At 45.9% G+C, this 71,606-nt stretch overlaps 3 protein-coding genes across 4 annotated transcripts in view; 1 reads left to right on the top strand and 2 right to left on the bottom strand.

Moving 5' to 3' along the window:
• Nucleotides 1–22,864: 22,864 nt before the first annotated feature.
• On the bottom strand, nucleotides 22,865–40,715 carry LOC8033910 (putative deoxyribonuclease TATDN1). Of its 2 annotated transcripts, XM_040205333.3 has the most exons (11): nucleotides 40,462–40,677; nucleotides 40,117–40,364; nucleotides 39,245–39,309; nucleotides 38,507–38,601; nucleotides 37,847–37,910; nucleotides 36,783–36,923; nucleotides 33,898–34,067; nucleotides 32,367–32,443; nucleotides 24,806–24,876; nucleotides 24,005–24,137; nucleotides 22,865–23,152 (listed from the first exon to the last, which is right to left on the bottom strand). In XM_040205333.3, exons 3-11 carry the CDS (start codon nucleotides 39,288–39,290, stop codon nucleotides 23,014–23,016), a joined length of 936 nt encoding a protein of 311 aa, XP_040061267.1. In that variant the 5' UTR covers nucleotides 39,291–39,309; nucleotides 40,117–40,364; nucleotides 40,462–40,677; the 3' UTR covers nucleotides 22,865–23,013. The 2 variants fall into 2 exon arrangements, with proteins under 2 accessions (XP_040061267.1, XP_040061266.1); XM_040205332.3 differs by having other exon boundaries at nucleotides 40,117–40,715.
• Nucleotides 40,716–48,575: 7,860 nt separating this feature from the next.
• Nucleotides 48,576–52,958, bottom strand: LOC120836445 (uncharacterized protein K02A2.6-like). The gene has a single exon (XM_040205331.3). The coding sequence runs from the start codon at nucleotides 52,715–52,717 to the stop codon at nucleotides 48,767–48,769; it is 3,951 nt and encodes a 1,316-aa protein (XP_040061265.1). The 5' UTR covers nucleotides 52,718–52,958; the 3' UTR covers nucleotides 48,576–48,766.
• Nucleotides 52,959–58,035: 5,077 nt separating this feature from the next.
• Nucleotides 58,036–71,606, top strand: part of LOC8033908 (peptidyl-prolyl cis-trans isomerase FKBP1A) — a 20,758-nt gene continuing 7,187 nt past the window's right edge. Inside the window, exons 1-2 of the mRNA XM_040499068.2 lie at nucleotides 58,036–58,329; nucleotides 63,667–63,714. Coding sequence (XP_040355002.1) covers nucleotides 58,293–58,329; nucleotides 63,667–63,714 — 85 coding nt within the window. The 5' untranslated portion in view covers nucleotides 58,036–58,292. The remainder of the gene's footprint in view (nucleotides 58,330–63,666; nucleotides 63,715–71,606) is intronic.

The raw sequence follows: 71,606 nt of genomic DNA, 5'->3' as shown, positions 1-71,606 counted from the left end.
GATTTCGTGATTTTCGATGATGTTGAGCAAGTTTTTAATTTGACCCATATGTCTATTTTCACCAATTAAAAAGTTAATTAACAAATTATACTTAATTAGCCGACTGATCGTTACAATAAGCCCCCTATACTATGCCACCCTGGCCGCATAACTCAGCTGCAAAAACCGCGTATATGTAGCTTTTACAACTTTTTTAACAAATCTGTAAAACGTAGAAAAAAAAAACCCTGTTCTTTAACGTAATGCGGAGGGCGAGTACGCGCGCCATGGTTACGTTACATTGTCGAAGAGCCGGCACTCTACAGTCCGGCGCCTCGGCGTAACCATCGCAACCGGCGGCGGCGCGCTTCGTTCGGCGGCGCCGGCGCGAAATAGGTGTTGCTCTATTCCGCGCTAGCCCGATCACAATATTTCGGACGTGCTCGCCTAGCTCGCCTCACTTACGTAGTAGCACCCGAAGTCCCGGAGGTTGGGAGCGATAGCGGCGGACTCTTGAGAGGTTCATCTCTGACGTGCTGAGGCCAGCGTAGCTAACGCCGACCACCGCTGGCGGCCGCGCCGAAGGCGTCGGGCTCTTATCGAGCCTTACCTGCACACGCGCCAGGTTACAGCTGCCATTGCTGACCTTCTCTTGTCTTACCGAGATGCCGAGCCACTGAAGCAAGTGTTGACAAGCGTCCACAGAGGCCAATGCTGGGGGACAATGACACGGTAGAATATAAAATGGCAATAACTTGTCCTGCTGTGGTAACGATGAAGGGAGTGAACTGAATAAGAGAAAACAATAGCCAAAGGTCGTTTATGGTGGCGACCATGCACAGCTGCTGCATATCTTCTACACTGTTGGACAACGTTCTGTGGCTGTGTAGTCAAAGCAACACTGTATCAAAGCTGTGGGCGCACGTGCGGTTGCGCATCTTGAGGGCCCGTTGAAGCTGTGCACGCGAACCCTTCACTTTATCTCAAATAGTCAGCCGAGAGGGGAGGGCGCCACGAGATCGCACAACACGAGAGCGCCGACGGCAGAGCGCGCTACAGGAAAGCGCCGCGACACGAGAGCGCGTGTCATTAGAGCGCGCGTCACGAGAGCGCTGAACAACTGCTGCAGTCGGTGCGGGGGGATCGGTGGCCGAGTGGTCTAGCGCACACCAGCTCGGAGCACGTGGAGCGAAAGCTCGCGCTGCAGAACCCAGGGATCCTGGGTTCGAGCCCCACCCCTGCCCGTTTCGATCTGGATGAGCATCGTACCGGCGTGCGGTCGTGTATCACTACTGCGTGACGCACGTTAAAGACCCCAGGCTAGCGGTTTGTACCGCACTGGCTAAATTTCTCATCTACAGCTGGGAGACTCGTCGCCCCTGTGAGGCAGACCAAGTTCTAGGCTGTATAAACACACACACAACCCAATTTTTTTTTTCACTAAGGTGCTTTCCTTCGTGGCAGGACGTTGAAGTATCGAATCTTTTTCATCTTCTCAGCCCAGCATGCACATGTTCGTCGCTTCGGAAAGTGACAAAATCACGCGCCATGCGCACGAACGCTGAAAATGGAACCGGCCAAAAGCCATTTTTGGAAAGGCCTATAGAAACTGGGTTGTAATACATTGGAATATTTGTTACGCAGCAGCCAGCTCCGCACGATATGTGAGTGGAGCTTTATATTTCGTCATTGTTCGTACGAATGAAAGGATTGGTTTCTAGCGCGCGAGAAAGAGAGAGAATAAATCTTTTATATAATTGTACCTTTTACCTTTTATGTTTTAATTTTCTCTTTCATATAATTAACGTTATTGTACTTTCAAAGGATGAAAAAGGTAGACACGAGGGAAAGCAATAATTACGGTCAAATAAGTGACTCAGCAAGGCTGGTTACCACACTTGCGATGGCAATTACGACCGTGTGCCTTAAAACCTCTTGATGAGAGAATAGCAGATGTCCTGATGGGGTCGCTCGTGTTGCCGCGTCATGCTCGCGGGCGCAATCGTTAAAACATCGGCCTGTTTGACCAAGGTATACAGAACCACGTGACATGGAGATTTCGTACACAGCTCTTGTTGTCTATTCTGTATTTTTTGCGGTGTTTTGTTTGGCGTTTGTCGGCAGCATCTGCGGGGGAGTTGGTTTTACGGCATAGTTTCCACAGCTTATTGGGTGTCAAAAAACCACTTGTACGTCGTAACGGTCAGCCACCTCTTTGAGGTTCGGGTATGGAGTCCATGTACTGAATTACCACTGGCCTTACTGCGCTTCTATCACGAGATTGCCTATGTGTCCCTTTAATCTTTATGACTAGGCTTTCCGCCGCCTCCACCAAAACGTTTCGAGGGAAACCAGCCCTCTGCAAACGCGCTGCTTGTTTTTCGAAGCCCCCTTGCGCACTGTGCTCACAAGACTTCTTCAGAGACGCCTCAAGGCACAGAGGGGCATCCCCTCGTTTCACAACCATGGGCTGGGCGGTGCTGAATGGAAGAATACCCTTCTTGAAGCGTGGCTCGTACGTTCAGCATACATGATCCTTCTTAAGGCTCAGCCTGAGGTCTAAAAACTGCAACTCCCTTTTTTTCAGTTCTTCACGCGTACAACTGATCTTTTCTTTCTTTTTTTGCGAGGAAATGAAGTTGGCAGTGGCTCGCGCGTGGCGTTCAAACTATGCAATATATTTCCAAGTAGGTGCGGGAGAAACATCATTGAGAAATTGCGAGATCAAGAAGGTTTCGAAGTCTTCAGGTTTGTGGACGACTTTCTTGTTCTAAGCTAGAGGGCTACAGCGGCTAGCGGTGAAATCAAAATAATACTGCATGTGTTTATGTCTTGTGGTGAAGGCTTGAAATTTGCGCATGAAGAGCCGAAAAAGAGGCAGTTGCAGGTTTTAGACCTCAGGCTGAGCCTTAGGAAGGATCACGTATGTTGGACGTACGAGCCACGCTTCAAGAAGGACATACTCCCATTTGGAACCGCCCACCCTAACGTTCCGAAACGAGGGGTTGCACCCATGTGTCTTGAGTTGTCTCTGATGAAGTCTTGCTAGCACAGTGCACAAGAGAGCTTCGAGAAACAAGCAGCGCGTTTGCAGATGACAGGTTTCCCTCCAAATGTACTGGTGGAGGTGGCGGAAAGCCTAGTCAAGAAGATTAAAGGGACACATAGGCAACCTCGTGATAGAAGCACAGTAAGGCCAGTTGTAATTACGTATATGCACTCCATAACCAGGCACGTAGGCAGACATTTGTTTCGGGGGAGGCCTGCCCATGACAAAATGCTGATGAGGGGGAGGGGGGAGAGGAGGTTCCAGCAAAATGGAAGATTTCGGGGGGGGGGGGGGCGGACACCATGCTCCCCCCCGCCCCCCCCTGGCTACGTGCCTGCCATAACCCACAACCTTAAAAAGGTGGCTGACAGGTACGACGTACCAGTGGTTTTTTCGGCACCTCATAAGCTGTCGAAACTGTGCCGTGAAACCAACTCCCCCGGAAATGCTACAGACAAATGCAAAATAAAACGCCGCAAAGAAATACAGAGTGCACGACGGGAGTTGTTTACGAAATCCCAATGTCACGCGGCTCTGTATACATTGGTCAAACAGGCCGATGTTTTAACGATCGCGCCCGCGAACATGACGCGGAAACACGAGCAACCTCACCAGGACATCTGGCCACGCACTGCAGCCGCTGCCCTTGCTCCTCGTCATTTGATGACACCAAACTTTTGGCCAAATACCCAGATCAAGTGTCTAGGGATCTTCACGAGGCGTTTGAGATTAAAGCCAAACGCACGAGGGTGTACAAGTGACACATCCACAACCTTATCGGCGAAATAATATGAATTTCTTGATAGAGGGCTACACCGGCTGTAGTCATGACTGACGTTTTTCACTGCTATATAAGATTTTTTTTAATAAATGTTACTTCCGAGTACGCCAGTGTTTACGTCACCTTCTGGTCCCTGTCTATTTTTTTCGGCGCTTGTCTACGGTTATTTTTACTAATTAAAAACTCAATGAACATATTTTACTTAATTAGCCGACTGATACTTATGATTAGCCCCCTATACTATGTCCGTTTACTTCACCTGCACAAAACGTATGAGTGTAGTTTTCACGGATCTTTTTAAACAAATATGTAAAGCATAAACATAAACTAAATATTGAGCTCTTAACGGCAGTTTAATGTACCTGTGTACCTAACTAGGGCATTATACTTGCAGTCAACTTTTTTTGGCAATGAAACCACAGCTATGTGTACCCCTGCATTCGTGCACATGGAGCGCCGAATGCACCTGTGCTCGAGCCTCGCGCTGTCTTCCCTTCGGAAGTGCCAGAAAGAGTTCGTCCGCGAGTTTCAAGTTTGTGCAAGCTTACCCGGAAGGATACTTCTCCTAACCTACAGCTGCACTGCGGAGAAGCCACACACCGAGAGATGTCCGCCAGCGCGCGCCGTGTTGCGCGACCGCTCTCCAAGCTTGTCTGTGCTTGTCAAAGTAAGACAACTAGTTGACATTGTGGTGAACCCGGAAACGGAATAAAGACGCACTAAATTGTCAAGGTTGAGATCTTGTCGCGTCCCATATAAACTCGAGTCGCGGTGTTATGTTCATGGATGAGGCTTAACTTTCTTGAGAACATCGTTCGCGTTCTTACGCTTTGTAAATGAACATTCCGCAAAAATCAGAAAAGACCTCGCGCGAAGTGCGCAAAGAATTATGGGAACAACCTGTATGCTCTTCCTCAAGGCTCTGTTAAGGGGACAAGGTAGGAGCCATGTTTTCCATGTAGTTCGGGGCATGTTAAGGACCCTTTTTCTTAGCAAGGTTTGGGCGTGAAACTTTGCTAGTTTTATCATTTTATTCATCATTCCCAGCTCTTTTTACTGAACTAGAAGTAATATTGCGGGACATTATATCACATTTTTACCATTTTATTTTTAAAAACTATATATTTTACCTGCTTTATTAATTATAACTTATGTATAATTAAAAGCCCACCTATGAGTATTTACAATTCCACTCGAGCAGACTTCGCGATGTATACACTTCACACTGGACAAAGGTTTTTTTTTTATCACAATTATAGTTTTTTAAATAAAGGGGCAAATGCAACAACAACTTGTGTTTCGAAGTAATTGGCTTCAAAGTTGGAAATTATTTCCCGGAGTCACCCTTTCAAAGCCGCCAGGCAGGTAGTCATCACCACAGTCGCTTTTCTTTTTTTCCGCTTGCCGTTTTGCTTTTCAAGCCTCTCTTGTTATTCGCCGTGAGGCTCTGTCGGCAAAGTGAATTCGACGGCGGTCGACCTCACTTAACCATTGCACAGTTATCGCTTTGGAGAGAAGCCAAATGATTTAATTAAACATATTCACTCGGGCGATGGCGCCGTCATTAAGTATAAGTGCGGCATCTGATGGGACCACTCTAAGCGTCTCTAATCCCAGAAACTAATTTTTCGGTTCACGCTCCCAGGCAAAATTGCTCAAGGGTTCGTTCGGGTTTTGGTTAGCCCATGGAGGCCTTTTTCGGTCAATTTCGGCTTCGAAAGCTGCTGATAAAGCGGTTTCACGGCCTCAAGAAAAGTCCCTGGGAGAGCTTCCTTGTGGACGAAGCGTGCATGCACCATTCACTTCATTTGTTTTGAAAGGACACCAGGTGGTGTAAGCTTGCTGGACAAAGTTCATGACTTGGACTGCTGTTGGTGGACGAGATGTGAAAGTAGGTTGCGCAGAAGGCCTTACGCATAATCTACAAGCTTCCAACATTCCTCCTGAGAGCCAAGCCATAGTATGTCTGAAGCCTGTCTATCATCGCATCAGTCAGTCTCCTCTAACATAGAGGCTTTTTCCGTCTGACAGCTTCTTCCCTTTGCTGTCTTTTTTTTTTTTTTTTTTGTAATCTGCGCATTTTGGCATCAATTCATTTTGCACTTGTTTAGTGCAGTCTTGCTTAATGATTTTAACTGAATCACCATTTTACTTTGTTGTGGTGAAGAATGAAAATTGCAGCTGAAGAGAAAAGTAGTAAAAAAAATTTGAATTAAAAAAGTTTGTTCTTATTTTAGTTTTTTTTTTTGTTGTTGTTGTTTCTTAAGGCCTGTCCCCGTATGCAGTAGAGCGCTGATACGGCGCTGTTCGTACGTGTCGTCAGCTACTTATCGTCTGCCACGACCAACAGTTTTGACGGTGCGGTACAAATCTGGTGAACAATCCCCTCAGCACGCGTGCAAAGTCAGCGGTGTGCTTATACTTCGACGTAGAGCGCAGCGAACGCAGTGTAGCGCAGAACATGCGCCTTTCATGAACCGACGAGCAGGAACTCTTATGTCTGTGACCAGTAAGTATTTGTGTGCGCCGCACTAAGTCGAGTTTGCTGCGCTCAACGTCACAGCATAACAGCATCTACAAGGTGACACTAAAAAGAGCGAGAGAGATAGCGATAGGGTCATTCTATCCCAAAGGATGGCGCGGCAAAGTTTTCATGTCGGGGATATGTACGAAAAATAAAATTTGGATAAAGAAGCCTCTGAAATGCACAACAAGTATTTTTCCTGAATTTTAGTGTTATTTTGCTGATATAATGCTTTAAAACTCTGAAATTTGCATAAAAACCGTGTAGTTAAGAAAAACATCGTAAAAAAAAAAACGGTTGGGTGCCACACAAATTTAGATGGGCGCCCAATTACTTCATAGCATACCATGTCTTACAGTAAAATACAAACATTGAAAGACGTCATTTGTAGTCAAAATAGAAGCTACAAAAAGAAGAGAATTTATGAGATTTATAATTCATTTATTTCTTTTAGTCCATTTGGAGTTGGGAGTATAGCTACAATACTTTTTTTCCATTTGTTCCCATAGAACTATTAATTGCATTGCACGTGTTAAAATTTTAAAGCCTCGTTATGTGCGTTTTAAATAAATAACAAATTGTCCAGTTTAGGCACAAACGGCCTTATTGAGAGCCAGAGAAAGCAATGTGGAAATTGATGCCCGAAACTTTCAAAAATGGCCAAACATTCAATCCAACTCATCTCTTCAACTTACAACTTAGTAAAAAATTAAAAAGAGACAAACACTTTTTATTGTTGCTAAGAAATTATTTTTTAAAGACTATGCCTCTAGGCGCCCACCTAGTGGGCGACACACGCTGGCGTTCACCAGCGAAGCGTCAATGTTGTGAGAATTCGCAACAAGGTCTTCAACGCTCTCCTAAAAACACTACGGGTTTTACTTGAGCTAGTTGGTACATACTTGAATATGGTCAGCTGAACAATTACAAATTAGAAAAAACCGTGAGAGAAAATACATACACACCGCTGTTTTTTTTTTGTTTTTTTTTGTTTTTTTAAATACACAGCGGTGTGTATGTATTTTCTCTCACGGTTTTTTCTAATTTGTAATTGTTCAGCTGACCATATTCACCTAAAAACACGTTTTATTCAGTTGAAGTGGACATTATCCTGACTTCCATGCATTCGTATCCTCGTTACGTTACGTAATGATACTGGCGTCTTAATTTGTTTCTACTTCCTGCAGGTAATTGAGGACGAACGCAGGCCTGCATCGTCTACTTCCCGAGTTCGGGGATGCATACTGCGCGTCGGCCTCGTCTGCGTACGTCCAGAGATAAAAAAAATATATATTCAGACCGTATTAGCTCTTTACCGATGCAAAATGATAACGGTGATGTCGCTTCTCCATTGAACTCAAATGTATTTTCATAGAACATGTAGTGCTACCAAAAGTAGGGTCATGATGGGAAGAGCATTTCACTCTTTGCAGCGGACTCCTGACACCCCTGAGGTCACGTGCATGGGCAGTATTTTAGGCTCCGGAATACACTGGAGGCCAGCAGAAGACGTCTCGAATGCTAAACCCACTAGTATTTTCAGAGTAAAAATGTTTGATAGGAGGTGGGAGTTCCATGGGTGCCGTCTTAGCCACCTGAGCGTCAGGCTCCGCGGACATTAGATGAGGTAATAACCGTCATGATAAGTCGACTTATTATTCCAGTATTGACGCCAAATTCTATCAGAGTTTTGACAAATTTACAGAATTTGCGAAATGGTAACAGTTTTCTTAGATGTACATCGATAGGTTTTCGCGTTTTTACTCCCGATTTCAATATTGCGCGTAAAAAGATTGCCTAAAGCCCCGCCCACAATGACGCTTAGAAGAGTGACGTAGTCGTTTGCATGACGTCACCACTATCTCGGCAGCCCGTCCTTAGTGGATGCGCCAACGGACTTCAATATACCTTAGTTCAATCAAATTACATTTAAGTTCAATGGGGAAGCTACATCACTGCTATCATTTTGCATCGGTGAAGAGCTATCTGGTCTGAATGGACCTTTTCCGAGAAGCGTTCTGCGCACGCGCGAGCGCCCGATGCCAAGCGGGGGAAGTCGGCACGAAAAAAATCGAGGAAATTCGGAATGAGGCTGTAAATCGACGAGTAGAACACGTAATTCCAGCATATATATAATTGTGTTACACAAAAAAAGAACGTCGATGGAAAGGAAAACACGACGTTTGGGTGCACGCTACGGATTTCCTTCTTTAAAGTCGCGCTAGGCCTACCTCGTTGCGTTGGGCACGCGACGCTGCTCAGAGAGCGAAGCAACTGGTAACGTAGCTCCCATTATCGATGGTAGCGCAGGTAGGTCACTTCCTTGATTTTTAGTTCGTGCAGCCACCGCCTGGTGCCGTCGGTATTTGGAAAAGGTCCATTGGTCTTACGTCTGGGGGGGCTATGCAAGACGGCGGGACGAAGGGGCAATGAAGCAGACGATGAAGGCCTGCGCTCGTCGGCAGTTACTGTGGTCAGTGGCGTAGCCAGGATTTTATTTCGGGGGGCGGGAGGTGGGTTCAATGGCATTAATTCCCTCCCCCTCCCTCCTTCTCGAATGACGAAGCAGGATGAGCTCGGCGGTACGGACGCTCACGCAAAGATTAGCGAGGCGCTGTTAAGATAAAACATGTAAAGCTGCATTGTCATTCTTCAAAACGGAGCGGGCTTCATTATCAGGAATACGGGCGTGGTGGCTCACTGTTTTACTGTCGTCATAGTTGCGGCCCACCAACATTAAGAACTTTCTCACGGAACACAACTCCTCCCGCTTTTTGAGGTACCACTGCATTACCAACGCGTGAAGGCGAGACAAAACACAAGGATAGCAATAGACCAGTGTCTGCTCTGTTTCACGTGCGCCGCCATGTTTGTTCATGCTGACGCAATGACACAGTAAAAAAAAGGGGGGGGGGGGGTGCTGCCTTTTTAGCGAGACTCCGTTTTTTTTTTTTTTTTTTTGTATTTTTTTTAGAAATCTTAGCACATATTGTTGTGCAAAAACGTTGGAAAGGCATAGTCACGAAGCTCCGAGAACAACACCAAGGCCAAGAGTGCTGTAAAGAGCAAAAGCCTCGTTTTATGTGCAGCCCCTCTCTTCACAAGAGCCTGCGCTTGATATTATTATTCCACATTTTTATCGTTGGGGGCTAGGATTTTGGACATCGGTCTATAGACAACCTGCAAGGTGGTCTGGTTTGACGCTATCTAGCAACTGAATCAAGAACCATTGGGTATGCCATGGAGTGGCAGCTGCACTGTTCGAACGTGAGCTATTAGTTTGGTGGCAACGCTTAGGCTAGTGTCTGAAGCAAGAAATACTGGGTAGGCCAGGAAGCCGTGATCGCATCCCATGCAAGTGCGGCGGAAGCTGCGGCCTGGCGGGCCAATCGGAACGTGACTACGTTCCGATTGACCCGCCAGGCTCATACTCGTATTTTAATCTATGTTTTGTTGATGCAGTTTTTCCAGTGAATATGCAAGTCGCGAGAGTTCGTTTCTCTATAAAAAGGGTGATCAAAACAATTTAGGAAATTATAGGCCAGTTTCTATTCTACCTCTTTTCTCAAATATATTTGAAAAAATCTTGCATTCGAGGCTCTCAAACTTTATCGATAAATGTAAATTGTTAACTTTTCAACAATTTGATTTTCGTAAAAAAAAATCAACAGAATTGGCGTTACTCGAACAAAAATAATATATTCTTACACAATTTGAAAACATAGCCATTGTAGCTGGTGTATTTGTGGATTTTCCCAATGCCTTTGATTTAGTGAGTCATGATATTCTGCTGGGAAAACTTAGTTACAATAGTATTTGTGGACAGGTTTTATTACTTTTGATATCCTATTTATCAAATCAAACACAGATTGTTCAGATAGGCAACATGTGTTCTTAGGCTAATTAAACTAGTATATTTTACTACCTTCAGCAAGTAACTCGCATTAGGTATCACAAGAGGTGCTTTTTGGCGTTCCCGCGACCCGGTGTTTTACCCTGCCCGTGACTTGTGGTGTACCACAAGGTAGTATATTAGGGCCACTGCTATTTAATATTTTTCTTAATGACATTGTAAAAATTAACCCTAGTGCCAAATTCATTATCTACGCTGATGACACTAGTATTTTCTTTGCCGGTACTGATGTCCATGAATTGGTAGATAAATGTAATCCCACAATGAGAGGCACTGGAGAACTGGTCAAAATCTAATTCCACGCAAATAAATAAATTAAAAACAAAAGCAGTAATATTTAGACTAAAAAAATAAGCCAATTCCAGTGCATAAAGATATTGTCCTTAATCTCCGTCCAATAGAAATTGTGGAGCACTTTAAATGTCTCGGTGTCGTGTTCTCCGCAAACATGTCGTGGGATAGTCATGTAAACTATTTAGTAGGCAAAATAGGTCAAATAACTGGAATAATAGGTCGTGTTAGATACATTTTTCAAACAAGAATCAAGTTACTTCTGTATAATTCACTCTTTTATTCCCATTTGAATTACTGTCAACTAGTGTGGGGGACAACCACATTTTCAAACTTACAACGTGTTTATTTGGTACAAATAAAAAATGTCTTAAACATATTTACAACGCGCCCTACAGAGCGTCATGTGCAAACTACTTTTATCGTTCCCACGTGAACCCAGCATAGAACCTATATACATATCGATTGAGTGTACGGTATAAATTGGAAACACAGTGGAATACAAATAATCTACGTAATCTGGCACTACTACAAATAAGAGAATTGAACTATACTACAAGACATGGAGAGAATTGTGTAGTACCTACACCTCGTTTAGACTACAGAAAAGAATGCCTGTGTTATACACTTCCGTCATTATTAAACGCTTCTCAGCTTATGCATATTGATTTATTCGCCTGTGAGTACAGTAAACTCCGTGCAATGTCTGTAACTATGGGAATATGATTTTTGTTTTGTATGCCTATATACCTTTGTGTTTTCGTGGTCATTATCCTTTTATGAATGTTCATTGTTCCCACCGTAGTGCTGCTTAGTTGCCATTAATACAGGGACTGTGGGCTCGTCAAGCTGCTAAGCGCAACTTTTTTTCCACAGCCCCTCCATCCATATTTTTACAAGGTGGAAATAAACTAATTTGATTTTATTTGATTTGATTTGTATCACCAGAGTGGGCTTTTACTGCGAAGAAGTATCAGGCGTTTCGCTGCGTCGTGCTCCAGTATGTGTGCGTTGCGCTCGTATATCGGAGCGGATATCGAAGCCGTCGGCACGCAATGTCGGGCTTATTGTTTACCCTTTGCCAAGTTACACCGAGGCAGGGTATAACCTTGGGCTCTCACTCTACTGGCGCCGCCTGGCTGCTACCAGCAGGCTATACTGTCACAAATTAAGCAGCAAAAAAAAAAAAAAAAAAAAAAAATCTCGACGCTCAAAATTTAGAGCAACCGTCCACGCACAAACACTACTGATGCCTATATATAGGGCGAGGGTAATTCTGAACAATCACAAAACCAAAATCTATTATCTCTTAAAGGTTTAACGAATTCGTGCTACAGAACAAGATGCCGAAGGAAAGAGAGTCTTATTTTTTCTAGGCCGCTCTTTATCTTGCAGCTTGGTCCAAAGGCAGCAGCGGCCTATCCTCGGGGCGATGAGAAGTCTTCAGTCCGAACTCGTCTTTCCGTCACTCGGAGAAATGACATCACACATCACACGCAAACACGCAAACCCGAGACTGCGGTAATGACAGATGACGACAAGGAAGAGAAGGAGAACGTCTCGAACACAGATAAACCTTTATTGAGGTAAAAACCCTTCTTATAGGGTTGAAAAAAGAAGGAAGGAAAGGGAATCCTTCTTCACATCACCTCTCTCCACTAAAGACACGACACCGGACCTCTAACAATGGGGTCAAACCAACATAAGAACTGACAGCACCAAAGATTACACATCATTAAAAAAACACGCTGGGAAAACTATAGATTGCACTGGACCTTTCACTGAGAAAGTTAGCTATAAGACTACACACAAAAAAAGGAAATAATGTTAACAATACCATTAGAGATTTAGAAATCGCTTCCATTCGACATCTAAAGACAAAGAAAACTTGTTCACTGCATTATCATGCTTCTTTATTGCGATTGACTCTCAGCAGGCGCTTGTGGTCGTTTTTTTCTGTTTTCAATTGTGCTGTCGAGTTCCATAAAGGCACGCAATTCCTGCACTCCTGAATATGCTTGGATATACCTTGGAATATGGATCCTTGTTTTGGACACATCGTTTGTGTTCGGCTAGTCTATCATTAAGACAACGCTTCGTTTGACCTATATAGCACAAACCACAATCAAAAGGGATCTTGTAGACTATACCAGAAATACATGTAACACACTTTTCCCTGTGTTTTTTTTTTTTTTTTTAAACAGCCTTTCTCGGCGGAAATGAACGGGGTTAACCGTTTCAAACTGCTATCTGTGCTAAACGCCATGCGTAAACCAAACTTATCACCGACTGATTTTAAATTGTGTGAAATCTTATGAGAAAACAGTACGACTATAAACTTTTTCTGCTCGGGCATTTTCCTAATTTGTATGTGTTTTGCAACAATGTACGAAAGCTGCTTGGAAATAAATTCTTGAGGATACTTTGCAACATCTAGCCGGGAGAACACAACTTGAATCGACGTCATACTGGAGTGCCAACATGACTTTTGAACCGCGTTGTTGATCATGTTTCAAACCAATCCTGCCTTGACATGCCTCGAATCGCAACTATCAAAGGGAAGTACTGGTTTAGCCTTTTCTTTGCCATACCACCAACATAAACCGGGAACCAATCTGAGCTGGAGGTCTAAATACTGAAGTACGTTGTTGGCTGGCTTTTCTATAGAAAACTGCAGCTCCGGTGCCCCTTATAGAGGGTACTCTCGATGGAAATAGCAAGGGCTGAGTCACGGACACTTACCAATATGTCATCCACGTATCTTCTAATAAGTACTGAGCTCGGGTGATAATGTTTGACCATCTCATGCAATTTTAAGTCTAAGCTCCGGAGGTATATTTCTGAAAGGCCGGGGCGACAGCCGAGCCACTACATGCACCTTGACGTTGAATGTATTTCCTCTCATCATAGTTTACCACTGTCGACTTTAGATGCAGTTCAAGTGTCCTTAGAAAATTATCGATCTATATACCAGACTGAGACTGAAACCGAACTAAATTCTCCTCTAGAAACGAGCGGACCCTAGAAAGCAAAATGGCTGGTTGGAGTGAATAATACAAATCCTTGATATGCAGGAAAAAAATTGTGCAAACTTTACGATGAAACGGTTGAATATCTGATATCAAATCCATGGAAGAACCTAATGCTAACGGGCTTTTGAAATCTAGGCAAGAAAAACCATTCTGAAGGAATGTGGAGAGAGGTTTTTGCCACGTGCCATCTTCGTTGATAACTACTCTCAGAGGAAGGTCAACCTTGTGGTCTTTCAAAAAGAACTTAATGGCAAACGTATCTTTCAAGTTACCAGGGACCCCGGAACCGGGGGGGGGGGGGGGGGGGGGGGGGGGGGCAACGGGGGCTTAAACACCCGCTGTCATTTTCCATGGGGTGCTGGGCAATATGCTGAGCCCCCGTGCATTTGGCTCAAGGCCTCCCTCTACCCCGTACGGGCTAAGGGGGCTGCAATGCTAATCCCCTGAAACTTGAAAAAAAAAAAAAAAAAGATGCTAGTCGGTTTTAGTTTAGAACAGCTCAGGCCTAAAGGTGGAACAAAACTCAGTGGAGCCTCTGGTCCCCGACTTTCTGACGTCGTGCCGATCCCCACAACCCCACCCCTCTTATTTTTTTTTTTCTTCGAAGGGGAAGCGGTTTTTCTAGACGAGCTGGTGTTTGTAAGCTCGTTGTAAAAAAACTGTGCCAGAGCAACAAAATGTAAGCGTTGCCTCCCACCCTCCTTGTCGGAGGGAGCAAAAAGCTGTCGACGTTGGCGGTCCCTTTGAGGCCTCTTCTAATTGAAACCAGACGGAAGGACGACCACGGGGTTCTCTATTGTACTGGGGCACCCTCGACGCGTTGTACGGACAATCGTTAGTTAGAACGCACGCAAGTGTTGCCAAAGGCTACACGAGCAACATACATGCTACACATTATTGTTTGTATATTTTTGGTCTTTTAACGTAGTTCCATATGGAAAGTTTCTTCCGAAACGACAAGTTTAAAACAAGCAAAAAATAAATATCGGTGAACCTCCCGAAGCTTTCTTTTCTAACCACTAACAGGCGTTTCAAGGAGCCGGCTCTTGAGATGTCCCCCAAAAGTTTTCGAGAGGCAGTGACTGCAAGCAACTGCTCTGGAGCCCGTGTCTGATCTGCCCGTGCAAGACACCTTTTCTGCCATCGAGTGATATGATCACTGCAATTCTTTTTACGAGCCTTTGAGGTGTGACTTTTTATTCTTAGCTTGAAGCAGTGTGGCCAAGCTGCGGCTCTTTGCGTGTTAGAGTGCGGCTCGTGGCTCCCTAGTATTCCTAACACGCCCCCCCCCCCCCCCTTTCCCGCCTCCCTCCTGGTCACATGAGCACTTCCCCAAGAAGTGGAAAGGAACGAGTTTTAAATCGAGACAGGTTGCAGTTTGGTCCTGTGCTTCCGCTACTATACTTACGTACAGTTGGACTGCTTTTGACTTGGATAGAACTAAGGTAGTTCAAGATTCATTTATTGGTCTAAAAAAAGTTTGGACCCCCCCCCCCCCCCCCCTCTTTTTTTTTTTTTTCTGCCTTTTTTCTTTCTGGCGGCCCTTGGAAGTTTAGTGGTTTTGTTTGCGGCTCTTAGGCCCGGTCAGCCTGGCCACCCATGTCCCATGGCTTAGAGTAATACGTCTAAATGGCCGCGAAGTTCTAAATTACTGAACTTAGAAGAAACAAGACCATTTCCAAAACTAATGGAAACATTTTACCCTTAAAACAGAGCATGTAGAAGAGGAGTTTGAAAATACCTCCTTGATCTTCATAAGAGATGCCCGTGGATGTGCCCAAAATGATAGAGTTTGCTATATTACAATAACATTTAGTCTTAATTATTTCTTGTATTATTTCTATGCAGAAGTCTGTTAGTTTGAGACACGAGAGTTCGGTTATTAGAAGAGGGTGGACGAGGCGATTTGAGCCCTAAATACTTTAAGAACCAAGATTCCTTTGTTGTATGTTTTGCTTTATTGTTCAAGTCCTCATATGTAAAATATGAGTAAATAAATGAATTAAAAAAAAAAAAACACAGTAATTAAAGGGGTCATGAAACGATACCGACGTACTCGTCCTAGTCTGAATGTATGGGCACACGGTATAGGTAGTGATAATAAACCTTCTATAAACTGTAAAATATTAGTAATGTTTTTTTTCAGTTTTTTTTCACTCCCCCCCCCCTTTTTTTTAACGCTAGCCCCCCCCCCCCTTCCCCCATGTAAAGTACACTTCCGGGGTTGCTGCAAGTTACCACTCAGTCTGGCAGCCAAGGACGTAAAGTCACTGTTCTTAAAAGTCCTTACTATTTCTCTGTTGTGTCGGCCTAGATCCCCAATCAAGAGAACGAAATAACCCAGAAACAGCGAGGTCACATTTCTCCTGAAACTTATTGGAAGGCAGAACAGCAAACAGCCCCGCTTTGTCTGTTTCAAGAAGCTTCACTTCTTTCTCTTCCAACTCTTTCTTAACCAGGGTTACCATCCTAAAGTTTCTAACATCTGTCCTGTACGAATCATCTACTAAGGACGAGATTCTCTTAAAAGACGTCGACACAAGAGCACTTTTTTCAACTGGTTGTGACACAGCGTTAGACATGACGTTAATTTCAGACCAAATATCCAGACGAGAGGCATTTACGCAAAACTTCGAACCATTGGCTACACAATTCTATACAATATTCTATATATTCTAGACAATATACAAGACTATTGGCTAGACAGTTAAAAAAAACACAGGGAAAAGTGTGTTACATGTATTTCAGGTATAGTCTACAAGATCCCGTTTGATTGTGGTTTGCGCTATACAGGTCAAACGAAGCGTTGTCTTAATGATAGACTAGCCGAACATAAACGATGTGTCAAAAACAAGGATCCATATTCCAAGGTATATCCAAGCATATTCAGGAGTGCAGGAATTGCGTGCCTTTATGGAACTGGACAACCACAATTGTAACAGAAAAAAACGACCACAGGCGTCTGCTGAAAGAGTCAATCGCAATAACGAAGCATGGAAATGCAGTGAACAAGCCTTCTTTGTCTTTAGATGCGGAAGAGAAGCAATTTCTAAATCTCTAATGGTATTGTCAACACTATTTCCTTTTTTTTTTTGTGTGTGTGTGTGTAGTTTTATAGCTGACTTGCTCAGTGAAAGGTCCAGTGCAATCTATAATTTTCCCAGCGTGTATTTTTTTTTTATGATGTGTCACCTTTGGTGCTGTCAGTTCTTTTGTTGGTTTGACCCCACTGTTAGAGGTCCGGTGTCGTGTCTTTCGTGGAGTGTGGTGGTGTGAAGAAGGGTTCCCTTTCCTTCCTTCTTTTTTGAACCCTACCATAAAGGGTTCTTACCTCAATAAAGATTTAGCTGTGTTTGAGACGTTCTCCTTCTCTTCCTTGTCGTCCTCTGTTATTACCGCAGTCTCGGTTTTTTCACTAAAATGTTTGATATACACGAGCTCACTTGCGCCTTTACGTTCTGCTCACGCAAACCACACGCTGAAAGTGGAAACGAACTTGAATACCCTTGGGCCAATGCGTAGTGAGAATATGAAGGCTCTTCGGAGTTTTAGAGCGCAGCTCTTAGGGGCCCGTTCGCGGCTTGAGCGGCGTCGCCGTCGGCGTCGGCGTCGGCGTAACCAAGGTCACCCCAAGGTCACGTGACCCCCAAGGTCATCGCAAGGTCACGTGACCCCCAAGATCACCACAAGGTCACGTGACCCCTCCCCTAGGGTCACGTGGCCCACAAGGTCACGTGACACCCAAAGTCACGTGACTCCCCAAGTCACGTGACCCCCCTAGGTCACGTGACCCCCTTGAGGTCACGTGACCCCCCGAGGTTGTGACCCTCGAGGTCACGTGACCCACCCAGGTCACGTGACCCCCCCAGGTCACGTGACCCCATGAGGCCACGTGACCCCTGAGGTCACGTGACCCCCTGAAGTCACGTGACCCCCTAAAGTCACGTGACCCCCTTGAGGTCACGTGACCTCAAGGAGTCACCTATCCCTCAGTACGCTTCCATCTTCCTCCTCAAGAGCTGCGCTCTTACCGGCGTTACAGGGAATTGTAAACGGCTTTCATTTTTTTAAGTTCCGTACAACGGAAAGATTAATCTTATAACGAATTGCATCGGTTGCCATTTCGACATGCAAAGCAGAAAGCAAGAGGGACTTCATCCCATCCGTGAGCGACCATCGAAATGGGCGTCTCGAAGGAGGGAAATTTCACGAAGTGAGGGAAACTTCGCCAAAAATAGGGAAGTTTTAGGCGTCCAATTAAAGAGGGACAAACATGAAACGCCCGCCACGTCTGCGCTACAAGCGGTCGCCCTCCTGTCCGGAGGTCCTATCGCAAACGTCTATCGTCTCCACGAGATCCTAGTGACTCTGTGCGAAACAACGGCGGAAACTGAGCGCTCGTTCTCTTCACTACGGCGGTTGAAAACATACCTGAGAGCGTCCACTTTGAATGAGCGACTGCTCGGTCTAGCGCTTTTGAATGTTCACCGCGACACCGAAGTTCAAGCGGCGGACATCTTGGATATTCTTTGCTGTGAACGCAGGCGGTTGCATCTTAATATGCACGCGCTTGGCATAAATGAAATGATCGAGAGAGCCTGTAAATGGCTTTTTGAAATAACTAGTCACAATTACTTTTTGATCAGTACCCATCATATCTCCTCTCGTCTAGATCATCCATGTAAAGTTAAGCCACTTTCTCCAGGACTAACTCCTACAAGTACTCACCTCTCCCATTATGTATTTCGGATTGGAACAGCCTGCCCTCAAGCTCGGTGACAACAAATAACTACAACTATTTTACGCGGGAGCTTGTTAAGTTGTTTGAATAATCCATTGTGTAATGATGCTTTTTTTTATTTCTTGTTCTCATCAGTGTCTCCCAATTTCATTATAAGTATATAATGTGAATTTGTTGTATTCCCCTTATGTAATGCCTCAGAAGAGGTCCTTAAGGTAATAAAATGAAAAATTACTTACAGTGCCATTGTTTTTACATTTCATTTATTATTCTTTACATCAATGACATTGTTTTATATTCTCACCATGTGTGCGTTTTATTTTGTCCAGTTTAGTTTGATTTAACTACGTATTTCAGTGAGGATAGTTTGTTATACTTTGTCTTGAAATTGCCATCCTTTGCCCCACACATGTTTTGAAATATTCGTTCTCTGTATATCTGAGATCGAGTTCCGCATCCCATCAAATAAACATGAATGAAGAAATATTGAGTAATTTATTCGAACATTTTATAACCCCCCAAACATTTCTCCCGAAAGCAAATAAGTTGGAGACAGTCCGCGCTCTCCCTTTGCTCCGCGCCCGGTGCAAGACCGACTGTGTGACCAGGGTAGCACCGGGGGGTAGCTTTAGCGTTTCGGGCCGGGGGGGGCAAACCCCTCGCCCCCCCCCCCCCCCCCCCCCTCCTCTTGCCTACGCCACTGTGTGCAGTAGAGTGAAATTAAGACGCCAGAATTACTCCGTAAGGGTAAAACCGTAAAAGGCATACGGATGCATTGGAGAGGTCAGGATAACGTCCACTTCAAATGAACAAAGTGTGTTTTCAGGAGCGGGTTGAAGGCCTAGGGGGCGGCGTCTCACACCGTTGACGCCTCGTTGGCGAACGCCTGCAGAGCCTCCCTACTTGATGAGGCTCATCTTTAAAAAAAATATTTTTTCAGCAACAACAAAGAGTGCTTTTTTTTTTTAATTTTTGATATGTTGAAGAGATGAGGTGGATTGAACGTTTGGCTATTCCGAAAGTTGCGGACACCGATGCCACCATTGCTTTTTCTAGATCTCAATAAGGCCGTTTTTGCATAAACTGGATAATTTGTCATTTAGTTAAAACGCAACAAAACGAGGCCTTAAAAGTTTAACACGTGCAATTCAATTATATTAGTTCTATGAGAACAAAGTTTAGAGATGTTCCAATCTCGACGTTTCCATAGCTATTACCACACTCCGTCCACAGCTACGTGCTCGGTCTTTCGCCAAGGGATCACGCTCCTGCTCATATCCAGGCGCAGAAAGCTGGATCAGGTGATTATTGGATTGACGAGCGCGTAGCTCTACGTAGGAGCTCATTTTTGATAGGCGGTGGCAACGGCCACTGAAAAGTACTGTCTCGTCGACCGGCCTCAGAACCGGCCTCTCCTGTGGATGGTGCCGCCATCTAGTGAGTGCCTCACCCAACAACCACCGCTTCTCGTTGGATTTGTTGTGAAATGCGAAAATAAAACAGCCGACCGACCGACTCCCTCCCACCCTTTACCGTTCCGTCGCCACTAATTTCGGTCTTGCAAAGTCATGCAAAGTTAGTCTACTTTGTTTCTTGGTGTAATTGCGATTCAAAAAGACTGTTATTGTCTGCACATAATAATGCCATGCACTGATTCGCCCAACTTCAAACAATACCACCAATGGTGGTGAACTGTTATTTTCGGTCTTAGCGTTACATATCGCAGCAAATTTTTTTTCTAAATATATCAGCATGCTCGCACTTCGGCGTCGAGAGTTATTTCGCAGTGAACTTGACACCTCCCCACGAAAGAGTGCCTCTACCATTTTTTTTTTTCGAATTTTAAATATTTTCACACGTGTTCAGCCTTGTAGCTCAGTTTTAAAGGGACACTGACACCCCCCCCCCCCCCCCCCCAAAAAAAAAAAAACAAAAAAAAAAACTTTTTTTTTAATTTTTGTTAGGCGATTTATTATGGTATCGGAAGACTACTCAATCAATATTTTGCTACAGCGTCAGAAGAAATATGGAGGAAGGGAAAGTTACCGGAAATCCCGTGGCTGTAAAACTTTTTTTTTCTCTTTAATTAGCGTATTTGCAGTTTTTTAGAAGCCACAAAAAATGGGTATCCAGTGGTGGAACTGATTTGGAGTAGCTCTTGTAGCAGGGAACAACAGGTTTTGGAGCGGAGATTCCCACTTTTGAAGCAGACAATTTTGAGCATTCAACAGTTAGCCTGCGAAAAAAAAAACTTCAGTTGTTTGAGTGTTGAGAGACTATTTAAGGTATCATGCCCACAGGGGATTTGACCACTACATATATGTATTTATTAAACAATCATACGCCAGTAATTTTGCAGGTGTCTTAAATTAACCTATTAGGAGTACCAATGGCGTCTTCGGTTTGTATTTGACGTAAAAAAAGCTGTTTTGGTCACTTTGTAGGGTTTGTATTATGGTGAAGTAATTGTCGCAAGTTCGACATCAAACGGGCACTTTTGTGTTGAATGTGTCTCACGCTGCCCTCGCTAGTATTCAACCGGTTACTGCTCTTAGAGCACCAAAGTTGAAAGCTGGGCTAGTTGGTGTAGGCTAAACATATTGTTTTACCTACAGTATGTTCTTAGAGCAGTTAAGCAGAGCGCATAGCTACCCTAACTGATCACAACGAGTAGCGCTACCTATTCATGAGATCGATCTGAGCACTGTTCGCACAAAAACCGATAACTTTTCGTTAGGCATGCGAAAATAATGGATTTTGGGTTCGAAGCAAATTCAGAGTGAACACCGTAAAATCCCGAGAGATAGCCCACCTAATATGGAAAGAAAATCGGTTGAAAATAAAGAGTGGGCTAAGTTTCGGTGTGAAATCAAGAAAATTTGAAAAATTCTATTTTTAGATCATGTGTCTCTCCCAAAGTTGTTATCGCGGCGAGGGGCAACGAAGCAAAGATGATTACTTCCCAGTCAGCAATGTTCGCTTATATCCCGCCATAGCTAACTAGACGCATTTACGCCGAGGTCATTTTTGATCCGAACACTACGATTACTAGGAGTGGGCTATATTGAATAGTTGCTGCGCCTATCTCCATGCCTTTCACTACTGTTACACCATGCTTAAAAGAAAATTCAGCTGAACTGTCAAAGGTTGTTCCCAAGCTTTTAATTGCCCACTTATGAGCTCTGTTCAATTTAATCTAGCTATAGTTATAGACAAAATATATAAAAAAAGACTTTAAAAAAATTAAACAAAAAAAAATCAAAAAGTATTGCTCCTTTGCCCGCACCACAAAAGATATAAGTATTGACTGTAGCCTTACACAGTCCAATGCCTACATTAGAATGGCAAGTAAATGACAGACCTGATATAAAATTAAACCTATAAGGGAGCCCCGCCATACCTAATTGAGGAGATTTATAAATCTTGTTATATAAAAATATTTTCTTCGGAATTAAGACAAAACAACCACAAGTAATGAACACACGTTGCTAAAACATCACTGCCTAACATATCCCCTTGCATAAAAGCCACAGTTAAATTTTAAAGACTTTACTGCAATATAGATATCACCAAAAACGTGTTCTTTTTTGTTTTTGTTTCTTTTTTATTATTATTTTATTACACTAAACGCGCAGATGTGTTTTTCGCCTAAGTGCAGCTGCGCTGCGGCGAAGCGAGTCGCGAGATCGCGGTGTCAGCTCTGCAAGTATAGCTTCTCCGCAGTGCACCCGTGCGAGAGGAGAAGCGCACTCAAGGGGGCTAATCCGCCGCGATCAACACTTCGAAAAGTACGAATCTAGCAGTTAATTTTGAAGCGAATATCAAAAATCGCATCATTTTAAACTGGTCAAATTAATTAAATTAAATTAAATGAATATCCACGCAGCTCTACACTTCGCACCTAGTACTTTGGCATTAAAAAAAACTGTACTTCCTTAATTTTCAGTAGTATCGCCAAGAATGCCACGTGCCAGCCCCTTTCAGTTGTCTTTTTGAGACCAGCTCTTTTTTGGCGCAGATATGGCACGAATTGTGCACAGATACAGCCTTTGGAGCAGCGCTAGCAGGGTCTTCGTTCTGGCGCAGTTTGACGCAAATGACACAGCAGTTCCACCACCGGGTATCATATTTTTTGCCTATCAAACTGAGTGTGTACTTACAAAGACCCATGACTTTATCTTTGGTGCTTATATCTAAGGCTTAGAAAACGGCACGGAGAAAATAGTGAGCGCGACTAAACCGGCCAGTTCTCGATCGGCGATTTTCGAATGGAAAGAAAACGAATCTCGAGCCGCAAATTGTGTTTTGGGCAGTTGGGCTTTCGTATGTCATGTAGAAATAAAAACCTAGGATACTATAAATACCCTGTCAGTGTCCCTTTAAGTTTCACTACGTCGGTGTAGAGCCCTACAGTAGCTCAAGGTTGGGCAGGTTTACAGCCTCTGGGACCGTATCCTCTTTGTTTTGGTAAAACACTACGTATTTACTACCAGAATATTTCCGTGCCCCTAGAAAATTTACCCCCTGCAGTAGGAGTCCACATGCAGAGCGCACTGGAAGTTTAGAAAAGCATTTATTCTCAGTCAGTACGATTTCCTTTCATAAAGATTGACGCAAGCATATAGTATAGAGAGCTCATGATATGGCACGAGGGTGACCCAGGCTGCCCACTGGAACAGTCTTCAACTGCTCCGGTGCTGCCCTCAAGACTGGAGTCGTTGGGCTTGCTCGAGCGCGGGAGGGCTTCCGGGAAAGAAGAGCCGCATGCTGTTCTCGTAGATCTGTGCGGTCAGCTGATCCACATCGACGCCACGGACGCCCGCCAATATCTCCGCTATCTGCCTGGAAGGGACAGAAAAACACTCGCTCACTCCTTCTTACTTCACACATTTGCGTTCGATTCTGCTGGGTCTGTTGTGATTTCAGACAATTGGTGGGTAAACGTTTTATTAATGAGTAAAATCAGGGCTGCTCGATACACATCATCTAGCCTCGTTGTGATCTCTCGTAGCTGCTGGCACACTAGCGCCATCTATCGGGCAGCCCCGGAACACTTCCGACCCACAAACATATTTTTACCTTTTCTTACACGTAATTTTTTAACCGTGAGATTGAAGTAATTTTGACAATGTTACAAACGACTATTTCTGATAAATACCACGTATATTTCACCTCGCAAACAGTGCAAAAGATTCAGTCTGGTTATAAACGGTTCGGAGGGGCGACTACCCGACAGATGGTGCCAGCATGCTCTTGTTGCAAAAGGTTACCAGCGGTGGCGAGGCAGTTGATCAAGACTCAAATGCAGGTGTGCGAATGCGCCTATCTGGCAGGCGGCCCAGAAGCTACCTGATAGACAGCACCAAAGTGCCAGCATGTTTTCCCGTCATAAGAGGTCGGACGCAAATGTGTGAACCAACATTAAGGCTGGGTCACACACCTGCATTCGCTTACGATCCAGTTCTTTTGGTCTCTTGTGACGAGAGAACGCACTGGCCCACTAGCGCCATCTATGGGGAGGTACTGGAACTGTATTTCACTAGAGCGAAGGGATTGCGGTTGTTCCACCGCTACCCGATAAATGGCTCCAGTCTGTTCTCCCGTCGTAAGAGATCACGAGAGCTCGTAAGGCACTCGGTCGTAAGGTCTCGCGAGCGTGTGAAGGAGCCTCGACCATTGCCACTAGATCCTTACACGAGATTTGCAGGCTCGTTGCGTCCCTTGACCATAAAGCCCGGCTCGAAGCGTTCCTTCTTCTTGCAGGGGAAGCTCGTCTTGACCAGCTTGGCTCCGGCGTGACTTGGCCGCACCTCGCACCAGGGGCAGTCTGCACATGGCGGGGCCCCGTATGAGCTCGGGATGCCCATACTGACCAAAGAGCCCGAAGCTGGCGCAGGCATCAACAAGTCCCACAATTGGGGCAGAAGGTGTCAACTGGGGCCACGACTTCGAAGGAGTATTAAAGAGGCTCGGGTGCTAGAGTGGCCACAGATAACACAATGCTGGGAAAGTTGCGTAATGCAAAAGACTCGAGCTGGTTTAAGATTTAGGTCTAAGCAGTCTTCTCAGAATTGACGTTTCAGGGGTCTCCACTATCGTGTCCCAAGCCCTCCAATTGTTTGCGTGGATGACCAGACTTATTTACCTTTCCTGTGCCTTCATTAGAACAATTCTGACTCAATGACACAAGCGCCTTTCATTCTAAAGGCAACCATCTCACAGCCATTTGAGAATGCTAGCCAGCAACATATGTTTAAGCAAATTTGAGGACTAAGTTCATGGAACAGCCACCAGCAAGAAGCCATTTTTGTCGCTCTTTATTCATTCCTTTGAACACTTCACATATCCGTGTCACCGCCAGTTAGCATTATACCCTTTTCCCTCTTTCATGCCATTATGGTCAGCTTGCATTTCCCATATATACAATCATAGGCCGAAGCCCGACAAGTTCTCATAACCTCAAATGCCCCCCTTGCCCAGACAAAACCTCCTCACCTGTTTCAATGAGCAGTCTCTCGGTGGGAATGGTGGCTGCAACCTCCAGATTGTCCTTTGTCTTGAGTGAACTGTTTCTCAACAAGTTAAGAGGGAAAGTACATAAGGTAAGAAGAAAACATTCCAGTTCAAGGTCCCCATATGTTCCACTCGGACTCCACGCCTCGCAACTCCGCATGCCGACAGCTTCGTCTACCAGTGCGTGCGACTTAATACAAGCTACACGTGGCACAAATACCCAGCGTGTATTAATTACTAGCTCAATGCATGCCACTTATTTCCCCATAAATGAGGCATGTTGAGAGCTGTGTGGAAGCAAATCCCAATGTTGGGAGTTTCCTACCTGGCTAATGTCCACCAACTAGTTCATATAATCTACATAAAATTTGTGTAAAGCCTACTACTAATAGTTTGAGGGCATATTGAATATCAATTTTCCAAAAGATTGCAAACTTCATTGACTTAAACCTCAAGAATGCGACGAGAAAAGACGGACAAAACCAAAGTCTCAAACACAGCTGCATTTTACTTGACAAACAATTCTGCTTACATATGCTTTAAACCCTAAAACTAAAAAATCCTCAAGATTCTTGAGTTGTGTTCACTGTGTCGAACCACAGTTCACCACAATGAATGAAATTTCACTCAGAAACGAGGAATATGTCGACTCGGCAGTTGCCCAAGTTCTGTTGGAAATTTATCCAAGTTTTGTAGATCTAAAGCTGCATGATCTCATCCGGAATCATTTCCTTTACAACGTCCTTGTAAGCCACTACATTGACTACCTCTTGTTCTGCAGTACTGATTTTATGTTTGCAACTTCACTTCAAAACACTGTTTATAACAGTTTTCTGGAGTTAAACTTCTTTGTAGGTAGACCGGAAAGTGGTAGCTTACAATTTCTAGATCTACAGCGGAAACATGCTTCCACTTTGTGCTGGGAAAATGGCAAGCTAACTGCAAAACCACTCCTGCTATTTCGTAGTTGCCACTCTAAACACGTAAAAGCTGGCATTGTTTGCAATGTAGTCAGTAAAGCATTCTGAAAAAGACATGTTCTCACTTTACTAGGATTGCTCTTCAGCACCTGTTTGACCGTTTTGGTCAAACAATTGTTGTCCTAATTTCCGTTAAAAATATTCCCAAATATTCTTAAACCCACAAAGTGTGCGGTTCTTCCGTTTTGTCACCAGGTTTTTCATAATTTTAGATCCATTGGCAACAGGTACGGTTCTAGCACAGTGCTCAGCAATGACTACCAACCTAGTCGAATGACTCCGTTTGCTTTCGCCAGAGCTGGCTGCACTAGAAAATATAGCAAAAAAAAGTCAGTTCCATGTCAGGAGTAATATACAAGATCCCATTCAATTGTGGTTTATGCTACATTACACAGACCAAGCGCTGTCTCAACGATCGTCTCACCGAACGCAAATGCTGTGTCAAAAACAAAGATCCATACTCGGAAGTATCGAAACATGTAATTAAGTGTAATAATGACCTGCCTTTAAGGCATTCAACCTCAATAGTCTTAACAAAAAAAATGATTGAAAACGTTTGGTAAAGAAATCTATAACTATCATGAACCATGGGAATGCTTAAAACCTCTCTCACTCAGAACTGAGAAGATTCCTTCAAATTTGATCCCTCGGTGTTTGGTAAAACTTCTCCTCACGTTCTAGCAGGTGTTGTTGCTATTTTCCTGGTTCAAAACAAGTTTGTTTTTTCAAGGCCACTTTTATTTTTTTTTATTTATTTAGTTTACTTCTTCTTATTTGGTCTGTGCTGTCAGCAAAACCCTGTGTGTGTTTGAGTGCTTCCAGATCAAAATCTGAGACGTGTTTCCTGTTTATTAAGGTGGTCACTGCCCTTGGAAAAAATGTTTGTGAAAAGTGGTGTTCAGGAGGCTACTGCTTTTCGGTTCTTTCGTGGAAAGGTTTTTTTGTTGTATTGTTTCCGAACGGTCGTCACTGCCTCCCTGTTTATTGTGGAAAGAGTGTTTCAAATTCTCCCATCCCCCTTTCTCTTTTTCTCCTTCACTTCACTTTTTTGTGGAGCCTGAAGCCTGTATAAGCAGAAACATCTGTCTAATAAAAATTAGCTGTGTTTGAGACTTTAGCTTTGTTCGATTTGTTCGCACCTCCTGCACCGGTGCAAAAAAGTGGAAGGCAGTGTACTTCCGATATGTAGGTCGAGATACGATCAGAAGTACACCTAACCACACTTCTCTGCACCGGTGCAGGAGGTGCTGGTAAATCAAACAAAGCTTTTGTGTTTGTCCGTCCCTTCTCGCCCCAGTCTCAAAGTTTTAGTTAATAATGCTCAACCATCACCAACTCGTCTGTGCCATAACCAGTGGCGTACCAACTTGTTTTTGAGTGGGGGGGCAAACCAGACCCTCTCCCCCCCCCCCCCCCCCCCCCCAAATCGAAAATTCGGCGCAACTTTTGTCCAACTTTTCTAAAGATTTGGCAATGATTCGGCAAAATTACAACGTTACCAGACTTAACATTGATATTTTGTTTTTTCTCACGAAAAAAATTTTGCTTCTTCTTCTTAAAATAAATACAACTTGTAGTGCCTATTGAAAGAGTTATGACTAAATAAGGTGATATTCTAGAAGATAATTGTATCGATGTCGCTTTTGTGTGTTTACTTGTAATTTTGGTGTATGCTTCCAGAAAGTGGCGTGACAACGAGGTTGGGTAGTAGCCGGCACAGTCACGAATCACACTACGAGAGCTTTGATTTTGAGGCTTCATCAGCGCACGCCTGCAAGTGTGTTTACATTGTTAAAATAAAGGCAATCACTGCGTTCTTACTTTCTCTGGTAGTCGCCGTTTCGTGCGCGAAAACGGATGCAACAGTTGCTGAGCCTTCACCAGAAGAGATAACAATATTGTAAATATGCATGTTTTTCAATTTGAGTCACTTGACGTCAGCTTTGCATGAAAGTGCGCGTTCCATATTCGCAACGTGCCGTTTTTAACCTTTAAAATTCCGGTTTCTGGTGTTCGGACACACACGGACGTTTAGGAAGATGGGGAGAGTTAGGAATGGTCGGATGTGCAACGTCGACCATGATAGTTCTGTGTTTAACGAATATTTTTCATCAGTGTTTACTAACAAGTGCTTGGACTCCGTCCCCACTGTCCCTGAAGAGCTTTACGAGCGCATGCATCCTATTAACGTTAACTCCGCCGGTATTATAACATTGATTGATAAACTAAAACTTACTTCGTCCGCTGGAACCGATAACATCAACTCTAAAATTTAAAAAAAACACCAGTGTTATTTCGAGTGAGTATTTAAAACTTATCTTTATTCAGTCCTTATCTCAAAGGTGCCTTCCATCTGACCAAAAGGTGGGAAGGGTAATTCCCAGTCTTTAAACAGGGCAGCCGCTCTTCCGCATCTAATTATTGCCCTAATTCATTGACTTCAATTTCTTGCAAACTACTTGAGGATATCCTCTACTCCAATATCATGAGGCACCTATCATCCCATTTCTTTTCTTTAAACAGCAGCACGGTTTTCAAAAAGGTACACTCTCCGGCAATATGAAAGACCCACTGGGAGCGCATGGCCGAGGCGGTGGCTGGCGGGGGCGCTGCGAGCCCTCCGGGCAATTCCATTCTGCTTCGAGGGGAGGACGCTCACTCGGGCTCAGATAAAGCGAAACGCGCTTATCAGTTTGTGCCGAGTGCCGAATGAGCGTCCTCCCCTCGAAGCAGAATGGAACTGCCCGGAGCGCTCGCAGCGCCCCCACCAGCCACCGCCTCGGCCACGCGCTCCCAGTGGGTCTTTCATATCGCCGGAGACTGTACTTTCCTGCGAAACACAACTCTGCGACTTCATCCATGACTTGCACACTAACCTTGAACCTTGAACCTTAAAATGAAAAAAACTGACGCAGTTTTTTTTTTTTTTTCCAAAGCGTTCGGCCGTGTTTTTTATCAACGCCTTCTTTCTAAACTATCATCTTTTTGCCTCGACCAAATAACCGTTTGCATAGATTCGTGACTTTCTTTTTTCCCGTGTACAGGTCACGTCCATGATGATCATGAATCTTCCTTAATAAATGTATCTCCTGGGCCCGTTTGCTCGAAGCGCTAACCGCGGCTAAAGTTAGCCGCAGTACCTAGGAGAGGGATTTGGAGATCACGTGACTGGCTCGGTAGGGATACGGGGAAACATGGCGGTGCCTCAGTGAGTGAGCGCCGCTCGCTTTGGAACTAATATGTCGTTGTAGCTGCAATATCGGGCGCGTTAGTCAGCAACGAATAATGCAGGAGGCTTTCGCTTTGCCTTAACTCACTTAAAACGCAAAGCATGCGCAATGACATCGCCGCATTTTTTAGATAGTGTTTCGATTCTGGGCATTCCTAAGCCTAAATGAATGCGATAATTGTCGGCATGGCAACGTCTTTGGAAAGCTGGTTGTTGATAGCACACAAAAGGAGACAGCGTCCCGACAGACTTTTTTCTAAATTATCCAAGCATCGCGAGGAGAACGCTGGAAGTGTAATTGTACGGTTCACGCGCGCTGGCCTTCCTCTTATAAAAGATTTGAAGTAAAAAATCATAATAAGGCTTTAACGAACGCGCGTGCAAGGCAAACTTTGTTCTATACTTTTTGCTTTAGAATGGTTACTGCTGCCTGCAGACGCCAGCACGTGCGACGCGTGCAACTACAGTCGTAGCATGCACCTCGGTGCTTGGATAATTTAGAAAAAAGGTCTGTTGGAACGCCGTCTGCTTTTGTGTGCTATCAACAATCCGCTTTCCAAGGACGTTGCTATGCCGACAATTATCGCGGTCATTTAGGCTTAAAAGTGCCCATAATCGAAACACTATCTAAAAAATGCGGCGATGTAATTGCTCATGCTTTGCGGTCTAAGTGAGGTAAGGCAAAGCGAAAGCCTCCTGCACCATTCGTTGCTGACTAACGCGCCCGATATTGCAGCCACGACTCATATTAGTTCCAAAGCGAGCGGCGCTCACTCACTGAGGCACCGCCATGTTTCCCCGCATCCCTACCGAGCCAGTCACGTGATCTCAAAATCCCTCTCCTAGGTACAGCGGCTAACTTTAGCCGCGGTTAGTGCTTCGAGCAAACGGGCCCTGGTGTTCCCCTGGGGTTCGTACTTGGGCCCTTACTCTTTTTAATATTTATTAATGACATCCCCATTGGGATTTCTTCAAAAAACCGCTTTTTCGCCGACGACTGCGTCATCCATAACAAAGCAACTTGTGTGCAAAATAATAACCAGCTTCAGGAAGATCTAGAGAAAATTAACAATTGGTGCAAAGAGTGGATTATGTCATTAAACAAGTATAAACGCAAACTAATCCACTTCACCAAGAAAAGAAACAAACACTGTCATTTAATTACTTCTTGTACTCCGATCTGATTGAGACCGCTACTGTGCATAAATACCTTGGTGTAAGACTAACATCTGACCTTCCCTAAGATAACCACATTGAAGTCATTACTGCCGATTCATCTGGAACTCTTGGACTAAGCAGACGTAACTTAAAAAGGGCTCCACCCTTTGTTCGTAAGCTAACCTTGGACACGTACGTCAGACCAAAAATAGAATATGCTTCAACCATCTGGAATACCCATCGACTGTACCTCATCAATACCCTGTAGAGGCAGTTCAGAACAGAGCTGCTCGCTTCATTTCATCCACTTATGACTTTTTTTTTCAGTGTCTCAGCGCTAAAAACTGAACTAACCATGTCCTCTTTGCAGCTTCGCAGAAAAGTCTCTCAGCTGTGCTTTATTCACAAAATCTACTACCACATTCCCGACCTCAAAACCACTTTGTTATTACCCCCCGACCGAACATCTTCTCGCCTCAACAACGTCTGCACCATCAAGCACATTTCTGACTCTACTAACGCTTTCAATTGGTCATTCCTTTCTCAAGCCATCAGCCATTGGAACAGTCCCCCATCCTCCATTGTCACCATCTTGGACCCTGCTGATTTCTCCTCTGCAGTAAAACTACACCTTTCTTGGCCCATGTGATGGTGTGTGGGGCTAGGCAGATAGGTGAAAACCCTTACGCAGAGCGCCTGCCGGGCCAGACTTGTACGTAGTTCAACTACTTTACTCAAGTTACTGTAGTTTAACTCCTTTTCTGGGTAGTTTAGTAAATTTTAATTACATTTATATTCTAGTAATTCGTAGTTTACTTTAACTACTTTTCCGAGTGACTTCCACTCAAATTACAAATTACTTTCTAATTTTAGTGGTTGTTTTGCCTATCAACACAGAAAAGATGTCGGAAGGTCAGCTGATATTTGCAGAGGGGGAAGCATGCGGAGTAGAAAAGGGGGGGATGGGGAGGAAGAAAGTGATTTAGATAGTCCAAAAAACCCCAAAATTTTAACGAGACCCCCCACTGCAACAACATTGCTACGAGGCGCGGGGAGCGAACAGACACGACGCAAGAGAGGTCGAGTAACTGTGGGATTAGCTCCGAATAGTGGCGTTTCTTTGTATTCCGAAGCTCAAGGAGACTTGACGCATTTGAAGAAAGGGCTTGTCCCCGCTTCTCTCCAATGTAGGAATTCTTGCCCACTACAGGAGGTGCACACACTGCTCCTTTTACGGTGCAGGCGATAGAACCCCTAACAACGACGCTCACGCCGGATGGGCTGCTCGTGTATCACTCGAAGCGCGTTAACCCACCCCCGCGCCTGCGTTCACGCCGCTTCGCGGTGACGGTGTGCGGCTGCTAATTACAAATCTATTAACCCAACTTGCCCCCCCACCCCCCCGCTTTGCGGCGTCCGGTCGGCAGCCCAAGCCCCGCTGCCCCCCATGCACTTCCGTAAATAGAGTCGATACGATTTAGTTTAGCGATGTTTCGTCAAAAACATTAGTTTTTTTAGTGTTAATGGTAAAAAAGAAATGTAAATATCGCCAAATGCCTCGACAAAACAAAATGTTCGAGAAAAAAAATAAAAAGAAGTAAGCCGGCCCACACCATAAATAGAACCCGGGTCTGACACGTATGAGGCAGACATCTCACCACTAAGTTACGCTACCTCTTCGGAAACTCGCATTGCATCCGCTGCCTATGTTGACGGCGGCAGCGCCTATCTCCAAGCAAGCAAGCAAAACTTTATTTTGTGTAAGGGCCTAAGTCCTGGTCTGGACGGCCCGTCCGGCCCATGTCTCGCGGATGGATTCCGTTAGGTTACCGTGTAGCCTTGTTCGTGGGGCAAGGCTCCACAAACCAGCCAATCCGGCGTGCGTGAGCACCGTTGCTAGGGTTTGTATCGCCTGCGCGTTAAAAATATGCCGGCGCGGGTTGGGGGGCAGTGCCCTTGGTATTCCTTGGGCGCCGCCGGCCTGTGTCTGCTCTGCCCAGTGGCGGCCGTTTCAGGGGGGGCAAAACGCATGCCTTGCCCCCCCACTCTGAGAACTGGGGGGGCAAGTGCCCCCCTTGCCCCCCCGGTTGGTACGCCCATGGCCATAACCTCCTATTGTATGGCATTGCACACTACAGGGCATTATGAGCAACGGCCATTGAGATTCGGTACCCACCAGCCATTGATCCCAATATGGAGGCCCAAGTCGAGAAATGCAGCCGCATCTTCCTTGGTGCCATCAAACGAGTGAACCTGAGTGAGCAAGCAGAAACAGAATGTCCAGCTCTTAATAATAATAATTGGGGTTGAGAGGATATTTATACAGCGTGTAGTTGGTCTGCCATTTAAAGTTGCGACGAGTCACACGCTGTAGATGAGCAATTTAGCCAGTGCAGCACAACCGCTAGCCTGGGGTCTTTAACGTGCTCACGTAGTAGTGATACACGACCGCACGCCGGTACGATGCTCATCCAGATCGAAACGGGCAGGGGTGGGGCTCGAACCCAGGACCCCTGGGTTCTGCAGCGCGAGCTTTCGCTCCACGCGCATCGAGCTGGGTGTGCGCTTCAGCCCACTCGGCCACCGATCCCCCTCCAGCTCTTAATGCAAAGCACACATCTTGGGTCACCATTTTGTGTGTAGAGTGGCAGCTCCAACGTTCCCCAAGAGCAAGATTCAGTTGCCATTCTTTCCCTGGTAAATTTTTTAAGCAGCCAAACTTCAAAACGTTTATCTAAACGAGCACCGTACCAGCATGCGGTCGTGTAGTCACCAATGCACGAGGCATGCTCTAACACTTCAGGTTAGTGATTGCACTGTGTTGGTCAAGCTGCCCAACTACAGCGGTCACACCAAATACCATTTCAAAGGCAAACAAGCTTGCCACCGTCTAAACCTCCAGACAACAAATAGGACTTTTAATGCGAACGCATTAACCGTCCCACGGAGCGAGCCGACGTCATCAGCTTTGAAACCGCCCCAAACAGCACCTTAAATGCTTTCTCCAAGCCAGCTCCCAGCTATGAAACCACGCAAAAAGCCTAGCCAAACGGCCTCTAGTTTCCCCGATCTTAAAGGAGCGCAGTAAAGCAGATGGATTGCGGCTTCGGTCTCATTGACTGGCGCGCATCGATAAGGCTCCTATTGGCCGCTGCGTCAGTTTCAATGACCATCACCCCATGGTGCTGCGTGTCCGCGAGGCAGCGGCTCCACCGCTCCACGCCCAAGGTCAGCGCACCGAAGACAGTGCGCTCGTTCTGCCGGTGACAAAAAGTATGCAGCAGACGAAATAAGGAAGTGGACGAGCGCCTTGCATGCTTTCGCATTCACAACTCGCAAGAAGTGCTTAGGTATACCTCGAGCCTTTTTGATCTCTGTTAATGGTGGCTACTATACATGACTGGCAATTTGAAAACAGAGGGCACCTCTTTTCCTTTGCCCGGACGGACTTGAGTTTCGAATTCGTCAAGTTTCCCCAGGCTGAACCCACTAACAAAACAATTTCAGCGAGCCAAGTGCGGGCACCAATTTTTCGGGAGGATTTCGTGATATAACGAAGTAACGAGAAAATAATTCATTACAATTTCAAGCTGAGGCTACACATTCCTTTTGAATCGCAGCAACGAATGCGCCAAGTCGCTTTATGAGCAAGCAGTAACGGTATTTAGTTACTCTATTTCAGAGACGCATAAACGTTGGGTACGTACCACGCCGGCCGAGAAGCGCGTCCGGTTCCTGCGCAACAGCGCCAAAAGATCCGCAGCCGCCCTCCGGCAGTGCAGGAACAGGGGCAGTCCGGACACCTGGGCCAGGCCCAGCTGGAGCTCCAGGTAGCGCAGCTGCATCTCCTTGCCACAGAACTCCAGCCGGTCATAGTCTGTGGCAATGGAATTTTGTGTTTCCTCATATACCCAGACTCTGATGCCCCCCATCCCTAGACTTGGAAGTTACACAAAGGCCCGTTCACACACTTGCGTTTGCTTGGGATCGAGTTCCTGAGATCTTTTACGACAAGAGAACACACTGGCACGCTGGCGCCATCTACGAGGTGACCCTGAAACTACATTTGGGAGAATGAAGGTTTTGCGCTATTGGCGAGATCGAATGTATGTACTGTGTATGAGAAATTGTCAGTTATAACATTGTCAGAAGTTTTTCGAGCCAACAAAAAACGAGTGTTGCATGAAAAAAAAGAAATATACGGTAAGTGTGAATGTTCCACAACTACCCGACAAAGAGCGCCAGTGTTGTGTCAGTTTTTTTTTTTATCGCTCCTCGTCTCGAGTTTGTAATGAAACTGAAGGCACGCAGGTTATTTATTTATTAACGTTACCATCAGGGCGTGAGCATTACAGAGGGGGAAGTGGTTGCAGGAATTATTGAAAGCACAGACACACATACAGGAAAATACAATCGATGTAAATTAGGAAAAAAATACATTCTAAGGCTTTTTGAAAAATGTCATGATTTATGATAGAGACTATGGGTGCACGAAAGCGGTTCCAGTCACATGATACAGATGGTATAAAAGAATTGTGAAAGATGCTGGCACGAGCATGTGGGATGCCAACTTTTTGTTGATGGTCGAGTCCAGGTGAAACTTAAAGGGGAGCTTACGTATGATCAGCTTATTACGCAGCGTGTTGTTCGTGAAATAAATTTCTATGAAACAAACTTCTACCGGCTGATAACTGAGGGAGAGAAAGATTAGATTTCATAATGCTTACGCTGTCTGTTCGACGGTAATTAGAAGATATAAATCTAGCAGACCAATTTTGGACAGCTTCAACCAAATCAGTTAGTATACAGTGACCAGGGCTCTAAACAGAAGGCGCATACTCAAGCTTTGATTGTAAGAGAGTTTTATACAGAATTAGTTTTAAAGGCAGGGGTGTTAAAGAAAAATTTATTTCAAGTAAACAGCTTGCAATTAGCGTTGTTAATGGTGTAGTCAATACGAGTTCTCCATGAAAGGTTAGATGTAATATTAACTCCCAGATACTTGTAGGCCGCAACTAATTCGAGAGGATGGGTATTTAGCGTATAATGGGGCTGACATGAAGCACAACGGGACACTCTCATAACTTTACATTTACTACAGTCGGGTACCATGGACCATGAGTCACACCACTTAGAAACAGAATTATTATCATTTTGTAGTAGGTCAGTGTCAGAGTCACTAGTAATTTATCGATAAATAATGCAGTCGACAACAAATAAATACATTTTTGAGGATATGTGAGAGGGTAAATCGTTGATGTATATGAGGAAGAATGACGAACTGAGCTGTAAGTAGTCGCAAGTGTGTGAACCAGCCTTAAGTTCCATTAGCAAGTACACTTCACAATTCCACTTCTGGAATTTCAAAAAGACAAATTAATACTCGTCTTTTGTTTTCACAATGCTCTCACTTCTTGAGCGACATCATCACACAGTGAATGCATGCTTGCAACCTACTGTAAAATACCAAGTGTGCACCCGTATCGCAATAAGCAGCCACCCGCTACATTAGAAAAATAAGCGGAGGACATATTGAGTGCCCACCGCACAGGGGTGGATCCAGAACTCCGTTTTGGGGGGGGGGGGGGAACATTTTTAAGGATACTACTCTCCCAGTCTTTCTGTGCACCGGGCGGTCCACCCGGTGCACAGAAACTGCTTCTCCAAACACGCCAGTGCAAAGCAGTGAAGCTTTACGCGAGTGAGCAGGTGCGAAGCCGCTGACTCGCGTAAGGGTTCCACCAGACCCCTATACTGCTCCTATGCCATCCTGTCAGATCAAACGTGGGCTTACCCCGCCATGTGCTCCTCCTGCTTTTCCGCTCTCGGGGCCTATCAACGCCCATCCCCATTTTTTCGTGATTATCACCATCATTTTGGCGGGTGCTTGATCGGTATTTTACGGTAAATTTTTTTTACAAACTGGGAACCCACAAGCAGGAAAGTCTTTCCCCAGATCCCTAGCAGCTCCAAAAAATTTCTTACAGCAGGGACATTTCCCTGCAGATGGGAAATGTCCCTGCTGGTCGGTCTGTCTGCCAGACCAACCAAAGAGCTGATGCTCCATTCGCCTCAAAACAACTGTGGGGTGGAAGTGATGAATCACCTCGCTGCGTATGACTGCATTAGTCAGCAAAGCATACATGCCAGAACTTTAATCATACAGTCAGAAACGATTGCCCCAAAGCTGTCAGTTTTGGGGTGACTGGAGCATAGCCTTGAATGGAATCCCTACTAATGGCAACAACCTACTTCCAAGTGGCGACAGAAAACAAATCGTCACTGCCGATGCAATATTGTTTGAATGAGAGCACCCATAATAATTATTGCCCTCCTGTCGAGCCGTATCGACAGCGTCAAGAACTTTTCATGGGAAGGCATCTACAGCAGACGACCCACCCGTCTGCAGTATTGATTGATGTGAGTCACGTGAACGGTGAGTTTGCATCTCATCTAAAGCTTGCCGAAAAGCACATAGGAGAGATGGTTTATCAAAAAAGCTTAAGGTGGAGTTATTTCAAGAGTCTCAGTTACTCTGCTACCCTGGGTGCTCTGGCCCTACAGGCAGGTTTCACGGAATACGGCTACGCACCCAAGCCCATCTCGCCCACGGCAACCACCTTGCTGCCGCCCTGTGCGACGAGGGACTCCAGCTGGCTCAGGTAGCCTCGGGGATCGGCCTCAAAATCCTGGCATCGGGTCGGGTGGCAGCCCACCGTGCTGTACAGCATGTCTGCACCGGAACAGGGGACACACTCTGGCCACACTGCAAAACTCACCAGGCATAATCCACTGGTGCAAAAAGTGTACAGCGACAGATCGGCGAAATCTACCAACCGTCGGCTGCACACTGAGAAGCACCTGTAGTCTGCTGTTGCAACATAGGATCTGCGGTAGAAGTTCTGCCTTCAGTGCGAGCTTTCCACTTTTGATAATGCTGTGGCAGGTGCGGAGCGCTGCCACAGTGCAGAGCTGCACATCTGCTGGAGGCAGCTTCTTGAGTAGATCTTGCGTTGCTACAGACTTATTCTCCAGCTTTGAAAGCTAAATTGCGGGAGGGCATTTTATAACGGTGCGGGTAAATGGGATGCTTGGGCTCAATTATTAGAAACTCCCATGGTCCTAAAGATGTGGCTGTGGGACCAGTACTCAGATTGAAGATAAACCTAATTTACACACTGTCAACATTTTTTTTGTGTGTGTTTATTAAGTTTTGCATAAATAATCTAGGTTATGATGGTAGCATGGTACAAGTGGAGAAGCTATGAATAGCTCGCATAACTTCTGGTTTCTAGAGTTGAAACTTATGATGTAATGATAAATAGCTATGTACCTCTAAAAACTAACTCTCATAAAAAAAGAATTAAAAAAAACAAACAGGGAAAGTGTTATTTTGTAGACCCTCAGAGGGGGAACAATAAAAAAACGGAAGAAGACAACAATATCTCAATTGAGATTTTATTGTCTTCGTCCATTTTTTTATTGCTCCCCATCTCAGGGTCTACAAGATGTTCATTCATCACCAGCTCGCCTGCACTCTCTATCACTGCTTACGATAGGGAAAGTGTTTGTTTCTTTAGCCTCTAGCAATGCATGTGTCTCTGAGAATAGGGAAATAGCTATGAAGTAAACAAAATTGAAGCAGCTGGCATTCACCATGAGTCCTTGCCAAGTTCAGTGCTTGTCGACTGTCCTCCAAGCTGCCTCCTGTCACAAGCACCTAGGAGACAAGAAATTCCATGCTGTGATGCCCTAGAACACAAGTGGCACAGCTATCCTCTCGGACAGTGTGTCTCTCATTATGTTGCATTTTGGGACAGTGCAAACCTAACCATAGACCGGCTTGCCAGTGCAAAGCTAACCATAGACCGGCTTGCCAGTGCAAAGCTAACCATAGACAGCAGGACACAAGTCTCATAGGTGCATGAGTGTATGTGTTGCACAAAGCGCTCTACTGATATGACAAAGGAAATGCAAAGGCTACAACTGTTAGACTATCGTTTAGGGGCTAGAGAGTAGAAAATTAGCGGAAAACACTGTGGCATTCATATTCAATAGTTCATGTTGGTAGAACACTCGAGCGAGGTATGCATGTCTCGCATATTCGATATGAACACAGACACCACCAATTATCTAAATCTCATGCCTGTGGCATCTGCTATTGTCTCAAGTTAAAGGTGAACAGAGTCTTCTACTTCTAGCAAAACAGACAACATTCCGTAGCTCAGAAAGGTGCACTTTAGAAAGGATAAGGGTAACTTCAAATAAGCTGGGAATCGAGTGAAGTTATAGTCCAGCAGACTTGAATGTCATCACCTTGTCCAAACCATTGGCAGCGGCTCGCTTTAGAACCTCCTGCAGGTCGTCGACATGCTTCTGCGAGCCATTGTAGATTCCTCGAAACATGGGATCTGGAATGCAAGTGCAAAGACAGCAGCTCCACAAGGCAGGAGCTGGAGGTGATGGACCTCAAGGAAAATGAAGCGATGTTTATGATCTGTCGCACTTTGCACAAAAAGAGCTGAAGGGTGGTTCACACACTTGCATTCGCTTACGACCGAGTCCTTATGATAACTTACGACGAGAAAACACACTGCCAAACTGGCGCCATCTATGAGGTGACCATGGAACTGCATTTCACTGGGGTGAAGATTTTGCATTATTTGTAAGATCAAATGTATGCACACTAGCGATCTATGAAAAATGATTGTTTATAACATTGTAAAAAAAAAAAAAAATTCAAGCCAAAAAGGGAAGAATAATGGAGGAAAGAAATAGGAAATATATGGGCACTACGTTCAATAGCTCACTAATAGATGGTACCAGTGTTTTCTCGTCGTAAGAGATTTGAAGAGGTTGTGAGGCACACTGTTGTAAGCAGCTGCAAATGTGTGAATCAGCCTTTAGAATGCGTTTGTAAAGTTTCCGTCTCGTGCCATCTAGCAAGTTTGCTTGCGGATGTTAGTCACCAACATGGCTGCTACAGGTACAAGGCATATCGCTACGATGCATAACAGTCCACTGACAATCTCCTCAAGCAAAGCTCTTACTCACCAGTCAGGTTTGCCCCAATGTCAATAAGACGACGCCTGGCAGCCATGGCTGCCGTCACTTCCTGTCTGGTAAAAAAAAAAAAATACAAAATATACGGGGGTAACCGATTTTGTAGCGCACCACCATATATGACTGTTACTGGATTGCAGGTTTACTGCACACCCACATTATATGCATTCAAGTTTCAAACCACCTCAATATGTGCTGCAAAAAACTTGGTAGGTAAACTTCTTACAACTAACAAATATACGACCTAGATGCATTCTTGTAGATCAGAAAAAGAAGAAAAGAAAAATGTATGATTAAGGGTTATGTCTTGCCTTTATAGTAGCTTAGAAATTAAAATATTAAGGTTGACGAAGACATTACAGACTTACACTAGCAAACAAAAACTTTTATCGAGTCCCTACTTCCTTAAATCTTTACGTAAGCTAAATAAAAACAGAAATGGCGTGGAGGCACCTCACATAACCTCAGCTAGCTTAAGTTCATAGCTTGCATGCTAATTATTTTTTTTTAATCAGAAGTGTGAAAGCTGGGATGTGTACACATGTAGACCAAATGACCAAGGAAGAAATCTTGACATATAATAAAATACGAGGTAGGCTGCATGAATGGGCAAACAATTCAAGTTTTTTTTACGATGTCCTACCCCAAGTTCACGGCCCAAAGCGCGCTAGACTATGCACACTCTGAAGCGCGAGTGTAGCAGAAGCTGCGAGCTCCAGCGTTTAAGGTTCCCTGCCAAGCACGCACGCTCGTGCAATGCGAACGTCGTTCAGAGCAGCTAGACGATCGCGCCTGTGGCTTCGCGCACACGAAGTGAATTGGAGCACAGTCCCGAACTGTCTCCGGCAGCAAGGCGCACCTACCTGCGGCGTGCGCGCTGTTCCGTGGGTCACCGGCCACCGAATGATGCGTCGGGAGCCCGGCACACCCGACGTAAACCCCACCCCAGCTGCCGATCGAGTACCGTTATGAGCAGCGTCAAAAGGCACCGGAAACGAAACGGGTTCTGGACGCGGGGCTCAGGCTCGGGTCCGATTCCGGTCAAAGACCAGGAAGTGGGCCGCGAAAAGAACGGCAGTTCCGACCAGCGAAGACTGTGGACCGCGCCTCCCTGTCAATGCACGGACACGTGCGAAACAGCTGTCATCATCGGCTGGCCAGGGAGCGTGCGGGTAGGCGGCAACGGGCGACACGTTGATCGCACGGACCTTGCGATTGAACTAAACCGTTGTCCCGTTGATTCGGAAGTGAACCTCACTATGTGGCACTCTCGCAAGCCAGCGGCGTTGCTAATCTGAACATCCAGCGTGTCATTTTTAATATTGATGCTGCTGGTCGGGACAAATGATAATATCATACGACATCGGCCGGCGCGGGTCGACATACAACCGAGGGGACCGAGGTAACCGGCGGAATCGGTATCCAAGCGAGCTTGACTTGGATTTGAAGTTTTCTTTTAGCCGTTGCCCATAGTAGCCTGATGTCTTCGTTCACATTTCCCCGTAGTTCTCCCACTCGTTTCGAAAAGAGCGCGGCTTTTGAAAAGCATTTTATTTGTTTATTTATCTATCTATCGTTTCTCTAACCGGAGAGATTTCTCTCAAATGTTTACTTTAAAGTTTTAAAGAATGTTCGCTTTTCGAGACCTCAAGTTTGAACCCGAAAAGCCGAAAGGCTTTTCCCCAACCCTACGTGCACGAACAAGCTGGTAGTGCTGGTAGCTTGCGGAGCTGCTACAGGTAGAGATGCTGGTGTCAGTTACCAAGCGGAGCCAGCGGAGCACTGCTCCCTCAGTGACCATCACCATCTGCGGAAAAAAGTGACTTTTTTATTTTTTTATCCTGGAGAGTGGGGAAATAGAAGAACAGGACAACGCACAACACGTCGGTGAGTGCTCACCTAAGGCCCTTCCCGAGCCCGGGACTAGATCAACCAGACGCGGTCTTCACTGTCGGCTGTGGGTCTTACCTTCTGATGTTGGCATCTCCTATTCGCATATCAATGCATGGCGGCCCACCGTCCATGTTCAAGGCGCGCTATAGAGCGACAAAGATGCGTGCGTAGCGTTCGAAAAAACGACGAGAACGTGGAAAATGAGTTGTATGACGCGAGAGCTACCGGGGCCGAAATGCGCCAAGTGCATAAACTATTGCAGAAACAAGGATTGAAGAAAGGATCGAATAAGACTATAAGATGAACATGAATCGTGTATAGCATATGGACATGAGGGTATAAATGATAATTATGATGACTATGCATTTCAAAAGAAAACGTGGAAGAGGCGAGACACGTAAGCTTCGCATGCCCCCATTCGCGACAAGGTAATTTAGTTACAGTTACAACTTTTTTGTTTCAAAGGTGTTTCTTTTTCTACAGCATAATATGTTTAGCTAGGGTGCCTCAATAGAGAGTTTTAGTAGATCGTTCCGATACCTCCGATAGCCCCGATAACGATATTATGCATGCACAAGGGAGGCGGTGGCCGTGTATCGGGTATCGTTATCGGAGTCATGGGAACGATCTACTAAAACTCCCTAATGTCCTTCTGTTTAGGGTGATGCCACCCTTTGTAGTACCCGATGCCGACAGCACGCGCTCACGGGAAAAATACAAAGAAATCGACGAAAACAAAATGTCGCCATAGCACAGTCAGCGCCACTAACGCGTGCAGGGACACGCTCTTTCACGCGCTTCTGAACAAAAAAGAAAGATAAAAGTGTGGGACAAAATGGCCAGATGTCTCCACCCTAAGCAAAGCGCACATGAAGGCACCCTATGTTTAGCGTTACAACTTACATAGTGCACAAAAATAAATAACTGATTGCAGTTACAAATTACGTTTATGAAGTAAGTGAAATTAGGTCACAATTACTTTGCACGGTGGGATACTCAACTTTAATGACCTTGATGTGGCAGCACTTTTCCGCTCTAATATGTCTTTTTTTTTTTTGTGTTAATAGAGGATTTCCAGCGTTTCATATTCGCAACATTTTGGGACTTTATGTTTCACTAACTTTATTCAACTATGTGCAGTGAGCTATCATTATGCGCGTCAGTCGTTTTATCAAACCTACGATGGCTAGTGTGGAAAGCAAATTTATCTGTGTATGTACTAAAAGAATCGGATTGAGACTCATGTTTCCGCGTTTATTTCAAAGGCATTCAGGGGAACGTGCTGCCGTTAGGTCCTTTGCTGCTTTCGGCACTTTATAGGTAGTATTCACTGAGCCTGCAGGTTCAATTTTACCGGGGAGCACAAACCGCTATCCTCGAAAACACGTTTTTTTTTTTCTTTTTTTCTTTTTTTTTTTTGCACGGTTTTGTTAGCTTGAAAATGTATTGGGTTGCCAAAGGCATGGTAGCGCTTTTTTGGACGAGGACAAAAGAAAGAAAGACAAGACAGACACGAGCGCTGACTGCAACTATTTAATCAACATGGAAATGAGGCATATATACACGCTTCGATCCTATCAATCAACCAACCCCAGGCCTAGCCGCCACCTGCATGAACTGCACTTCCTTATCGAAAAGGTCGATAGATGCAACGCTGACACACCCCAGCCCTGCCCTTTTTATTTCGTCTGCTTCAATAATCTCCCTAACAGTTCTATTTTTATGTTTAGCAAGTACGGAACATGAGTCAAACAAAGGTTTGCATCCGCAGTCATGGCAGTGCACTGAAAGATGGCCATCCCGATAGTTTTTTACGTTCAGACTATGTTCTCGGAGCCTATCGTTCAGGCATCTCCCAGTCTGACCAACATACTTCTTACCGCATGTTAAGGGAATCTGATATACCACACCCTCAACACAAACGACAAACGGATTTCTGTGCTTAATCACACAACCCAGCGAGGCTTTCCGGAAAGGGTTCGTCAAATGACTAAGCCTGGCTAGCTTCTCTGAGAGAAGCTAGCCAGGCTTAGTCATTTGACGAACCCTTTCCGGAAAGCCTCGCTGGGTTGTGTGATTAAGCACAGAAATCCGTTTGTCGTTTGTGTTGAGGGTGTGGTATATCAGATTCCCTTAACATGCGGTAAGAAGTATGTTGGTCAGACTGGGAGATGCCTGAACGATAGGCTCCGAGAACATAGTCTGAACGTAAAAAACTATCGGGATGGCCATCTTTCAGTGCACTGCCATGACTGCGGATGCAAACCTTTGTTTGACTCATGTTCCGTACTTGCTAAACATAAAAATAGAACTGTTAGGGAGATTATTGAAGCAGACGAAATAAAAAGGGCAGGGCTGGGGTGTGTCAGCGTTGCATCTATCGACCTTTTCGATAAGGAAGTGCAGTTCATGCAGGTGGCGGCTAGGCCTGGGGTTGGTTGATTGATAGGATCGAAGCGTGTATATATGCCTCATTTCCATGTTGATTAAATAGTTGCAGTCAGCGCTCGTGTCTGTCTTGTCTTTCTTTCTTTTGTCCTCGTCCAAAAAAGCGCTACCATGCCTTTGGCAACCCAAGACCAATACCAACTAGCCCAACACACAGCTTTGAAAATGTAGTCGTCCGCTTTTCGTGTTTTAATTTCATATCGTTGAAGATGCTTCGTTGAAGAAAAAAATAGAGAAAAAAAATCTATCTCCGGAGGGGCCCGTTTTAATTACCTTGCTGCCGCCAAGCGCCGTGTCTATAGACCTTTTCCACAAGGGTGCCGCCATCTTGAATTGTCGTCACTTCCAGTATGGGCGAAAACATTACTTTGCCCTCACCACGCCAATAGAAGACATTTAGGATATAAGCCTAACCGTCACACAGTATCGTTTTGGCTCCACTCTATTTTTTTACTGGTTACAGGTTGAAACGTTTTACTTTTTTTTCGTCGCCCATACTGGAAGTGACGACAATTCAAGATGGCGGCGCCCCTGTGGAAAATGTCTATAGTCGGATGCAACCTAAGAACAATCTTTTAGCTCCACCCACAAGCGCATTGCGCCCATCTGAAGTGCCTCCGCCGTCGAGAAAGTAGTTCGCTAGCAACGTTGCTTTTTCTTCCTTCAGGAAACCTGTCTTAAACTACTACAATATTTATTTAATTCATTCGGGACATTTAAATAAGTTAGAATACGTTTTTGTCAACGAAATAGTTGTTTAGTAAAGAAAGAAAGAAAGTCATGTCCAATGTACCGTCTTCACAATTCATTTTCTGTCCAAGATACTGTCTAACATACCGTCTAACATACCTCTCAGCAGTGCTAAGCCTCGCGCCCGCTTCGAAATTTCCGTTGGCGATAGCGTCGCTGGATTCTCATGTTGTCGATCAAAAACTGCTGCAAACGCAAGCCGATACCATTAAGATTTCGTGGCGTAACCTCGGGCACGTAAAACACGGTGCAAAAAAGCAGAATAAGGCCAGCAGCCATGTTGAGTTTTTTTTTTTTTTTCAAAAGGATCGCGATTGGTCCACAGAATCGTGACGTCATGAAAACAATTGGCTGGCGTTTCTCGGCGTAGGATTACATTTTCCTCTGAGAGGCATTTCCGGCTTTTTCTTAGCTTGCAACCGACTATAGTCGTTTGAGTGATGGTGAACTGCTTGGTTGGAGGGTGCTCTAACCACAAAAGTGGGCTTTTTCCTCACCCCAAAAGTGGTGACTAACCAGTGTGATAGGACGGCAGCCTTATACCTTCGAAGAAAAGGGCCGCTCGCTAATGAAAAATGCGGCACATTTTTCATTAGCTGCGCACAAGGTAAGCCGCACGGTGTGTTTCTGCACAGCAACGAATACCGTTGGCAGGACGTACGACACGGAGGCGATGGGGCAACACGGTTACGCGGCCGTAGTAAAAAAAATCCACTAAAGACAAAAAAAAAAACTAGCAAAACAAAACAAAGAGTAATCACACCGTGCTACAAAAGCACCAAAGCAGAAAAAAAAAAACACTCCTTGCACGAAAGCTACCTCCGTGGGCAAGGCGCGCGACACGGAGCGCTGCATGAAACCGATGGAGCAATGCGGCCGAGGTGAACGAGCCCGATAGTGACAAAAACGAACTAAAACACACACAAAAAATATTCCCACGAAGCTTCAAAAGCACCAGAGTATAAAAATAACCCCTAGTTTCGCCCCAAAACACCCTTTAAAGTTGTAGAACGCTAAGTCACGCTGAAAGGTCCGGCCAGACGACACCTGGGCCGGCTTGCTCGAAGCAGAGTCTCAGTTGAGACTGCTCAAAGAAAGCGCTGTCAAGGCCAGCACTCGAGCTTAAACCGAGTCTCAGACGTTCGCGCGCCCGAGCCTTGGCAGCGCTTTCTTTGAGCAGTCTCAACTGAGACGCTACTTCTAGCAAGCCGGCCCTGACACCTACGTGCCCTACGTGGGATAGAAAGAGACATCGAAGAGGGCGACCGTGGTGTCCGATGCCAGCGCACCTAGCGGGTGACGTCAAGTGAATGTCACCTATACACGTTTGCAAGTCCGGTCTCAGGGCGCCGCCATCTTCCTCAGTGAGGTGCGCTCTCGGGAGAGGCCATAATCCGATTACGACGCCTTAGCAAGGCTTCGTAATCGGATTATGACTGGTCCAAGCGCACCCCAGACAGGCAAGATGGCAGCTCCCTGAAGCCGGACTTGCAAACGTGTATAGTTTTTAAAGGGATAATACAACGAAATTTCGACGCTTATGTCTTCGTGTTCAAGGAAGCAGTATCACATCAGACACACCAATCTCTTGTTGAGAAAGACACGCAAAGGAATTTTAAAACGAATTGAACGACTATCAAAGAGCACCTGGTGGATGTCGCTAATGCCCGTCTAGGAACCTTGGCGGGTAGTGACGATAACTGTCTCGTCTCCGGCCACCACGAGATAAGAGGGGAAGGAGGAACTCCCCTCTCCCCGAGTCTCTCTTTTGTGCGTACCAGACGTCGCTATTGTCCCTCTGCGAGATTATAAAAGATTAACCCCCCGCTTCGGTGGCTGAAACGGCTAGGACACCCTCTCGACGTCAGCCTCGCCGTAGCTTTGCTCGTCCTGAGACGACCTACGTCACGATTGCGTTGGATGTCACGTGGTCTCCGCTGGGCCTTCTCCGAGCGCTTGCCAGAGTGGGCCGTTTATAACGAAGAATACAATCATCAGGCTCAAAACACAAACGTGCGATTGCCATTTACGGATATTGTGGATCATAGTCAGCCTATTTCTGAACACGACGGGTATATTTCAAATGTCGTTGAACGGGTCGTGAGCTGATTTGCCGATTCAACACACTAGGGTGCCTTCATGCGCGCTTTGCTTAGGGTGGAGACATCTGAATATTTTGTCCCATATTACTAAAATTTTTAGGCAAGCAAGGCGTTCACACTGAGCTTACAATTAAACAGAAAGGCGTTGTACATTTTTTTTTTTCTCGTACTGCGTGAGGCTAACACCACCTATAATAACGAAAGCCTCCGCATGGTGCACCTCTCCCTCTATGAAACGTCATGAGAGTCGGATCGCGCCAACTCGGCTGTTGGGCCCGAGCCCGACCTTCGACACGCTGATTGGACGCGAGCCCCAGCCGAACCCTGGCACAACACTAGCGCCCAATCCCAGGCCTCGATCGATCTGACTGTGATGACGGTGCGGGGGCCTTCTGCTTCCACTTCAGGCGGGGCGATTTCTCCCAGCGACTTGACGTTGCAACACAAGCAACACGGGCCACCTTTTTTTCTTTTTTTTTTTTTTGCACTATGTAGGCTTTAAGTTACGAGCTATAAACGTGTTTTTATACCTTTAAATTACGTTGAGAATACTAAATCATCTTTCTGAAAAGGTTTATTTTCAAAAACGATCAATTTAAAACCAGAACCAAGTCTTATGATGAAAATAATCCCTGGAGAAGGGGAACAAGAGGGACAAGGGACAAACCTAGCTGTGTTTGGAGTTTTATGTTTGTCCCTTGTCCCTCTTGTTCCCCTTCTCCAGGGATTATTTTCATCATTATTGTCCAGCTCGCTTGCCCCTTTGCATTTAATTGCATTATGACCAAGTCTTAGTTGTCATCATCACCCAGCACGGGGTATCACGTGAAAATATCGCGTCCCTGTTTGGCTGCTACCTAGTAACATACCCCTTCAAACCAAGGAGTTTGGTGTAGAAGCTGTGGAACTTCGAAAGGGTGGAAGTGGATGGGGGCAGCATTTGACAGTTGGGTAAAATAAAAAGAAAAGGTTTTTTTCTTTTGGTTTAGGGGGGGGGGGGGGGGGGGGGTTGTATATTTGCTTTTTGTGTATTATTTGGCACATAATTTATGTCATGCTAAAAACGCGGACCCTAACTTACTTTCACGCGTTTTATTACTGTTTTTCTAAAAAGTTTTCTGGGCATTGTGTTTTCGTGAGGTCCGATTGAGATCTGCGGCGCATTTTTGGCGTATTTTTCTTTTTTCTTTGCGTAGGGACAAGTGCAGGGACGTTTTCTGTCTGATGTAGGGACATGTAGGGATTATAGACGGCCCGTGTAGGGTTTTTCGCAAATGGTTGGCATCACTCGATTTCATAGCATCCTCGATCATCCGCACCGGTGCGCACCGGGGCACTGAGGTTCGCCCCTTCATCTTCGATCAAGTGCACCGGTGCGCACCGTACGTCCTCGATCAACGAAGCGCACCCTCCCGGTGCGGCTTTTCATTGCCCCAACGCGCACCAAGAAAATCGGCGGTGCGCCGGGGGGCAGTCCCATCAGGCATTGCGGCCAGGAGCGGGAATCGAGAAGATGGCGGGAGTAGCAGACGCGCAGACTATCGAGATGGCGATCTTGCAAAAACGAACACGCCTCGCAGCTGCACTAGATGATTTCCTCGGGTCTTCTGACGGTGAGACGACGAGCTTCTCGCCATCGCCGCGATTACTGGCGATTGCTGCGGTGGCAAGGAGCGCCCGGAAAGCACGAACTTCGTGGAAAGCGGCGCGAGGCGTTTCGATGACAGCGAGGTACGGCTATTATCTGGTGTTCCGTTTTCTTGAACCAATAACGATGGCCAACATATACATGTGGAATTGTCACCCGCTTCTTTACAACATCGGCAATCACGTCCACGATGTTTATTTCTGTGGGACCGTCAAATCCGCGAGTAAAAGAGTAGAAGGAATCGACAGCAGACGGGCACCGTGCGCTGACCTGCGCAAGAAAAAACGAACAAAACGTGAAGTGACGCAAGGTGGAGCTCGCCGCGGTGCACCGGCGTAGGGAGGCTCACACCGGCGCGGCGCAGTTTGTCCTCGATGTTGCACCGACATCGCGCTGCACGACCGAGGAGCGCTGTGCACTGTGCTGGTTTCAGGGCGATTCCGGTGCGAGTTGATCGAAGATGCTGTTTCAAAAAGGCGTGTTATCGAACGTAACTAGTTTAATGCTTGACAAAAGGTTACAACGTGGACGGTATCTGCGTCCGCCATGCTCGCCGGTTTCTTCGTCTCCTGGCGTAGAGGAAGGGGGAAGGCGCGTACGCCACCGCATGCCTTGGGTGGTGGCGCCATCTGTCGGCTCATCTTGTAACATCCTCCTTTGTTTAAGTAGGGACTACCCCACAATAAAGTCTTGAAACTTCTTTGGTAGAGCTGCTGTTCTCTTTGGGCGCGTAGGGGTATGGATTGGGGCGAATTGGTGGTCAGGCTCGTACGTCTCAGGTACTGGTGTCGTGTCTGGTTCGCGCTGAGGGGAACTTTTGACCTGGGGTGTTCTGTGGTGCCCACGATCGTCCTGAGTAGTAGTAGGGACATCTGCTTCAGCCTGTTGGCAACTGGGTACATCTCGTATGTGCACTCTGTTGCGGCGTAGCACGCCGTCACTGACCTGTACCTTATATGACCTGTCACCACATTGCTCCTTGATGGTTCCCTTTGTCCATAATGCTTCTTTGGTTGGAAGAACCATCACATCTTGTCCCATGCTCAGAGGATGGAGGTCTTTAGCCTGTTTGTCGTGATAGAAAACCATCCTTCGTTTCTTCTGCTCCAACTGGTTTCTGGCACTGACAGTTTTTGGCAGCAGCTGCTTAGTTGTCGTTGGTACACATGTGCGTGTGCGTCGACCCATGAGGAGCTGTGCAGGGCTTGCATGCATGTGTTGCAGCGGCGTGTTACGATGGTCGAGAAATGCCATCTGAGGATCGCCATTGCTTTCGTCTGCTTTCTTTAAGAGCATTTTGACAGTCTTCACGGCAGACTCAGCCATACCGTTCGATCTTGGGTATCGTGGGCTGGACGTGACATGTTCGAAATTCCAATCGATTGAGAATTTGTTGAACGCTTCACAAGCGAACTGTGAGCCGTTGTCTGTGATCAGAACACTTGGGATGCCGTGTCTTGCGAAGTGTGCTTTCAGTCTGCGTATCACATGGGCAGATGTTAACGAGTTGAGTTGGTCGACCTCCCAGAAGTTGCTGTAATAGTCCACTGTGACTAGGAAGTGCTTGTTCTTGTGCTCCAGTATGTCGCATCCAACACGTTCCCACGGAAAGTCTGGTCTCGGGTGTGGTTTCAGCGTCTCTCGTTGTTGCGCTGGTGCATGTTTCTGACACACATCACAGGCTGATATGTGGTCCTTGATTTCAGCATTCATGCTCGGCCAGAAAATACTGTCACGTGCACGTCGTAGAGTGCTTTCGATACCCATGTGTGATGAATGTAGCTTTTCTTTCATCTCTCCCCGAAGTGCTTTTGGTATCACCAGTCGTTGTCCCTTGTAAACAATGTCATCTTCCACGACAAGTTCGTCTCGGAAAGGGAAGTACATCCTGATTTCTGGTGCAACATTGTGCCTTTCCTGTGGCCATCCTGTTAGGATCACTGCTGTCAGCTTTTGCAAGGTTTCATCCCTCAGGGTTGCGTTGCGGATCTTCTCTGCAGTATCCTTTCGCACAGGTAGGTGGTTCACCACGTTGATGTCTTCAAGCTGCTGTTCGCAATGGTCGTCTGGCAAGAATGCTCGTGACATCGTATCGGCCAGTAGAAGTTCCTTTCCTGGTCGGTACTGCAGGTCAATGTTGTAGCGTTGAGTCTGTAGGATCATCCCTTGCAGTCTTCTTGGAACTTGGTCCAGCTGCTTCTTCATGATGGCTTGTAGTGGCTTATGGTCTGTGATTACAGTCGTCAGTCTTCCGAAAGTGTACTGGTGAAACTTGTTCAACGAAAAGACTATGGCAAGCATCTCCTTCTCTATCTGCGCATACCGGACTTCAGTAGGCGTGAGAGCTCTGCTCGCAAAGGATAATGGCTGTCCATCTTGAAGGAGTGCAGCTCCTAAGCCACGTTCACTGGCATCGCATTGTACCATCAGCGGTTTCTGCGGATTGTAATATGCCAACACTGGGGCTCTTGCTACCAAGTTCTTTGTCTCTTGAAATGCGTTGTCTTGTTCATCGCTCCATGCCCATGGTTCACTGTTGATGACCAGCTTTCTGAGCGGTTCTGTGACCTGGGAGAGCTTTGGCAGAAAGCGTGCAAGGTAATTGATCATTCCACAAAAGCGTTGCACACCTTGGACGTCAGTTGGTGGGGGCATTTCTTGAATGGCTCTGACCTTTTCAGGGTCAACACGTAGTCCGTCTTTTGTCAGCAGGTGCCCCAGAAATGTTGTACTTGTGCGATGCAGCTCCGTCTTGTCTCGGTTGAGTCGCACACCAATCTTCTGACATCTCTGCAGCAGGTTTTCCAGCTTCTTGTCATGGTCACTGCGCGCTTCTGCATCGGTTTCGCCGATACCATACACTAGAATGTCATCTGCCACACACAGCACACCACTCAGTCCATCCAGAGCTGACTGCAGTCTTTTCTGAAAGATTTCACTACTGACAGCAAGTCCAAATGGAAGGCGTAGCCAGCGGTAACGTCCCATTGGTGTCTGGAAGGTGGTGAGTACACTTGACTCTTCGTCCAAAATGCACTGCCAATAGCCGTCACGCAGGTCCAGCTTCGAGAAGACCTTGGCTTTAGCAACTTCGGGCAGAATGTCGTCCAAGATTGGCAAGGGGTGTCGCTCTCGCTCCAAAACTTCATTAAGAGCTTGAGGATCAATGCAGATTCTCATATCACCATTTTTCTTCGTGGCAACAACCATTCGGCTCACCCACGGGGTTGGTTCGGTGACACTTTTGATGATTCCCCTTTGTTCTAGGTTTCTGATTGTCTTTTCTAGCTGCGGTTTAACACTCACTGGCACCCGACAGCCTGTCACCGCCTTTGGGCTTGCAGCAGGTTTAGTCACCAGGTGTACAAGTCCAGGTAATGAGCCTAAAGACTGTCCGAAGACGTCGGAGTGCCTTTCCATGATCTGTTCCAGTGCACCCTGTGCACCTGCAGCACTGATGCTGGCAACCAGGCTGTAATTCACTGTGATCAGTCCCATCTGCTCGGCTGTCTTTCGTCCGATAAGGGGTCTGAGGTCATCACGCACCACGACAAAGTCAACAATGTGCTTGTGTCCATTAGCAGTGGTTACATTCAACCTCGCCTTGCCGTATGGCACTACCTTGGTACCATTCCACATTCTCAGCGTTGTAGACGTCGGCATTATCTGATCAGGCGACACATTTCTCTTAGTGATGACATTTACAGCAGCCCCGCTGTCAACCTGGAACCTTATTCCTTCTTGGTTCAGATTTAAAGTCGCAAACAGTGGACTTGGCTTGCCGCTTTGCACCATCAGTATTTCATCTGTGTCGTCTTCTGGCTCCAAACTGGCAACAGTCTTGCTGTTTTTACACACAACTGCAAAATGGTTCTGTTTTTTGCATTTGTTGCATGTTTTGTTCCATGCTGGACAAGCATTTCTAGCACGTGCATGATCGCTTCCACAGTACTTACAATGCTGTACTGCTTGATTCGAACTTGTCTTTTTATCTTTTGCTCGGTCAACAGGTGGTAGACGACGGCGTCTGTCTTTCACTGCATGAACTTCCTCAGTTGCTGGTCTGCCTTCCTTGAAGACTTTAAGTTGCAGCTTCGTTGACTCATGCGCTAGACATACCTTGACAACCTTTCCAAGCGACGGTTCATCAAGTTTTAGAATGTCCGCTCGCGCTTTCTCGTCATTCACTCCGCAGACAATCTGGTCTCGAATCATCTTCTCCTTTTCAGGTCCGAAGTTGCAGTCCCGAGTCTTCAATTTGAGATCGGTTAAAAACGTGTCGAACCTCTCGTCGGGGAGTTGTACTCGAGTGCGAAAGATGTAGCGTGAGTACACTTCGTTCTGCTTCGGCAGAAAGTGCGCATCCAGTAGCTTCACAACGTGGTCGAAGTCAAATTCAGGGTGCGGTCTCGCTTCCGTACACTCTCCGAAGTCCAGAGTATTGTAAATGTCTAGCAGGCTTGGTCCTCCAACCGTGAGAAGAAGTGCGACTTGCCTTTCCGATGATGCTCCAGCGGCATCGGTCGCTTTCAGGTACAGCGTGAAGGCTTGTTTGAACGTGCGCCATTGTTCCGCAGCGTTGCTGGCGTTTTCAAACTTCGGCGGCGGCGGGATCCTGTCCATGCTTGCTTCCGTGGTCGTGGCGGTCGTAGCTCAAGCGTTGGCTATTGCCGCTTCTGACACCATGTTTCAAAAAGGCGTGTTATCGAACGTAACTAGTTTAATGCTTGACAAAAGGTTACAACGTGGACGGTATCTGCGTCCGCCATGCTCGCCGGTTTCTTCGTCTCCTGGCGTAGAGGAAGGGGGAAGGCGCGTACGCCACCGCATGCCTTGGGTGGTGGCGCCATCTGTCGGCTCATCTTGTAACAGATGCTATCAGCAATTTGAGTCGATCTAGAGAAAGCTAGGGAACAACCCTCCGGCAACCTCAAGGAAAGTTGTCCCGTCTGAGGCGGGCGTAATAATTTTAGTATATGATTACCTCGTTAATTCCTCTTTAAATATTTTGTTACCTTTTCTGCACGCCAAGCTGACAAACAGCAGTATTGCAGCTTTTTCCCCTGTCACCATGTCTCCACTTTGCACTGTGGGTATTTTGTATTCATAGAATTGGAGTGGAATCAGGGATTTATACATACACACCCAACACCCATCACGAAAAGACTGACACCACCAACCCAATACGTACGCCCCTGACATCCACCCTAACAGCCCCCCTCCCCCTTTTCTCCCTTACAATTTGTTTTTTCCATCAAAGGAAAAAAAAATTTGTTTTTTCCTTTTTACTTTAGGGGAGTAGGTAATGTCTTCATTATTTCTAATAATGAGTCACTCACCTTCGGGAATCTCAGTAGTAAATCGTAGCGGGACAAGTAGAGAAGCCAATTTATGTATACACTTCGAAGGACCCACGAAATATCGTGAGAAAAGAGCAACCATCTCAAATCGAGGCTAGCGAGAGAATGTATGCTTGCGAACCTTTTCAAAAGCTCGAAGCGTTCCTAACGGTGAGGCGCGTGGCAATACTCTCTCGGCACCGGTTAACCACTAAGTTACGGTTTCCATTGGCATCTTCGGTGCAGCAGCTTCACGTAGCGACCCAATGCACTGCTTGCAGGTCTGTTAAATACCGTATTTTCCGGGCTAGAGTCCGCGGACTATACATGTTTAAAAGTTGAAATTTCTGGCTGTGCGGACTAATTATGTTTTTTCAAGATCGTTTATTATCACGAGACGTGACGAATTTTGTGCACGAAAGTGTATGTTAATGATGATCTATGCACATTATAGGCTTTATTGTGAGCTAAAAAGCAGACATTTGTAAACGTGTGCCGTCTATGAGAAGATTTTTGTGTGGACTAAGCACCAGGTGCGGACTATGCACCGGGTGCGGGCTGTGCACCTGGTGCGGGCTATCTAAGCAAAATCTTTTATTTTTGACCCCAAATTTCCCCCTGCGGACTATACACCGAGTGGGGACTATAGTCCGGAAAAACTGAGCCTGCTTTGCGGGCTCAGTTTTAAGAAAACATTTCAGCACTGGTGCATTATAATGAATATTTGGTTAATGCAAGCCCGAATAATTGTTTGGTTTGCCAGCTGCTTGCTCTTTGTCCTATCAAGTCGAACCTCACAGGCACTTGGTGCGGGCTACACGCCTTTCTGGGACTCGTGCGCTTACGAGCGCGAATAAATACCACTGCTACTGCAACAAAGAACGAGCTGCCTTCCCTGTACCGTCACTTGAAAAAGAAAATAAACGAAATACAAAAATATTGCCCTCCCTAGTTTGCAAAAACAACTGCAAACTCTTCATGATATCCACATATATCTCCCACCCAAATTGTATACTGATTCGAAATGAATTATTTGCCAACCCTGGGATCAGCTGCAACGGAGATCACGCCGAATAGCCACAACAGCAGTCTCCTGCTCCTCGGTAACCCTTTTAGGCAAGTTTTACGGCCGCTGGAAGGCTGTGTCTAAACGGCGGCCGGGTTAAGAATGTTGATAAAATTCAACAAGCTTGAAAAATTATATTAGGAATGATATTTCAGTGCGTGGAACTCTTGCGTGGTTTCTCCGGAGCTCCTGTAAATTTTTAAATCCTATCCTGGCAAAAGGCGCAATTCCTCGCACACACGTACTCTCGGGGTTTGCATCACAAGGAATGTATTTCAACGTGGTTCAGCGCAAGAAACAAAAATACAAGGCAGTCACGCCTATATATGATCCCCACCATCCGACGATCCTTTGCCTTATGTGGCGCTACGCGGTTACTATGGACCTTTCAGTATTGCGAAATCAAGTGTATACAGTTTCGTACCTGCGCTTATGATAAGTTTTACGAATACTAGGGCACCCTAGAAAATAAATTAACGTAATAGACGTGTATGAATGAGTGGCGTTCAGGCGCGACACGAAGAGTACGCACCAGACTTGCTTTTTGTATACGCTGTCGTAGCCGCCTACTCCAGCTTGCTCTCGTTCACAGCTGCAGCCAAACGCCTCAAATCAGAAGACGCCTCAGTGCATTGAATCACAAGAGGCGATCTGTTTTGAAAGGCGCTCAAATAGCGATCGATGGGCTATCCCACAAACGTGTGCATTCTGGAGAGACTCGATGGCTTTCTTATGATGGCAGTGTGAAGGTCGTAATCCAGCATTATGCGTCCATCTGTATTGCACTGGGGGATATCTACTCCGAAGCTGGAGAACACTTTTCTGACGCTAAAAAACTTCTCCACCTCCAAAAAAAAAAAAAAAAAAAAAAAAAAAAACCTGCTTTATTATTGTTTTGTTGTCGGCTCTTCTAGACCCACTTGCTCGTTTGAGTAGGTACTTACAGATTTATACAGGGAATCTCACCGAAGCCAGAACGCTAATCAGAGCAGTCATATGTCATCAGTTGGAGACATCAGTATGGAGAGTCTCAAGTTGGAGGCAGAAGTCGTGCAAGAAGCACAAAGAAAGGAAGTGCGAATGGAGGATGATGACGATGCCAGCGGAAAAGACCTCCAAAGACTAGCTTCATCGTACAAAGAAAAAGTTGTAAACAACAAGCAGAAAAGGCTTCTTGACGAGTTTTTAGAGCAGGCAAGATTTCACGAAATTTTCTTATCAGGAGGAGTAAATCCAGATTTCAGAAAAATATCAGAGATGTGCGGGGTTCTATACCGTAGATATCCCGGCGACCTGGCTTCGTAGAAATAACTGCTGGCACTTGCGTGCGGGGTCGAGAGGATAGCCATGTTTCTTTCCCTGTCTGCTGCAGCAAAGATGATCTTGCTTCTTCCTGTTGAAACTGCTGGTGTAGAGACAACATTCTCAACCATGAACAGGATCCTTACCCGCAGAAAGGTCTCGTCCGACTCCCGCCCATGTAGATGCCCGAATGAAAGTTTCCGTGGAAGGCCCCAACATTCCCAACATTAGAGACGCCACGGATGAGGAGGCGTACAAGTACTATCCGTTTATCAACAAAGCAATTATGATATAATAATAATAATAATTAATAATGCTTATTTCCATCAAGGGTTGTTGGTGGCGGTCACGAAAAAAAGCTGTCCGAGAGGTTGAGTCCCTCACTGCCTACAGAAGTAGCAACAAAGCGAAAAAATCGAACATTAAACAAAACAAAAAAAATGTACGATCACCATTATAACATGATGAGCACATGCTTTAGATTATTTCATCGTTTACATATTAATTCATGACGGACAACACAGGTAAGTTCATAGTGGTAAAAAAGTTATGCCTAAACACCAACAAAGAAATGTGACTACAATACATGCCTTGCACGTGACGTCACGCAAGGGAAGGACGGGGCCCTGCATGCGCCGTGCTGGTGGTGGACTTGACACCGCGCGGATGCGCTTACCGGCGACCGGCTAGCAGGCGCACAAGCGTAAGGGTTGTTACCTTTCTGCCTAGCCTCGCACGTCGTCGCATATACATCATACTTCTTGTGCAAATAAATTACAATTACAATTACAATTACAATGTCGCTGACTGCCCGGATATGTGATGACATGCACCATATTTTCATCAAAGGTACCTAGTTTTGTTAAATGTGAACTTGGAAAAACGATCGCCGAGCTTACGATGATGACGTTTAGCCGGTACGTGCGGAATTTTTCGGCATTGGTGCGATTGTGCTACGAGCAGAAAGTTTCGATATGCCGCTAAGTTTTGACACAATGGGCTGTCGTGTTAATTTTTTTTTTTCGTTCAATCAGCAGCAACTCACTCTTGATATTTAGACTTTAGTGGTTTTCAATTATAGAGCATGCATGTATTAATACCACAGAATATTAGCACCTCCACCCCCTTTCCCCCAGCAACAATAAATTGTAACACCCCAAAAAACGTTTTCTACAGCGTCCAAAGCTGAAATCCTGCATAAACCCCTGAGTTTAATTGAGTCTTGACTGTGGGTCATCACCCGGGCCTCTCTGCATGTGCTGTGGCTTTGGTAGTTGCTCAGCTGTGATGGCCGCTCGGCTATAGTCTTGACGCTGCCAAAGCCCCCCCAAGCTCACAAAAGAGCAACGAGACCAATACGCAGCCACTTTTTTTTTTTTTTTTGTTTAGTTACCTCATTGAAACTGTCAGCTACAGTGGTCACGAGGTCGGGGGAGAGGGAAAAGTTAAACACAGACTTTAAATTTTATTGGGAATGTTTGCATCAGTGCTCTTTTCTAAAGCAAAACATCGAGTAAGAACTGCTTGAAGGATATTGATTAGCCGCCTAAAAATCAAGGTCCAGACAATCTGTGTTATCGAATGACAAAGGACAATGCTGCCACTGATGCAGTTTTCAGGAGGAAGACAGGAGGGTTTGACCACTTCGGCACCCTGAAAGAAATTACCGAACCCCACTCCCTCCCTCCCCCCCCCCCCCATAACACACCCGCTTCAGCCTGTTCCTGCGTGCCACTGTGTCCCAGCGATACATGGTAGCACATTTGGAATTTTGCAATTACTGATGCTGAAATGGCACATTTGATTTTAGTCAAAGGTAATGAATTACAATAGTGGAGTAAAAAGTAACGAAGGACAATACTTTAGTCAAATGTAACGAATAGACTACTTCAAATCCGTCACCGCGCGTGTTGCATTCTGGGAACCTGAACGCCCCTGGTTTCAGGCACAGTTTCAGGAGCGCCACAATGAGTCGCTTTGAATTGTGGAGTAAGACTATTGCAGTACTTTGCTAAAAGTAAGAAGTTATAATTTACGTGAAAACAATGAATTACGATCGCAAATTACCCAAAAAATTTTAAACTATATTAATTCAAATAATCTTATATCAACATGTAAGTTTGGTGACCTCTGATCAAAACTAGCAAACTGCAATTAATTTTAGTGAAATTAAAAAAAAATGCGACGTAAATTTTTTATGAATGCAATGAATGCTTGTGTTTCTGGTGCGCGCGGCGCGCGCGCACCAGCAGCCTGGGGACTCTGGGGACAAGCGTAGGGAACTTACCCGGCGCCTCCTGGGAATATTGACGATATTGAGGCAAACGTAGGGATTTCTGCGACCCGACAGAGGAGTCAGCGTCGGACAACACTGGAAGCGGCGCTTCCCTTCCCTGACGCTGGAAAGGCCTAATACGGTGGTGTGCGATCCGTAGTACGTTCCGCCGTTGGCGATTTGTTGACGAGGCAGGCTCGCGACATCACGCTCGACATGGGAGTGGAAGTGCAGACCATTAAACCGGGAGATGGTGAGTGTGACACGCAGAGGTGTACACCCGACGTGACAGCCATTGTCCCTCGCGGCGGCACGCACAGCACGGGCCGGTGCGATGCCAAGAAGCTCCTCGAGCTGGGAATATCATGAGTGTGCCGGCTCTTGTTATATATATTTATTTATTTAAACCTATCCGCAGTTCGATCGGCTTTGGGGGTGGGCCAGCGAGACGCAGAACTCGCAAGCGGCTTGCGTGCGCGTGCGAGCAGTGCCACAGGCTGCGGCGCCTCGCCTACCACTTTTCCTCGTAGAGCGAGCGTTTTCGAGGAATGCCAAGTGGGGCGGGCGGGTGGGGCGAATCGCTGAAGCGGAAAATGCCGGCGATGGCCTCACCTGTGCAGCGCTTCGTTTCTGCAGCTTGGCATCAGACTGCAGTCGATGGAGCAAGCGCGCTTTTTTGTAAGTTGGTTGACTCGCGCGCGCGCGTGCGACGAGTGCGCGTGTTTAGGCGCATGCTTTCGCACTTGGTGACCGTACACGACGCCAGAAATTGTTACAGGTCGTTTTGCGCAACGTCATACTTCCAGGAAGCATCTTCTGCATGCACATTTTCTCCTAAACTGCTTCCACATTGAGCAGTCGAGCGACACACGACAACACTGCTCCATGATAATGTAGGAAGTGTTATATAACTGCTTTACCTCCTAACTAGCAAGTATTGGGCCAGGGCTATAGATGCTTTGCAATGATTGCACATCATCGATTTCGCAGCATCACGGAAAAGAAAGAGGGGAAGCTGCTTTTGTACGAATTTGAGTGAAGGGTTTATCTTCTAGAGGAAGAGTAGCGACGTCTGAGCAGATGTGGGACACACAAAAAAGTCCCGGTGAGAGGGGAGTTCCTCCTTCCCCTCTTTGGTGGTGGCCGGAGAGCTGACGGGATGATGTATGGGGCAAAGCATATACAAGCACAAAACAGTCATTCAAATTTCGATTATAGGTTGCAAGCACATACACAAAGGATAATTATTTATAGTTCCGGCCCTAAGGAACAGCCCCAAATTGCAGCATTAACCTGCTTTTGAATCCACTGATTCACCACCGGGCAAGCACTCTCCCCAAGGTTGGTGGTGAAGGCTATTTTTGTGTACACAGAATCTTACATTTTCGGGATGACTTAGATCCAGGAGTTCTGGGTTTTGCTATACTTCACTAATAGTCGTGTCCCACCAGAGCGACAAACGACAGCAACGCAGGGCAACGGACGACACCGACAGACACCCTGTTTGTGGGTGTCTGCTAGAGATCTGCACGGGTATGGGCCAGCCCGCGGGCCACGGGCCGGCCTCGGGCTTCATGGTTCCATTCATGAAGGGCCCAGGCAGGGTACGGGCCTTGCATTAAACTCTACAAGGCGGGCCAAAGCAAGCCAAGCCGGCCATTATTTAATTTTTTTTTTTTTCTTTTAGCAGAAATGTTTTTTGGAAGCGTGTTTGGGGGGGGGGGGGGGGGGGGGGTGGAGAGGGACCACAGTGGGGGAGACCCGAATGCTGAAAGCATGTGTATGTGCGTGCATATTTTTTTTACGGTTCGGTGTGTGTGCAGCAAATACTCTTCCAGAGTACTAGCGGCGGCGTTCCACTTCTTCGTCACCGGCGGTGCCGCCATTGTACCATCGTTTCTCACCACCAACACGCACACACACGCGCCTACACAATGCGCACCCTTGCCGGCGTAAACCATCTGTACGTACGAGTGCGCGCAGAAAAAGCACCCCGAGGGGTGCTTTTCCTAAACAATTTTTTTGCATTTTTTGCAGACCACCGCAAAAGACGAAGTATTTTTTTTTTTGTTCTACACATTGGGAGTGGGAAATTTAGAACTTTGTCTTTTGTTCAAACTCCATGCAACGTTTCCATTCTCTTTCAACTTTGTCACATGGTTTTGTTTACTGCTACTTGTCATTTTTGTTTTTCCGTACTTTCCGCGCGGGTTTGGCCGCAGAAAATAATGTCCGACTAATAACAGCAAAAAAAAAAAAAAAAGATGCTTACAGCATTGACTGTTGGTTCCGTAATCAACATATGTGTAGCAGTAACAAGTGAGCTGCCATGCTGCGCAATTAGTGGGCTATCCATACTGCGCCTAAATAGAGCTGGCCTCAGCGGGCCCGTGAAAATTAGCATCGGGCTGGGCCGGGTGTCGGAAATAGATAGCGGGCCGAGGGCGGGTCCGGACACACGAGACAGCGGGCCGGGCAGGGCCGGGCTTCTAAACCTCGGCCCCTGCCGACCTCTAGGGTCTGCCGTCCCAACTGGCGGACATGATGTAGAACACGGGGACAAGGAAACTTGTTCTCTAGTGGGACTAGAGTTGTCAACAAAACACTTAAAAGTACACAGACAAAGAGAGTCTGGCGACGCGGTTTTCATGTTTTGCTCTTTGGCTGCAAAACGTGCCAACAAACACATTAGGGAATTGTTGTAGACCGTTCCTGCAGTTCGCTAAGCACCCGGATAGCGCTCCGTAATTCGCCACAAGACCTTGAACTATGCTGAGAAGGCTGCCGGCACGCATGCGCAGCTGCGGAGTTTTCTTCGGGGATACCGTAGCGGAGGAGAAAAACAATCTACTACAACTCCCTATTGAAAGTGGAGACATTTACTTTATTTCTTGATTAAAGCTTTCGCTTGTCTTCATTTGCCGTTGGCGACTTTCCGCAAACAATCGTGACAATCGACAGCAAACTTCTTCCGAACTAAAATTACCGAATCATTCCTTTTTTGGGCCATTCGAGGCATTCTAGGTGAGCGCCATAGAATTTCACCCCGATTTTGAGAATGTTTATAACTTCATATTCAAATGATCGAGGGAGGCATTTTTTGGGGGACAATACAGCATCCCGATTATCACAGAACGTGATGACTAGTATCACGTCTGACGGAATGGCTTGCCGCGGAACGTCGTGTCCTACTTCGTGGTGAGCGGTCTTTCTTTGGTTAGTCCTTAAACATGAATGTATCCGTCCTGATGCAGGGGCATAGACCTCGGCGTCTTGAAGCACCACCTCGCGCACTAAGTTTTCGTGAGCAAAACCAGTCGCAGCAAATTCCCTTTCGCAACACGACCGCCAGCAAGGAAGCCGCACCTGCGACCACTACGAGCAATTGAGGGACCTGGAACTGCGGGAACAATCAGTGGCTGCCAAGGACTTCTCTGAAGGTCAAGTGGTGGAGCGGCCCTCGGGAGGAAGGGTAGAAGGGTGGGAAGAAAAACAACCGAAGGTGCAAGCGGGCGAGGAGGATAAGTTCATCTCCGAGAGATGTTCCTCGATGGGGCTGCTTGCTGTGCTTCAAGTCCAACGACAGACAAGAACTCGTCGATCGTTTGTCGTGGGTGTTGGTCATTACAGTGGGACAGCATCAGTGGCACGGAGCTTTGTGGTGTCGCCGGACAAAAATTGGTGTTTGTCGCTCTAGTCATGGGATCAGGCTATAATCAAGTCTGTGTGGAGAACTTTGGATGGTCCCACCCCTCTTATGTTTGTACTTTGTCTGGCTCGCTCAGAAGCTTGCACTGGACACTGGCTGAATTTTCACAAATTTTGTATCCAAAGAATGCTAATTACAAAGATTGATCAGAAGAAACCGATCTCCCACGAAACTTGCGGGGATGGCAGCTTGGGCAAGTTGGTAAAGCATTGTAACAAGGACAGTGCAAGACTTCTACATGCACAGGACACACACAGTGCTGTGTGTCGCTTGGATGTCTGTCCTGTATGTGTTGTTGTCTTGCGCTGTTGTTGTTGCGATTACCCAGACTTGCTGATGCGTGTGTTCCAGGAATTTGTTAAGGGGGGGGGGGGTTGGGTTGAAGCGCCATAAGCCTCCCCTCCACTCCCTCTTTATGCCCCTGATATCCCGAAAGCCCAGTGCACTCCCGACAGTGAAACTGTATGTGCGAAACGTTAAAAGAAACGCTATCTTGAAAAATTTTCAAAATATTAAAGGGAAGCTGAAGAAGTCCTTGGATTGAAAAATAAATAAAACAAAATTTTAATGTAGGCACATTAAAAATTGTGTCCCAAGTTTTCTTTCAATCTTAGTAGGAGTGCCGTAATCTCCAATTGAAATTTTGACGCAGTCCCGCCCGGCACGCCAAGTGCAGGAGATTGTGAAAATGGAGAGAAATACTAGCAAAAGTGACGTCATCGGCGAAGTCTGATGACCCTCGCTCGCCACAAAGCTGGTTTGAGGATGATGACGACGACGTTGCGGTGCTTTGGACAGATAACAAGTGGCAGATATGCTCTGTGTGCCCTGTGGCAATCGCTGCTCATATTTTTCAAAATAAATGCTGTTTCCATTTACTTCTGAACTACCGTATAATATTGCGTGAGTGCCCACCTTACTTTCACTGAAAACTGGGTTAATCTTGGCATGGCCGCTTGTCCGGTCTAATCGGGCGCATAATGTATAATTTCCAGAATCCCCAAGTTTGGGAAATGTTAAAAGTGGGTGCTCGAACAAAGTGGGCACTTCCACGGTATTTTATGTTAGTTAAGTGTGAAAACAGATTTCACGAGACAAAAATCTATGGAAAGCACGCTCCTAACTAGGATTTCTTGAGAAGTGCTTCAGCTTCCCTTAAAGGGGGGGGGTGCAATGATTTCCGGACTTCGGTCAGACATTTGTGGAAGTTGCCCTCTGACCCTTCTAAAGTAAAGAACAGAAAACAGATTTTGCCTGCGTGTCCTAGTTGTTGTGTAAAAAAAAGATAAATATTGCCATTTCTGGCACCCCTCAACTCACTCCCAGTCTTCAGGGCCACACACGGTCCCCCTCCTAGTGACGTAATTCGGGATGCCGTCTAGCTTCCCGTGTGCTCTCTCGGAGGACGCTTCTCCTTCTCTCTGCTGACATTAGCGGGCGTCATGCTGCAGCTTAGAGCCGACCGAGGTCACATCTTTTTGCCGTAGTTCCTTCACGGCTGCCACTTGCGGCTGCAGGAGGGGGAAAAAGCTTGACTTTTGCTTTGTAATTATGCAGCGGAATCTCAACATTTTTTAATGGAGGAGATGTTTTCTCTATCCTTCGGGACACGATAAACAACAAAAAAATGACGAGATGCAAGTTCTTTTAATCTTCAAATCGTTGTTTTGAAGCCGGAATCGAAGACTGTTGGGGTCGTCTATTTGTGGCAGACACTATTGTTGAAACCAGTGACAGGTAAGGGCAACATGGCAGTCGTGGCATTCGGCGCTACGTAGGAAGCATGCAGAATTCACCAGAGAAAAGTGTTCAAGCTTGCTCGTTGTAGTGCTTGACTGGGTTTGGAGGACTTGAGAGTGATGTTGCCTTCCTCTCCTGCAGGACAAACCTTCCCCAAGACGGGGCAGACCGTGGTGGTGCACTACACAGGTGGGTCACTCCGCCTGCCTTCTCCCTTGCCTGCCGCACCCTGCCTCTCGTCAAGGCTCCCTTGGGGCTTCTGACGGACACTTGGTCATTACCTGTTTCACTCGTGGAGGAGAGTAGCTACATGCATAATTTCCCACAGTAAGCTGGTTGGTCTCGCAGCGACATTTGGCGAGGTGGCCTTGCTTTTCCAGGACTGGAGGAGCTAGGGCAGTATTGCTAGAAATAGCGTCTTAGCTAAGACTGTGAAAGAGATCCCGGCAAGCTTGAGACGCGTAAGCGCTCGAGACTCGACTTGATGTGCCACTCCGCCCGGGCGCTAGCTTTGACAATGAACGCTTTCTTTCAGTCGGCCTTGGCTAAGACTGTTTCTGGAAAGCCAGCCCAGGATAGCTATGTTCGACTTCTGACAAACTAGAAACAGAAGTGACGTAGGGGTAGGAGGGACGTAACCAAACTACAGCACGCACCATACAACCGCCCTCTTTTAGTCGCCTTGATGACATTGCAAGATTGGCGTCCGTCACTCTTTTGAGAGTCTTCAAGAGCGAACCTTCGGAGTGGAAGGAGCTATGCTGTCCCCCTGACATACCTATGCGAAACCTGGTCCCTGCACGAGTGTCCGTTTCTCCGGCAACCAGAAGTGTTGTTTCTCTGTTTAGCGGAGCAACGGCTGCCAATCTTGTGCGAGCACAACAGTCGCGTCACCTCTATTTTAAAATAAACATCTGACAAAAGAAGTTCCTCGTTACGTGATAATTGTCGTAGGTAAACATCGGGCTAAACTTGTTGCGAAGGACACTCCGCAGTTGTGAGTCTCCGTATCGGCTGTTTCGGAACATGACAGACGCCTGTGAGAACGCGGCCAAAAACACGTCTGCGGAGTCGTGGACGTAACATATTGTTGTTGCGACTCCATCGTACCTGTCAAAGCTTCTTCACTGATCTTAATCAAGAACTCGCCGACTATTGGGGCCGCACTTCCAGCTGCCAGAAGAATGTGGCGAAGCGCCTAAAGGTAAGGCGATTGCTCTCCTCAAATCTTGCGACCGGAGGTTAACTACGTCTCCACTTACAGGAAAAAGGGAACTACAAAGAAAAAGTATATGCCTGCGACCGCACGGCACTTGGTGAAACGGTCTGCTGCCTTTCAGGTAAGGCAGCAAGCGCAAGCATCACTAATGTACAATCTGTAAAATCAATAGCGTGGGCAGGTGAGCTCGCTTAAAATCTCATTCGCGCAAGCTTTTCTTCAAAAGTGAGCAAAAGTTGCGACCATTATCCTCTTGCTCTTCAAGGTGCGTGAGCGCCAGAGAGAGATACGAAGACAACTTAGATAAAAGTGGGCGCACGCCAGTGCGTTTCGCAGCTGCTTTCTTACAGCGTTTAAGTTGCGGTCACAGAGAGAATCCATTGCACAAAAGGCAGTGTGCAGACACTGAGACCTTCCTTGTAGGAAGTCACATTGGGACAACCCTCTGCAGGCATGTTCGATGCATACATGTGAATGGCTTCTGCCGTGCTTGAGGCGTGTCGGCACACAATTCTGTCTGCAGCAGACATCGTCTTTTGTATGATGTACGAGCTCTGTCGCTGTGGCTTCACAGTTCTATAATTGAGCATGCAACCTCCACGGTTCATCGAGTATGCCTTTGCCAGGATACGAGCCATTCGTCGAAAGACAATTCGTAATAGGGCAACTCAAAGCAGGGCAATTCGTCACATAGGGCAGTTCATCTTAGGGGGATTCGTCATTTGGACTTGTTGGAAAACAGGAGATAATGTTTGAAGATCTTGTTGCCCGTATGCTAGCTTTTTTAGCATTCGGTCACTTTTGTTATTCAGCTTCTGTTTAAAAAGTTGTTAATTGTATCCTTTTAAAGGGCTACTCCACCGATTTTTTCATTGTCTCCGATTTGCTTGAAATTTTGCTAAACTAACACACAAACATCGCAAAAATAGTATCCCAAATATTAGGTCAAAATATTGTTTTTTCGCGAAGTTATTGAATTTACAGTTTTGGTCCTCACCGTGTTTTTCAAGCTCGAAGTCTCTACTGGCAACAATGAAAAAGTGACGTCAGTGGAAGGCAGGGGTTCACTCTTTGGGCTGTAGATTTTGTTTTAAACTGATTCGAGGCAGTTTCATGGTGTCAAATGAATGCTTGGGAAGCTCGCTGCAGTACCCGCGCTCCAGCACGGAACAAATGATTGGCATATTCTATTTTTTGGCTGCTTGCTCGACTGGCAAGCCTGCCTGTCACTGACGTCACGGTCCTGAAAAGCGCGCGTATATTTGAATGTTGGTTTTTGCATCATTTTCATTTGCCCATTTTGCAATAACTATTATGAATTTCGCGATTCTAAATAGCATACCGGAGAGAGTAAAGGCCGGGGAGTCAGAAAATATAGTTAGTTGAGGTAGCTCAAAAAACCGGTGGAGTACCCCTTTAAGTCCCACACCCTTCAGTTTTTTCAGCACCGTTGACTTGGGTATTTGGTATTTTGAAATGAGACTTCCAATGACTTGTTCATGAATCGGCAGACTGCCATACAAGGTTTGGTTTCACGCATCTATCTTTGAAGTTGCCATGGAAGTCATCCAGACGGAAAGAGGCGGAGAGATGCTACTTTGTGGTGGATTTTCATACACCGCCATCCACACAAAGCCGCAGCAACGCGGAGAGAATGTATCATCCACAGCGACACAAAGAGAACGTAGCACATCCACGTGCGCGACACAGACTGTGCATGCATGACACAGATGTGGCATATGTGCTACACAAAAAGAATGTAATACCCCTGTCAGACGGGCACCTCAAATGACATTTACCCCAAATGACATTCAGTGTAAATGTCATTTAGGCAGTGTCACACGGCAACTCAAATGACATTTGACTTAAATGACATTCGAGCTCAACTGAGTTCTCCCAAACTCATTTACGGCTCGTAAATGTGTAGTCTCGCCAACAGCGGTCAGCACAAGTTCCGCGAATTGAAATAAAACATTATATATAATATAAATACAATTGAAAACAATGCTTGTAGCAATTATTTTTAGAAAAAAAAAATGCTTATAACGTGTATATCTCGCACACCTTTTGCGATATATTTGTTATATACTTGCGGTCTCAGTTGCGCGTCAGGAACGCGATCCTACGTTCCGGCAGTTCCGGATCCATATTGTCGTCAGCAGGCTCCATCGCTACAGGGTCACGGTCTTCGCTTGAATCAATCGCAGACGTAAACGTTAACGGGGTATACGAATCCGGCAAAGAACGAAAGAGTGCGAGGAACAACGCGAGCAAGATGCACGGAGTTCCGAAAGCAGACAAGCCAAGCGGCGGAACGGCTACGGCTACGGATTACTTGGGATTGCTGACGTCGTGTCGTTGCCACAAAACACCTTGTCTCCGTCAAAACGTGTACTTAGTTTTCATCCTCGCGTTTGAATTCTATGTTCTAAGAATTCATTACATTTTATTTACTTAGGAAACAATAAAATAAACACTAGTTTGCCGGGTTAACAACAGACCGCTATCGTGATTGACATCACCTAAATGACATTTGAGTTGCCCGTCTGACACGACACGACTTAAATGTCATTTGAAAATCCTAAAGGCCTTTAGCGTAAATGACATTCAAGGTGCCCGTCTGACAGGGGTATAACTCGTCTACGTGCGCGACACCGACACAGACTGTGCATGTGGGACAGATGCAGGCTTAGATGCACGACTGAAATGTTTCACGTAACATCCCACAAGTGCCTAGCAATTTGCCATCCATTTTTTTCATTAGTGACTGAGGTGCCAAGATTGTGGTGGACAAGAATAAGTACCGTTAAAGGGCTACTCCACCGATTTTTTCATTGTCTCCGATTTGCTTGAAATTTTGCTAAACTAACCAACAAACACCGCGAAAATAGTATCCCAAATATTAGGTCCAAATATTGTTTTTTCGCGAAGTTATTGAAATTACAGTTTTGGTCCTCGCCGTGTTTTTCAATCTCGAAGTCTCTACTGGCAACAATGAAAAAGTGACGTCAGTGGAAGGCAGGGGTTCACTCTTTGGGCTGTGGATTTTGTTTTAAACTGATTCGAAGCAGTTTCATAGTGTCAAATGAATGCTTGGGAAGCTCGCTGCAGTACCCGTGCTCCCGCACGGAACAAATGATTGGCATATTCTATTTTTTGGCTGCTTGCTCGACTGGCAAGCCTGCCTGCCACTGACGTCACGGCCCTGAAAAGCGCGCGTATATTTGAATGTTGGCTTTTGCATCATTTTCATTTGCCGATTTCGCAATAACTAATATTAATTTCGCGATTCTAAGTAGCATACCGAAGAGAGTAAAGGCCGGGGAGTCAGAAAATATAGTTAGTTGAGGTAGCTCAAAAAATCGGTGGAGCACCCCTTTAAATGCCAGGCAAGCGCCCACTCATAATTGACATTGCGGAAAAATGGGGGATGGGCGCTTGTCCGGTCATCAATTTTACGTACAAATGTACTGTGCATATTTTCTCAGATCTTGCAAATTTAGGAATGGGCACTTAGTGTGGGATGGGCAGATGCACGGTATTCTACAATAGGCAGTATCTTTTAGAAATTTGTAAAAGTCTAATTTCTTGTGCCGAGACAAAAAAATTAAATCAAGGAAGGGGTTCGCTAGTAATTCTACTACTTTTCTTTTTAGCATTTCTGATGTTCATTGAACATACCGTAAAATACCGGGCAAGCGCCCACTCAAATTTTGGAGATAATCGCAAAAAAATGGGGGATAAGCGCTTGTCCGGTCATCAATTTGACATATAAATGTAATGTGCATATTTTCTCAGATCTTAGAAATTTGGTAATGGGCGCATGCACGGTATTCTACGGTATGTTCAATGAACATCAGAAATGCTAAAAAAAACAAAAAAACTGGACAAACTGTTACTGGTCTGACGAATGGCCCTGCTACCAGCTGACGTGCGACGGATTGTTGTTTGAAAAACGGTCCTACAGCCGTGTTTGCCACTTCGCAAAGCATGCGCCTTATGCACAAACTATGGGCATTGTGCCTTCCAGAAACTGTTCACGAAAGCATTGTGAGTTTTGGTTTTTCCCAAAAAACGATTCCCAGTGGTCCGGTTTTGTTTGCAAAGGAATAGCATAAGGAAAGGGTCAATGCACAGGCCATTTTAAGTACAGTGCTTGCAGGCTGTTTAGGTTTAGAAGCACTAAATGAAAACATTGAAGAAAAAAGGTTGTCACCTTTTTTTCAATGGTAATGAAAGTGATGCAAAGGTTGAGGCGAGCTGTACAAGAATAACAATAATAATCCCTGGAAAAGGGGAACAAGGGTACGAAGGACAAGCACAAATCTCCAAACACCGCTGGGTGTCTGGTGCACGTCTGAAAAAATCCGCCTGGTCCTGGTATCAAATTCCTGGTTAGCTCAGTCTGTAGAGCGCTTCACTGGAAATGGAGAGGTCCCTGGTTCGATACCAGGACCAGGCAGGGTTTTTCAGTCGTGCACCAGTCACCTAGCTGTGTTTGGAGATTTGTGTTTGTATTTTGTCGTCCTTGTTCCTTCTCTCCAGAGATTATTATTGTTAGTCTTTCTTCCATTCATTTTTATTTTAGCGCATCCTCTTCCGCAACATTCCAGCTGCTTCAGATACCTAGCCGGAGGTACTTTGCACAACTCCCTCGGCGGATGATGACATCCCATCCTTTCAATTTAAAACCGAAAAGTGTTGGAAGCCTGAATCAAAGGTGCCTGTGCTCCCTCCCATGGGCACTAGTGCCAGAGCAGCCAGTATGAGAAGTGAACATCACGTATGAGAAGTGAGCATCACGTCTAATTTGAAAACTATAAATAGTCGAGCAATGTGAAACAATGTATGTATATAATGTTTATAGTTCACCAAAGACAAAACAAATAGCAACACCTCCTGCAGTGTCCGCAGTTTCGCGTTTAGGCAGGCACTTTCAAATATGTAATCACCACTGTGCATGTATGGCGACGGCCGCCAAAGGGTTAATGACATCGCTACAATCTCCAAAAACATTTGAGTCACCTCATATAAAAACAAATTACAGTACATTAGGTTTGCTAGTATGAGCTGTGTGAAGCTCCGTTCAGTCTTGGTATACCATGTTGACTACTCCATCAAGGATGTACACATGATCACATCCATTACTTGAAGCATAATCAAACAAGTTTAATTTGTTTATACTGTGTAAGTCAATAATTCTAATGTCTTACAGTTATTTCAACCTGCCTGATTGCCTGGACGTCACAAGAAGACCTAAAAGGTTCCAGTGATCAGCCAGATATTCAAGCTCCAGTTGGTGGTCATAATCTGTGGGCCATCCGGAGCTTCAAACCCCATTGGGCCAGCAATCTCTTCAGGCTATTCACCTCAAAGTGCACTGATTTGATGAACTTGTGTGCTCCACTATGTGATAGGAGTGAAGCCAAGGAACCTTCACCTGATCCTTGGAGCGGCGGGCTACTTGAGAGCAAAGCAAAAAAAATTAACAACCACTTTGTAATAAAACAATATCCAGCATTGGTATACTATCATTTATTTTAGGCGTAACAGACGGCAGCTCTACTGGCTGGTGCTGTCGCCACTGCTACACCACAGCCATCTGTCAAAGTGCATGCGCTTTTGGTAAACTCATCAGGCGGCAAGTGCCAGTCCGACAAGCTTGGATGACTGCACGCATCTGGGAACTGACATTTCAGAATGGCGGGGGCTGCAGACTTTGGGGAATGTGACACGCCAACAGCAAGATCCTTTGCATGACACCGGTCCGAGGCTTGGGACGGATTCCAACAAGGGGCATCACTGTCATAACCTCCAAAATTAATTGGAAGACTCATCAGACAATGCTGTGTAGCTAGTTTATGCTGAAACCCTGAGCAGGGACCATCATGTTCACGGATAGTTTTCATGCTACATTCACTGTCTGACAATACTGTCCCATCTAGAACTTCTACCAGACATATATTCTCGATGTTGCTGGCATGCTGCAAGGATTGAGAACATGAGTGAAATAATGTAGAGCACTGTGGAGGCCCTAAAATTGGGGTATATCTAGCAAGCGTGCATTGCGATTGTAAGAGTTGGCGAGATTTCACTGCAACGAACTGAGCTTAAAATGATGTACTCCACAGCTGCCAATTTTCAGGATTTAACCGAAAGTTAGAAGGTACGGTTAAAGCACCACCCGTAGCACGTCATAAAACCATTCGGATGCATCCCAGATGTGGGGGTGGACTCATTCTTTATGCATATCTGTGAACAAGCCATGTTCGCTCTCGCATACATACATGTCAAGCAGACATAGGTATTATTACTGTTATTATTAGGAGTACAGCAAAACAAGGGGGATCGGTAGCCGAGTTGGCTAGCGCACACCAGCTCGGAGCACGTGAAGCGAAAGCTCGCACTGCAGTACCCAGGATCCTGGGTTCAATCCTCACCCTGCTCGTTTCGATTTGGATGAGCATCGTACCAGCGTGCGGTCGTGTATCGCAACTGCGTGGTCCACATTAAAGTTCCCAGGCTATCGGTTGCACTGCATTGGCCACATTGCTCATCTACATTGAGTGACTCGTTAAACTTTGGAATGGATAACCAACTACACACTGTATAAATATCCACACAACCTTAATTATTATTACAGCAAAACAACGGAAGTTGGACAACGTGATTTCAATATGTTTTCTGCCACGGCTAAATCAGTTAGAAACAAAGCACTAAAGACTGAGAAGAATTACATGTACCGTGGTCGTAACGCTGCATTGTCGGTAACTGATTTGCAGAAGTTAGCATGAGTGTGAACTCGAATACACGGCGATGTCGATGTGTCAACACGCCATAGGACGTGCATTACCGAGACGAA

Source organism: Ixodes scapularis, unplaced genomic scaffold, assembly GCF_016920785.2.
Source record: "Ixodes scapularis isolate PalLabHiFi unplaced genomic scaffold, ASM1692078v2 PGA_scaffold8__174_contigs__length_109621045, whole genome shotgun sequence".
NCBI classification, from domain to species: domain Eukaryota; kingdom Metazoa; phylum Arthropoda; class Arachnida; order Ixodida; family Ixodidae; genus Ixodes; species Ixodes scapularis.
This window is presented reverse-complemented; position numbering and strand designations above follow the sequence as displayed.

Bases quoted from the DNA above. Each gene is read 5' to 3' on its own strand.
- LOC120836445 (XM_040205331.3), bottom strand. From the start codon at position 52,717: ATGGACAGGATCCCGCCGCCGCCGAAGTTTGAAAACGCCAGCAACGCT.
- LOC8033910 (XM_040205332.3), bottom strand. From the start codon at position 39,290: ATGGCTGCCAGGCGTCGTCTTATTGACATTGGGGCAAACCTGACTG. The intron at 38,602-39,244 runs GTGAGTAAGAGC...CTTGCATTCCAG, and splicing joins CATTGGGGCAAACCTGACTG to ATCCCATGTTTCGAGGAATC. The intron at 24,877-32,366 runs GTGGGTACCGAA...GTTGAGAAACAG, and splicing joins CATATTGGGATCAATGGCTG to TTCACTCAAGACAAAGGACA.